The 70044-nt window shown below is 43.0% G+C and overlaps 3 protein-coding genes across 3 annotated transcripts; all 3 read left to right on the forward strand.

Moving 5' to 3' along the window:
* Positions 1-5573: 5573 nt before the first annotated feature.
* LOC127652410 (nascent polypeptide-associated complex subunit alpha, muscle-specific form-like) lies at positions 5574-35318 on the forward strand. The gene is made up of 5 exons (XM_052138533.1): positions 5574-5789; positions 21589-22267; positions 22433-22508; positions 29165-29385; positions 30083-35318. The coding sequence occupies exons 2-5, from the start codon at positions 21691-21693 to the stop codon at positions 34213-34215; spliced, it is 5007 nt and encodes a 1668-aa protein (XP_051994493.1). The 5' UTR covers positions 5574-5789; positions 21589-21690; the 3' UTR covers positions 34216-35318.
* A 3077-nt stretch (positions 35319-38395) lies between these two features.
* LOC127652378 (alpha-protein kinase 1-like) lies at positions 38396-39349 on the forward strand. Its single transcript, XM_052138483.1, has one exon. It carries the CDS (start codon positions 38396-38398, stop codon positions 39347-39349), a length of 954 nt encoding a protein of 317 aa, XP_051994443.1.
* Positions 39350-51426: 12077 nt separating this feature from the next.
* On the forward strand, positions 51427-59594 carry LOC127652443 (nuclear factor 7, ovary-like). The gene is made up of 6 exons (XM_052138604.1): positions 51427-52797; positions 52917-53012; positions 53110-53343; positions 53425-53447; positions 53517-53635; positions 59046-59594. Exons 1-6 carry the CDS (start codon positions 52420-52422, stop codon positions 59558-59560), a joined length of 1365 nt encoding a protein of 454 aa, XP_051994564.1. The 5' UTR covers positions 51427-52419; the 3' UTR covers positions 59561-59594.
* Positions 59595-70044: the final 10450 nt, after the last annotated feature.

Genomic DNA, 70044 nt, shown 5'->3' on the forward strand with positions numbered 1-70044 from the left:
GACACACTCCCAGTCCATTTGTATGTTTGTGCTGAACGTCGTTCTGGTGTTTTTGAGAGTGAGTTTCTGTGTGTGTTTTCCTATTGGAGGATAATATTCAAGGTTGTTACTGTAGGTCATTTTTGTGTATTTGAGTCAATTTATTGTATTTTCTGTCTGTTTAACAGTGTCTCTGTTTTTTAGTTGTCACGCATAGCTGGATTTTTGTGTACCAGCATCAGTGGCAATTGTGGGAACGTATAAAGTATTGTTTTTGGAGTCTGCAAAGCTGCTCAGACTGCTACTCAAACAGTGAAATTGCCTTAAATCTAATGTCCTCAACACATGTTAAGCTCAATCATCAGCATTTGTGGCATAATATTTATTCCCACAAAAAATATTTCGACTCATCCCTCATTTTCTTAAAAACAAAAGCACAAATCGGTGTTAAATACTTATTGTTTTAAAAGTATAGACACAAGATGTAAACAATGTGTGCGCTAACATGATTTTAGTGTGATAAAATTGCTTACTAACCGCATCTGTGGAAAGTTACAGAATATCCAATTTTAACTTCATTGCAATGACGACATGATGCCGAAAACCTTGATTTAAACAACTTTTAAAACAAAACATTTAAGACACATGCACACTAATCCAAATGTCATTGTTTATCGAAGTATACGGGAATGTAGAGCGTTTTTCAAAATTTTACATTTTAGGAGGAAAACGCCATTCCAGTGTGGATTAGAGGCATCAACATTTCCACGTTTTCTAGGGATGTCCCGATACCAATACCATGCTCGTGTACTTCTACTTGTGCTCATAAAAATGTTACGATAGCAAAAAACGATACCATCTGATGTTTGAATGTCACTGCGTAAACATTCAACGCACATATTAAAATAACGTTATGTACTAGTGTGATTATTATACCATAAATGCGTCAGTTTAATTAAATAAAGATATAGTTTGCATGTGCTGCACACTTTAACTGTGAGCACTTGTGAATGTGCTGTGCTGACTACACCGGCTGCTCATACCTTTTAGAGCTCCTTTTCTCATACAAGGAAAACATCATCATGAGCATCGCACGCCCTGTTTGTAGCAGATGTCAGTGAGCAGGTCGCTAATTCACTTTGTGATGTGCAGCACATACAGACTACATATTTATATAAATAAATAGCAGACATTTGCAGTTTAATAATCTCAATGGGTCACATAGCGACCTCCTTTTCCAGAAGTGAGAAGCTACCATAAAACACTCACCGAAATGGGCTTCAAAATAAAAGCTTTTGCCAAAATATAAGCTCAATTTAAATGGACAAAAAGTACGACAGAATTTGCTATCCTTTTCCGCATATCGCTGCACCCTTCGGCATATCGCGCTGCCATTTTGCGGCTCATTTCTGCTTATAGCGGCCCATTCCCATTCAAGGCCGGCCCACTGGCCTGCTCAGTTCTCCCGATGACCAGTCCGCCCCTGATCGGCCCCAAAGTGTGTTGGCCCACCAGGAAAATGCCCGGTATGCCAGATTACCAATCCAGGTCTGGGTACATCCAAATGAAAAGGATTAGTGTGGATGTGGCCTTATATATTTCAAAGAACAGACACTTCTAACTTCACAAACCTGAACTTCAGTATAAGGTCTTTGATTCCAGGCTGTTTTCGTGTGGGTGTTTGTTCCTGCCTGCCTGACAGCATGTTTTTAGTTTGGGTGTGTGCTGTAGGTTGTGTTTTTCTCAGTACGGATGTGTGCGAGCGTATTTGACAGAGCTCTAGTGTTCTTGAGTTGTGTTGCCCAGCTGCTTGGCTGATTGGTGGCATTGGGCAACAACAATCGAACAAATAGCACAGGAAGTGAGCGGTGGCTCAAACGCCCCGCTCCTTCCTGCCACTACGGGACCGTCCCCTGCCACAAGGGCCAGGATATTTCCTCCCTTTGTGTGTGCTACTGTAGAGGGCCAAAACGTCCATCACCAACACACTCCCATTAGAGCACTCTGTGGTCTGGACTCTCTGAAATGTCACCCTTTATTTTGCATGGGCGCTCGCTCTCCTGTTGCTAAGGATGAGGTCACCACATGACTGTTTCTGGAGCGAGAATGCTTGAAAGCTCTATGATGTCATAGTTGAGCCAAAGGGAAGGTTCTGTTGATGCCATGCAAATCCAGCCTGATTTGTTGCACCTGTCTGAGAATGTTTTCCTAATGCACAGAATATTCTGGGATGGAACCGCTGGAATATTTCTGTTTGGTTTTACTGTGGGTGTGTACAGAAGTATGTTAAAGGGGTCATAAAATGCTCTTTTTACATAGTTTTATTATCTTCATAATTGAGTAATATATTATCATTTTACACCCTGTCTCTGGCCCTCAGTCTGAAACGCTAGGTTTTATCCTCAGGGTCTCCTTTAAACTTCTATGCAAGTTTAAAGTATCTTATTGGATAACGTCATGCAGCCATTTTTTAACCAGCTCCACAACATTACAAAATGACATTTCAGGGGTTACACATAACGCACATCCAACACATTGCATCTGAATAATTTGTTTCCTTTTTTCCCCAATTCTGAATTCCCAATGCGCTCTAGGTACTCATGGTGGCGTAGTGACTCACCTCAATTCGGGTGGCGGCCAAGGTTGCCTCCACGGCTGAAACGTCAATCTGCGCATCTATCACGTGACTTGTTGAGCGTGTTACCACGGAGACATAGCGCATGTGGAGGCTTCATGCTATTCTCCACGGCATCCACACACATCTCACCACGTGCCTCACCGAGAGCGAGAACCACATTATAGCAACCACGAGGAGGTTACCCCATGTGACTCTACCCTCCCTAGCAACCGGGCCAATTTGGTTGCTAAGGAGACCTGGCTGGAGTCACTCAGTATGCCCTGGATTCGAACTCGTGACTCCAGGAGTGATAGTTAGCATCAACACTCGCTGAGATACCCAGGACCCGCATCTAAATATATTAAACTGTTCATCTCAAGCACAACACATCCTGTCTATACCAGACACCAGAGTTGCATCGCATCAAAGGCAATAGAACCCATTAATCAATAATGCTGTCTACCATAGAATACTCTGGAGGCACATCACATCCAGTGTCACGATCATCCTGCACTGAATGCACATAGAAACGCATCTAAACTGTCAAAGACATCCAGCACATGCTTTCATACATCAGCAATGAAAAAGAACGTGTCCATGATGTGTTTGTCCTCAAAACAGCAAGAGGCAGCCGCTGAATGAGTGGATTCTCCTCTTCAGAGTTGTAACTTGACACGCGTCTTTTAAAAGCGGCGTGAGATATGAATCAAGCGGTCAAAGACGTCTCTCTGCGCATGTTTAAATACAAAAACCATTTACAATAGTCCAGATGGTTCCCCTTCGGTGTTCAGGAATAGTTATCCCACTTATCCGGCTTGTTCGTCCTTCTCTCCATGTTTAGGAACTGAAGCACCAGTGGGCGGGGCCAAGCGTGCGTTGATGTGAAGTAGGCATTAATGTTTTCTCGCTGTAGAGGCGATCACGAATTAATGTACCCCAAATGACGTAGGGTAGTCGCGGAAGTAGAGAACATGGCGGGTTCAATAAATACGTTTTGAGTTCTGAAATTTACAGTAAGTCTTTATAGTAGAAAGACTCTTATATGCTAAAATATCAAGGAACATTTGATTCCTCATGACAGGACATCTTTAAGATCGACATGTGATTGCATTCAGAGGACGAGGCTGAAAATGAAAGGGACAGTTCACCCAAAAATTTAATTTCTGTCATTATTAAATTCAGGTTTCGGACAACACACTGTAAGAGTTCATCCATTTTTGGATGAACTATTTCTTTGGAGATGCGAAGACCAACGCAAAACTAAACACTCAGCAAAAGAGAGAGAGAAAAGAGTCTGATCATCACAGACCCACAGAGAATAAATACAACTGGGAGAGTTTGTGTAGCTAGCCGCTCAGAAATGCATCAGCTTTTGTTCTAGAGTGGAACATTTATACGCAGCTTTGTGTTTCGAGGAGAGAAGGAGAGCGAGAGAGGCAGACAGACATGCCTAAAGCCCACCCTGTGTCCCACTTTCTCCACAGCACCAGAGAGAAAGAGAGACAAAGACTATAAGAGCAACAGCAGTCTGGAGATTTCTCCAGCTTGTCTGGGAAATCAAGAAAATGCTCATTTACCAAACCACAGATACCAGAACACAAGGGTTATTCTATGAAACAAGTGCCTTCGCCAGCTTAATAAGGTGATTTATTTAAAAAAGTGAATTTTGGTGACGCAAATGTTTAGTGTTGGGATTTAATTAAGCCTTCCGAAAGCTTGCAGGGTCGACGGTTTGACTTTACAAGCGTTGAGCTCAACCTCATGGAAATACAAGGTGCTTTTTGCTAAATCAAATGTTGGTATTTCTACTAATATCCAGGGGATAAACTGGGACAGAACTGTCCGGAATGGTGTTCTGGATCCTTCAATTAAAAAAAATGCAAGAAAATGTGCAATTTCCATCAACCAAATTCAAACGTTCATGGATAGAGTGTTTTAATATGCTGATTTTACTCTCAAAAATGCCATTTTGAGCCTATTTTTAAGATTTACACATTTCAATTTAATTGAGTAATGTTTAACATAATTAATAAAGCTTAAAATATTTGTACAAAAAAAAAAGATATATATATTTTATTAAATATCACTCAATTGAAATAGAAATACCTAAATTACATATAATTAATGAGGAATAATATAATAAGTTTTTTTGTAATGTCATACCTCGTCTGGGGCACCAGAATCACCACACGATGAAAGAGTACCTCATTAAACCCCTTCCAATATCCAATTTTAATTATCAGACTAGGCACATATAACTTAAAGTGACAAAAATAAAAAATACAAAAATATTTCTTTGCATGCACATAAAGGATACAAATGTTTACATTATGTTTATTGTTTGTTTATTGACTTTTCAGTATTATTACAGGTTCTTCAAGACGTTCGTTACAATAAAACGTCAAAATGAATTAAACCACAATTTAAAAACGGCACCTGTTTTGTAGAATAACCTTTATCTTTGCACACACACACACACACACACACACACACACACACACACACACACACACACACACACACACACACACACACACACACACACACGCACGTATTTAGTATGTTTTGGATGCAACTACCAAAGAATCTGATTTTTTTTATAATCAGCCCGTCATATTTTTGGGCCCATGCGGTTCGATTTTTATGGACTCTTTTGTTCCTGTGCTGCAAAACCAGGGATGTGTTTGCTAAACTCCATGTCTGTTTTATAAGTGCACAAGTGAAAGATTAAAAGTGCTTTAAAACCCAAAACCGTTTGGAACAGGTCCATGGGGGGCACGTCGGGGCGGGGGCCCCAGAGGCATAGAATAGAAGAGGCGAAAGAAAGAGCTCCTGGGGGCCACGAGGTGGCCTGTGCAATGACTTCATCTCTCATTTGCATAAATCTCAGCCTAGCGCGCTGATTGGGCCGCAGAAACCGAAGCCGCTCGTGCTATTCATCCCTTTCAATCTCACCCCCGATCGCTCGTCCGGGACCGATTGTGTGCGCGTGCGTGCGCCGACCGCCGTTTCATTCTCTCTGCCAGAGACGCGGTAGACGTTGAATCAGCTCCAACGAGTCTGGCTCCCGGTTAAAGCTTGTCTACTGGCTTTTATCTCACACGTTGTCGGCTTTCGTCGATTCACAGTTCCGACAGGACCAACAAACGGTGGTACCGACTGGGCGTTGCTGGAGAAAAGCGCTTAAGATTCGGTAAGATTCGCTGGCTCGAGCACCCGTATTCGGTAAAAGCGTTTCTCGCGTGAAACTCTCAGACATATGATAAGTTCAAGAGTGTGTTTTAGAAGAGTGTTTGGCTGCTGAATGCGTTTCTAATGTAAATATATTTAGATTGAGTTCTTGTTCTCGCTTGTCATTGTAATAAATGAGATCATCAGGCGAGAATGCCACCGCAGCGATCAGGTTTCACACCGGTTTGATTTATAAAATGAAATCTATCACAGTCGATTGAATTGTGTGTCACCGGCATGATTGCCGTTCTTTAATCCCGTGTCCCCTTGTTCATCCTTTCTTTGAGTTTTAATGGTGGTTGGGCGGTGACGGTGTAATTCACTCACACTGATCGACTTTAATCACGGACAGCCGTTCAGAAAACACATTACAATGATTTATAACACGGGTTTCTATGCGAAATGCTTTTTGTGGAGTAGATTTATTTTACAGCTGTGAAACTTCCCGCTTTTCTCTTCTGTCGGGTTCTTTTGTTCTGAGCCTCCTCCACCCGCCCGGTCCATATAATATATTCACATTTTCGGTAAAACAATTAAATGATAGCCTATTAAACTGGTCGTTCTGTATAGGCGTAATCACTAATATATAAGACCTACACGCTTTATAAATAGCCTTTATTAAATTTAAGAATCGATGGTGAGTAAAAATGTGCCAGACAAATATCAGAATGTCACATTAAACCACAATATACAAATATAATACATTAAAATAACAGTTGAACGCTCCACATATCTCCTTTATAACCTGTCATTGTAAAACGCGTTAATAGTCAATGAAGACGTGTGTGTGTGTGTGTGTGTGTGTGTGTGTGTGTGTGTGTGTGTGTGTGTGTGTCCTAAACCGGATTCTAGTGTTGTCATGGCAGCATCGTTCCAGTAGTCGGGACCGATACCAGTGAATTTCACGGTTATCGATACCTCAACAAAAACATGCTAATATGATGCTATTGAACAAATAAGTTTAGTTATTTTTAATAATTATTTTCCAGAACATGTTTTAAAGATTAATTTAATCATCAGAACGGAGATTCATCTAATCAATTAATACTTAAAGCTTTTAATAAGTGATTTTTTTTTATGTCATTGTATTTTTTTTACCAAACCTTCATCAACTGCTGTCTTGTGATAAATTGATTAATTATTATTATTATTATTAGTACTACAGAGAATATTACATTTTACTATACAGTTGTATTATTAATATATTTTTATTTTAAATTTTTTATATGATTTCTTCAATTTCAAGCGTCTAGCTTTTATTTTGACTCATGCTCTTATTATGACGGGTGTTTTTCGCCATAAGCTTCACTTTTCCAGATAAAGTTCACAACACTTAAGTCACGTCTGAAATCTCTTTACACTGTCCTGAGAGTCTGACACATGACATGTAGGACACAGATTTGGAGCGTCTGTATTTTAGATTACTGGTGTTTGTGTATGTGGTCATTTTGAAATGTTGTTTTAAAGTTTATTACTGTGAAGCATGTTTTAAATGTTAATTAAATAAAGTTGAGATTAAAGCACAAATGCTGTGATTTAATTATATAAATATATAGTGTACATGTGCTGTGTGGTTCACGGTGGATTAGTGCTCTGCTCTGTCATCTCGTACAACGTGAATGATTCTCAATATGTATGAGTGGTCATATTTATTCATTTAAAGTACGCAGCTCATCCACAGTAAGATTGCAGCCTTCAGCGGTTTAATAAATCACATTAGGACATTTGGATTAATTGTCCATTTCAGTGTTAAGTAACAGGTCATACATTCAAAATGAGCATTTTAAAGCTGCCGTGCGTCAGTCATATTGCGTGCTGGTACCGGATAGAGTCGGTGTTCAGTACTACAGAAATAGTGGTATCGTTACATCTTTTTTTATTTTAGTACCGACATGGTTGCTAAGTACCTGTACTTTTGCAACACTGCAGGATTGTATCCGGCTTATATCAGAATTGTCTGACAAAACATAAGAGATATTAATAGCTCAGTTCATATAAAATATATAAGCTTCAAAATCTGCTTTTTACATCATCACCTTCAAAAAATGAGCTTGAGCATTTGTGTGAAGCTGATGTCAATGTACCGGTATATTGGTGCTAGTCGATCGCTGCAGACGGAATATCGCGAACAAACGACGCCACCTGCCAAACAAATGCCTGCTGGGGAAGTTTATCTGTCCACATCTTGAAAAAACCCAAATTGGGCTGATTGCTAGGGAGGGTAGAGTCACATGGGGTAACCTCCTCGTGGTGGTGATCAGTGGTTCTCTCAATGGGGCGTGTGGTGAGTTGTGTGTGGATCATGGAGAGTAGCATGAGTCTCCACATGCTGTGAGTCTCCGCGGTGTCATGCAGCTGAGACTTGTGCTCCACCACCCAGATTGAGGCGAGTAACCACGCCACCACAAGAACCTACTAAATAGTGGGAATTGGGCGTTCCAAATTGGGAGAAAAAGGGATTAAAAAAAGAAAATGTAGGCGGCGGGCGGTCAAGCCGCGCTGCTGTGCTGATGACGTGTTTTCCTTCACACATAATGTGGACACCCGAAGTATACTTTGACCTTTAAGGCCCAGGTATACATATTGTTTGCGAGTTCTGGATCATCTCGTCCACATTGCCTTTGTGAGTATTGTATCAGACAAATATTAGAAAAGTCTGACAAAATATATAAAGATATGAATTTGCTCTGTTCTTATAATGTATTCATAGATTCAAAATCTGCTTTTTACATCATCAGCTTCATAAAATGTGCTTAAGTGTTCATGTGAAGCTCATGTCAATGTACCGGTATATTTATCATGTATCACGTCAGACTGAATACAGCGATACAGTGAATATAGTGAACAAACAAAGCCTCACATCCTGCCAAAATACAGACCACAATTAACAACCAGCAGTTCAATATCATTCAATGCTCTGCTGTGAATTATTGATGCTTCTCCACAGTTAGCGACCAAGGGCGATAAATCTGACCGGGTTTCTAGAAATGTGCTTGAGTTTGGAGATGATCCAGAGTGACTTCTCCTCTCAGAGTCGGTGGGGGTCTTGCTTTCAGAAGCATTGTATTATTTTGAAACGTTGGTATAGCCAATGAAAATCAACAGGGTGGTTTCTTGGCTTTGCTCACTGCCTAAATTTGAGAACATCTTATTAAGTCAAAAAGATGCGTGTCTGCAAGAATTTGGTTTGGGTTCCCCTGCTGTTAAATCTTTGCTTTGTAATGCAGTTCATCCCATGGTCTTGCTTAATAGTCCCTTTTTCTCTTCTTGGCGAACAATAGGTTTAAAACGGATGCCTCAGCCCCCTGCGGTCAGCATCTCGCAGCTCCAGTGCTGTTTCTGCTGGGTTACTGTGTCAAATTATAGTAAGAATTAACAAGGTTTTCTAACGATACAGTCGGCGGTGTACATAAATTCATAATATGCGAGTCACTGGTAAAGGTCAAAGCGAACCAATCATTTCAGATTCATTTTTGTGCATTCATTGTCATTGTTCTGCCACGTTATGATTGTGATACAATGCCGTGGCTGTCTAACTCAGGCCTGGGATTAAGCTCCTGGAGAGAGTCATTGTCAGTAATTACAAATGTGTCATGGCATGATGGGTAATGGTCACTGTATGAGGAATGGGGGTGGGACACGGTCATCTCGGCAGTGCTCCGAATGGCAACTCTGGTTGTTGGTCTATTTTCTCAGAACATACTATTCAGCCAACGACATCAGAACGGTCACAACAACTCGTTTATGATTATCCAAACTGACATATGAAAGTATGCCTACACCGTTGTAGTGAACGCACAATGTCCCAAGACGCAGCTACTGCTGTGGTTTCCCGTTTCATGTGTTGTTTCTTTGATATTTCTGCGATATGTTCTGAAGAGATTCCTCCTCTTGTAAAGATCGCACCCTTGGGGCGGATCAGTTGTCACTGTGGACAGTTAGCTCTATTTGGACGGATATTATGTTGCAGCTGGGGTAATTTCAAGGATTCGTATCATTCTGAATTCTTTTTTGGGAGTGTTTTGTGGTTACGGTTCAGCTTTCTGTAAACACGTCTGCCGTGAAGTTGTAGCACTCTTGCTGTGTCAGAAGCGTCATTGTAAGGGTTTGGGTAGCTCCTGACAGACAGGCCTGTCTTCTTGATCCATTTTGGTTCATTATCTTTTGTTGCAGTCAGTCCAAGCAGATGCCAGATGAATGGAGTCTTTGAGAGTAAACCACAGATTGCATTGGGTGCTGTTGTTTACTGATGCTGTATTGACCTGCTGTAGCGGCTGTAGTTCACATAGCACTTTCATTTCTGATGCCCTGTTGAAGTGCACATTGCAGTCTCTGAAATTTAATATTCTGTTTTCTTCAAATTTGCCTATGCAAAACTCGCCACAACTATGAATGTGTGTTTTGCTTGGTTGCTAGGTGGTTTCTTACTGACCCACACCCCAAGTCTCAATGATGTTTTGGTGTCTAGAGTGCTTGGGTACCTGATTCAACACTCAAAAAAAGTATTTTAAGATTGACATATTCATGGCAAAATTGCATTAAAATCATTAGAATAATCTTTAAAAAATATACCTAAATATTTTAAGAGTTAAACATTACAAAATTACATTTTATGGAATTTTGTTATGAAACTGAAATCCATGAATCTTAAAAATAAACTTAACTCAAGAGTTCACATCACTAAACTAATTATTAGCAATAATGATGATGATGATGCATCTCTCTTTAATGTCACAATTGTTTCTTCTAGACAGAAATTTAATTAAATCGAGAGAATTTAGAGTTTTGCTCAAGTCTTCTATAAGAGATCTCAACAATCAATGCGTGTTTACATGCACACCAATACGCTGATTACTCCCAAAAGTCAGCTTATTTAAAAAAAGCAAGAAAACTGGTTACACGAGAATTGAAATAATTGCTTTAGATGGCAATCGACATGCGCTCAACACGTGCGCACATTGGATAATTTGGTGAGAACACCGGTAGAGGTGTTTACAAGCCACGGCAAATCGGAGTAATGGGCAAAAATCTACCCGTGGCAACCGGTTTATTCTTATGCTTTTTATGACCTTACACCCAGGGCTGGACTGGTAATATAGCCTACCGGGAATTTCCCTGGTGGGCAGATGCACTTTGGGGCCGATCAGGAGTGGACTGGCCATCGGGAGAACCGAGCGGGCCGGTGGGTCGGCCGCAAAACATGCCGAATGTGCCGCGATAAGCTAAAACGAGCCGGTGTGTTATGCAGAAAAGGACAGTGAACACCCCCCGCTCAACTTTTGGGCCAGTTGCTATGTAAAATCCCGGTCCGATTTCTCTTCCCAGTTCAGCCATGCTTACACTGGTGTTTTTTGCGTTTGCATGATTACAAGCATGTAAATGTGTTCATTGTCTCAAACTGTATTAAGACATTTGCCAAGATGTCAAAGTCTGCAAGCAAAAGTCAGAGATAGCAGTATGAAACATTTATCATCAAATGATCTGCGTTAATCTAACCTCATTTTAAGTTTTAAAATGTGGTTAGATTAGAGGACGGGTCAAAGCTGTTCGCAAGCAGCCAATGAAGACCAGAGGTGGGTTTTTCTTTGTTACCAAATTACGTAGGTTAGTACAGGAAGTAAGTCTGGAATTACTAACGACTCGATTCAGGAGTTCAGAATTGGTTCTTTCGTTTGGGAAAACTCATCAAATAACTGCTCCTTCTTAGTTCATACTTGAATGAAACGACTGAGAACTACATTGTGCAAGGGAAAAGAAAAAACTGAGCAATAAAACTAATTCCCCAGGGGTCATTATTAAGTAGTCTTTATCTAAAGCAGCTTATACAGTGTATTCCAGCTTGAGCAACCAGGAGTTGCATGTTTTGGCGCAGAGCTATGATCATTGTAGGGAAATCACTTCTACTGTATGAGTTTGAACCTACCTTTGAATTACCAGCCTAGACCAACTAATGTACCAATAACATCCATATATAAAATCAACAGCTTCATGTCAATTCAATCTTCTCTAGCAGGCATGTTATAAAGTTTTTTGTTGAGTCAGAACAGAGTGGACCCACGAGGGATCAGAGTCCATCTGGAAGGTGCTGGTCAGCTGCGAGCAGAGGGATAATCCTCTTATAGGTAGTCATTTCCTGTAGAGAGTGTGTTTGTGTGTGTCACTACCCCTGCTTGCTGAAGGGCATGTTCATTGTCTGATGCAGATGTCATTTGTGGCCATGCTGTCACAAACACACACTATAAGAAGTCATTGATCGAGCCCCAACAGCTGCTTTTTTATCAGCTCTTATGTAATTTGGCTCACAGTAGATCATAGGAAGAGGCAACTCCTCAAATTACAAATTAGCTAAAAGGTCCCTTTGCCCCAAATGCTCCACCTTCAACTCGGCTTAGCCGCCAAAATGGAGTGACTGGGGCCCACATGCTCCACTGCTCCACACCCCCATTGAGTGACCTCTGCACTTTCTCTCTGTGATCAATATCCCTCAAGTCTCTTCTAATCTCATCTCCTCTCACTCCTGCCAAGCGGCGTGGCATGGCATGGGATGGTGGCTGATACAGATCTGTTTGCATCCCGTTCTGTGGGTGTCCGTCAGAGAATCGCACAGGATTAGCATCATGCTTTGTACCAAGTTAACAAGCTCTGTCATGTGTTAATCTTCTTGTCCCCAAGGGACTGGATTGTATACCACTGGTTGCAATGTTTCCCGCAGCTGTATACTGGGTGGACAGCGGTGATGGTGCCAGCTCCTTCAGTTGGGCTTGCGGTCCATGGCCTTCAACCCTGTCTACACCAGACGTAACCAATGTTGCATTGTGTTGTGTCACAACGTTTTGAGGCTGTTTTAGTACATTCAACCAAATGTATTAAAAGATTACATACACAAACAATCAGCAGTAAGCTGTAGCGCTTCAGAAAAGGTGTATGCAGTTCAGAAATATAACAGGGTGTCCATTAACTATCAGCATGGCCTGACGTAACAGTCGCTTAGCATGATTAATTACAATGGTACAGTTTTTGTGTATAGGTAGTGCAACAGTGCCCACCCATTTTTTCAGCCATTTTTGTTCCAGAAGTATTATTCCCATTAATGTTTTCCATAGGGATTTCATTCAAATCTTTATTAAAGAGTTCTAAGCCATGAACCAAACCAGCTCTGCAGTGAATCACAACATTACAAACAAAAAAGTATTTTAAAAATTAGACAAAAAGACAAAAGGTACAAGACTGTGTACTACTTTAATGAGTGAATGAACTACAATATCATGAAGCATTGCGAATGACGTAATTGAATAAAAAAACGATAGAGGAATATGCAACTACTAATTTAAAGTTTGTTGATAAGTATAGAATCTGTGCATTTTAAATGTATTGCAAATTATAAATTTATATACAAATATACAAGTTGTTTGAGACTGTAGAGAGAGCAAAGCAGTGCGTATGGGCAGCTCTTTTGGTGGACTTTGTTTGACGCAATTCTCTGATTGGTGGATTTTCCCCTTCAGCATCAAGAATAGTGCAGTTCTTCATCAGGAATTCTGCTATTAAACACAATAAAAAAAATAAAAAAGTTGAAATAACATGGACTTATGGCTTCAACGGAAGCATATACCAAAGTTCACCTATGGAGAAAATGAATGTGAATTTCACTTCCAGAACCACACTGTTGCGCTCTTTTAAGCCAAGAGGTTAGTATGTGGCGTTTCGACCTTCTATTGGCCAAACATCTTCTCGTTATTGGAATTCATAAGTTGAATGTTAAAGAACTTGCACTTCTGGTCTCCCTCGTTCAGATGCGTTTGAATGGAACTTAATTTCTATCAGGAAGACTCGCAGACTTGAGTGAAACTGAAGATGACATTTATTTGATGACTATAAAACAGAAATTTAATGTCTCTTTTTGGCGTAAGCCCCATCTGGGGGTCCGAAGAAGTACTCGGAACTGTCATATCCTGCCGGAGATAGGAGGCAGGGGCGAGGAGCCTACCCCTGTGCAGGACGGGACTCAACAGGTGATGCTGGGGTGGAGGAGGTTGCTGTGTTAGCACACTGAAACAGCAATGTGATAGTCTGTGAGCAGAATTATAAAGTAACTGCTTACATGTGATTGGCTAGGAATTACCTAGCTAATGGTGCGACGATGTACAGCTGCTAGTCTTCCCGCTAGAACTACGCTGCCCTTACATGGAGCGCAGAGTGTAGTTTGACCACAGCTTAACTGTTTTTAACACAACTTCATCTATGGTACTTATGCTGAAAAAGAAGAACGTAGTAGTGGACGTAAGCATAAACCTTTTAAATACAGAAGTGCAGGTCACGCCACCTCTGTATTTATATATAATGAACAGAAAAATAACAGCAAGTATCATCTTCAAATGCAAATCATGTGCCAACAGTTTGTCCAATGTATCTTTTCCGCAATGCTGGAAAAACAACGAGATGGACATCTTGTTTCAACAGCCAAGATGTCCATCTTGTGCATGTGTACATGGACCAAATATTAAATAGTGTGACGGAACGCAAGAACGAATCCTTTTTGAATGCCTTACTGTTACTGTGTAACTCACTTAAACGGTCGTATCACAGACAGTTGATGAATCTGGAGCAGCTCATGCCCAAGAAAGCTGATGTAAATCTCCTTGACAGTATAGGGATTACCCCTTCATCACCTGGATGCTGTCCAGGTATCTTCCACAAAAGCTGTTGGTTCCTCAGACAGGAAAAATATTTTCCCCACTTTTCACTCACTGCTAGCGTACACAACCTCAGACCAGTATTGGTAATGCTTCGTCCAAAATCTGAAAAGGCTGCCTTTGAAGAAAGGCATCAAGGCCACTATCCTATCAGGTTTCTGAAGGTTTTCAAATATTTTTGTAACCTATAACCATCCATTTATGGATAAATTGGGATCAAGACCATACTCCAGTCTAGACTCAAGTACCCCAAGTCTAGCAGCAATAACACAATGTTTTCATCTCTACCCTGAGGGTAATAATCTTTTAACCTGATGTCACTACCTGGCAAAGTACCCAACATCCCCTTCCTCTCCTCGCCCTGCTTGCGTCCTCCATTGATTGTTCTGTAAAATGGGCTGAGCTGTGTTCACAACTGTTTGTTTTCATTCTGTTGGGCTGAGCGGCTTCCCGATCTTTGGCCAAGGGTGTTTTGGGAATGCGCTGGCCATGATCGCAATCTTGACAGCGGAGGAAGTAAAGCGGCTTTTGTCCGCTCGGACAGCGGCGGTCCTGTCATGTGCCTCCATGTGTAGTCGTCCTCTTTTCACTCCTCTGCAAGAGACGCTACCCCAACAATCCCTCCTTTGGTGAATTGTTTCTCTGCAATTTTCCTCGGGCTGGCTGACTTCATCTCAGCGCGTGTGTCCTGTATAATGGACTCAGTCAGGGGGCTTTCTAAGTCATGTGATCAGCGAATAGAGAGAGGACCAGTCACTTCACACAGATGCGTCTTGGAAGCCGTCCGCTCTTGAGAGCGATTATGTAAGTTTGTTTGTGTTATGGACACTTACAGCCAAAGGGGCATTCATTCACTCATGAAAAGCAGTTCTGTGACGCAGGCCTCAGTCATACCTTCAATCAGTGTTTTGGATTCTCTGGGGTAGAGAAGGCTGGCATTATCTCAGGAGGAGTAGATAATGTACATCCATTTATCTTGTTCATTTCAGTATAATAGACTATACTGTAAACAGCTCTGACAGTCAAAGTATTTTTACTGATTTCTTTAGCCTACATTTTTGTCATCTTGTTATGACTAATTCATCACAGACAGAAATGGGACTTTTACAGTTTTAACAGTTATATAGTCTAAACATATAATTAGTGGTGATGCCAAGACAAGTATCCATATTACTGTTGCTCACACTGAAGATGCGTTCACACCGCCAGCTACTTTGTCGCTGCATGTCGCCAGTTGCTGGCGGATAGGTCACTAGTGTTGTGTATGGAGAGTCTAAACAGCACTGTTTCTTTACAATTACTATTATTATTAAAATATTAGGATCACGTGAGCTCTACCATATTCTCTCGTATTGGCTGTCGAAAGTCGCTCTTCATTTGCATAAAGTGAAAAGTTTTTGTCGCGTCAATGGACATGCCCACATCCGGTCGCCGTCGCTAATGTTGCCGGAATTCGCCAGCTCACATTGAAAATGAATGAGATGAGGTTGTTTTGTCGCTGCGTGACGCTGGCAGTGTGAACGCAGCTTTAAGTTTAGGGGTTGTTCTAAGTATTAAACTTCAACATGTAACTTTTCCCATACTGTTTGTGCTACAGACATGAATCGGACATGTTTGTGCACTCAGAATAATTATTTTCCCTTTCCAAGACGAGGTTCACTAAGCACCTATCCAGAACACCCTAGCAACGTGCTAAAACCACTCAGAACACCTTAGGAACTGCATATAGTTGCCCTGTGCGACCACCTACAAAGGCGGCAAGTTCTGTAATGCTGGCATTTACAGTACTTCATAAAAAACTACAAATCTATGTTAACAATACTTTAATTTAGTGTAGGTTGGATAAAAAATGGTGAAAGAATATTCTCATAGCTCCAATGGCTGGGTTTCAGTCCATTTATTTTTAAGCACATTTTGGGATATTGCATAAAAATCCTGGATTGAAACACTGGGATGCGAATAAAAACTTGCATAAAAAAAGTATACACTATAAATGTGCAAAGACAAAAAGTCACGTGACTTGAAATGTAATTCTTTACATTTAATAAAATAACCACTGTGGCTTCAACTTCCATTTTAATTTCTGTTTTGTGACAATTTCCCCAGAAGTGATGATTTTATCCTCCTAACTCAATGGGATGGAAAGGATGCTTTCATTGCAAAATGGTTCCAATTTTGTGCATGCATTAAATTCGTAAATTGGATGGAAACATAGCTAATGTGATTAATAGGCTGTGTTTTGTAAAAGGACAAAAACAAAGCCTCTTTAATAACTGTCATATAATGAGATCATAGCCATCAATTTAAATGGCAATTATCATGTAAATAAGATTTAGATTCACTACTAATGTACCATGTAAATCAATTTTACATTTGTAGTCGGTTGCTCACTGCTGTGGTTTGTAATGGATTTTATTAGCATGTGGGATATGGGATTACTCTTCCCTACCGGGCGAACTCTACAGCTCTTTATTCCGAGGGTTCAGAGGGTGTCTGACGAATTACATAGCTGTTTTGTACTCAAACTCCTTGACCTTTTACCCTACAGAGCAGCACAGCAGCGTGTTTCTCACTCAACCAGCAAACCAAAAGGCCGCTTTTTCCCCCACCCTGACAAGGAGCCTCGGTGTCCCTGTTTGTGGTGGTTCTATCTGAATAGATCCAGTGTTCCCTTGTTTTAGACTGAGCAACGGGGGTGAAGGGGCACTTCTGCAACCTCCGGAGGGCACAAGTATAAAGGAGGTGTATGGGGGGTTTAGATGCATAAAGATGCTGTATTATCTCAGTCCAGAGGCTGGAGCTGACCGCCAGGACAGACACAACAGAGTATTGGCTGGACAGACTTGATAAATGCTAATCTGTGACAAATGACTGCTGATTAGTCTGTCCGAAGCTGTGAAACAGCCCTCAAGCCAAAGGCCCCACCGCAAACAACGTAGTCCACAGTGCATGCAAATGGGTTAGGCGATGCAATCTCTACAGCATCCAAATCTTTGCTTCCTCCCAGCACAATCCTTCTATTGATGGCAATTTAAGAGATAAAAAAAAATTGGCCCTGTCTCTTATAGTGAGATATTTACACTGGCCATTAGTGCTAGCTGATTTTGCAGTGCTTCTTTTTTTCAGTTATTAGACATGTCGTTTTGGCCCCAAGTGGCTGATGCTAAGATGGCATTAGCCTGTTAGCGCCTGCTGTGCCGTAGTGGTTAGGCGATTGTGAGAAGCAAGCTTTGCACACGGGGGACTTTTTGAGACTCAATTCAGCACTTATAAATGCATTTATGCATGCACCCATTCACAGGACTGTGTTGCGCTTGCCCTAAGCTAAAGAGGCCAAAGTGCATTTTGCCATAACAAAGCGATGATGGCCTGATTAGCATGGGGACAATCTGCAGTGTTGAGGTGGGACAATACTACACTCTGAAGCGCCATCGCTGGAGACCTGCCAAAAGTAATACATTTAATGTATGCTGTGTGTCTACGTATGCCATGCTTGTTTACATTGTACAGGTATGTGGGTCTTTGAGGGAAGAGCGCTTCTCACCGAGCTGCGGTTAAGAGCAGAGTCATCCCTTCAGGAGCATTAGGCTTCTGTGCCAGGATTGGTTACAATAATTGGATGAGGCGTTAAGCGTGCAGGTGTGCAGGCTTGTCCCTGAGAGTGACGGAGGGCTAGTAAGAGGGTTTGTGTGTAAGAGGGTTTGTAGGTACGATGGTTCTTACATTTTTAAGGTTACTAAGCCACCATTCATATTAAAATGTTAGTTTTAATTCAAGTAAAATACTCTATATGCAGGGAAATATTGTGGTTTATTAGCACTTCTCATATTTGTGCATATAAATGAAATAGCTTAAATATCACTTCCTTGTTCATTCAGTTAAAACAGTGTGGTAAACATGCCTTAATTATTTGTATCTAGATGTTTTAATGTATTTATATGCATGAAACATTTTAAATATACTTGGCAATGAAAACATTTAGCCGTTTCAGAGCAATGCTATATCGCCTAGCCCTATTGCTCACCGTCTCCTCAGTCACCTCCAAATTGTAGTATTCTATTTTCAAATTGTTTTCATGAACAAGCTTGCCGACATCAGCCACTCTGTAAAGGTTAACAAAGGTCAAAGAGGTCAGATTCTCCCCCACCCCAGCATTAGATTGACAACATAGACTTCTGGCCCCAGGGGTCCCTGTTGTTTACATGCAGAGGAAGCAGTCTATATCAGTCAGAAGGATTGTTAAGGTCGTAAGGTTATGTGACGGTGAGTGGCTGTTTTACCCTCTAATCTCTTCAGCTCTACACCACCTGACGTTCTCACGGGCAGTTGCTCATCTATCATCCCAAACAGGATCAATGGCAAAAGATAAAAACAGCAGACACAACAAAGCCTGTATTTATAAGCAATAATAAAATAGAAAGGGCTGATCAAGAGGATGATTTTCAGAACAGCCCCAAAGCTTTCAGGCAATGTAGCATGTGCTTCTTTCTGTCCATAGGACTACAGTCTTTCATGACTTCATTTATAAGTGGTGGTGGTGTAGTGTGCTAAAGCACATAACTGGTAATCAGAAGGTTGCTGGTTTGATCCCCACAGCCACCACCATTGTGTCCTTGAGTAAGGCACTTACTCCAGGTTGCTCCGGGGGGATTGTCCCTGTAATAAGTGCACTGTAAGTCACTTTGAATAAAAGCATCTGCCAAATGCATAAATGGAAATGTAAGTAACTAATTCATTATTTACTCTAAATGCAATTGTTCAAGCACATACTTCTGTGACAGATGTGGAAAAACTAGCAATTTTGATAATCGACTAGTTGGACTAGTCCACTACTCATTGTTAAAGATCATAATGATAAAATTAGGCTCTGTTTTATTCACATGACCACGATCAGATACGTTTCAGAGAAATATTCTGACAATTTTTACTGCAACTATTTATTTAAGCAGTGTCCGACAGAATCAGCAGAAGACATTAATCTCCCCAGAGCACCTCACAAATACAGGAATATTACTCGAGTAGTTAATGTCCAACAGTGATCATCTTGAACTGTATTGTTGAAGCAGCGCTTTGCTGTAACAACAGTGCATAAAACGGCTAAAGCTAAATCGTTAAAGAGATTAAACTTCTTGCAGTTGGTTTTAACTTGCTGACTGTAATTCACTGTTAAGCACAGCAAGCTATCATCATGCAAAAATGCTGTCCAAGATGTGGTCTCCCAATTAATTTGAGAATTGTGTCTCCGATTAAATCCACCACCACTAAAAATATTAATGTTAGTAGTCGATCCCACTTATCGACTATATTGTTGATAGATGACTATTCGATTAGTCGACCATCCTGGTTCATCTCTGACTACTACACTTACTTGTTGTGAGTGCGTTTAACATGTAGCATAAAATGTTATGTTTTGTGAGTTCAATTTCCATGTAAGATTTTGGAGAGAGCATTTTACAATATATCCAGTAGAAACAAATACTATAGTCTATTTGCCATGTGAAGAGTTAATTTGCAAGTTATTGCGATACTCAAGTTCACCATTTCCAAGGATGGCATTAGGTGCTTTGCCAAGTTAAACATCATTATTTATATGGCTCATACTGTACAACCATGTGGCTTATTAAGGAGAGGTGCTATAACTTTTCTAAATTATCTGACTTACAATTTCCACCAGGCGGATGATAAAACGGTATAAAAAGTCCCATGGACTTACATTGATGGAGCCTAGAATATCATTAAGACCTAAGTTTACTTTTATTCATTTAGCAAACGCTTTTATCCAAAGAGATCCAAAAAGTTACTCAGCGAAAACAATTCATGCTAAGTGCTGTAATGCTAAGGTTCGAATAGCTCAGATAGACTTGGGGGTGGGCTCTTTTTACTTGTGCCTGTAAGCAACATCCTAGAACATCCTAGCCACCACATAGCAAAGCCTTAACAAACATTCAAGACACCCTAACATTATAGTGGCTAGTTTTGCCAGAGCAAGCACCACAAAGATGTGGTTTGCACTGCTATATGGATGAATGGATTTCATTTATTTCTTGTTGACAAACTGAGACCTATCTGTCTGGCAGGGCATATGGAATGGGTTCGTTCCCGCTGGCCTTCGCTCTCTTCTCTCCCCCCCCACTCCTCTTTCTACTTCTCTCTCTGTCTCTGTCCCCTCCCCCAGTTTCTCTCATTGGGGATAATCAGCTGCCTGGACCATCTGTGTTGAGGGCTAACTGAGATCATCTTGTAATGGGCAGAATGAGTGGGAAAGGGGTGGAGGGATGAATGTAGAACTCAGAAAGTAACATGGAGTCTATGCAGCTCTGAAGATAATGCGAAAGAGGTGTCCAGTGACACTGAGGTCCTTTGGCATCTGACAGTAGAGGGATATGGGTGAGGGATAAAGAAGGAGCTGAGGGCGTGTGCATTTATGAGTGAGCAATTTAGACTTAGCTGAACTTTGTTATTTTCCCATGCTCCCTTAAACCAAACCCCATCCTCTTTTTGGCCTCTCTTTCTGGATGAACTTTGTTATGGAGGCGCTGCTCTTAAATCAAGCAAACAACATCTGCTACAGCAAGGCATTGTGGGTAATGCATCTGGCATTGCTGCTTTGCAAGTAGTTAGCAATTAGAAATTTCCCCAAAGGATTTTATAGCAAAACTCAGCAGATTTTTTTCTATGAAATGGCACCAAAATAATCTTCTGATGGAAATCTTGCCAAGCTTAAAACTGTATTTGAAATGTCAGCTTGTATCAGCCAACACTCCTAATAGCGGTCAACATCTTGTTTGGTTATAATTCACACAGTTTCAATGGATCCAAAAGCTCTGAATCAGCTGTTGCTTTCCCTTGGCACAATACACTCTGTTCTTTATTCTTTATCTCTTGGGTTGGTTCTCTTAAGCAGTTTCTCCAAGCACTTGCATACTAAGCAAACCTGATTCTTTATCTCATTGTTCAGTTGGGTCTTTCTGCGAGTGAGAGGGGGTACTCTCTTGTTCTCATGTTCAGACTTGTTTATTGTCTGAAGTCACAGATCAGTCTACAACTATTTTGTTGCTCTGTTTTCAGGTCAGTTGTAGCTGTCTGATAGCAGAAGACTCTGACTAGTGGACTGAGTCCTGGGTTCCTGATTCCTCTTCTACTGAGACGGCCTACCAGGACTAGGAAAAGATGAAACCGGATGGTGTTGACACAACAACAATGGAGCCAATGGAGGCATTAAACGCAGGTCCTGTGATGGAGGTGGTGGCGCCAGTGGGTGAAGCTCAAGACCAGTGTTTGCCCGGCATACAAACAGAAGGTGAACCACAGCCAACAGAGGCACATTTAGCAACCAACAAGACTGAAAAGGACAAGTCTGCAGACCCCAAAGCAAAGACAAAGGCTCCTGTCAAAACAAAGGCCCCCACTGCTGGAACCAAGGTGTCCTCAACCAGCTCCCGTCCCAGCACTGGCCAAAGCCGCTTGACAAATGGAATGCAGAAGCCACAAACTAATGGTGTCATCAAAAAGACCACCACTGGAGGCCTGGAGAAGAGCTCCTCAACCACTGCTGCCCCTAAAAAAACTAGTAGTACTGCACCCACAACCAAGACCCCTACCAAGGTGGCTGAGAAAAAGGCAGTGGGGATGGCAAGACCTCCGAGTGCTTCAACTAATGGAGTTAAGACAACAGGGACAGCGCAACCAATCAAGAAAGTCCCTGCTGCACCAGCTAATGATCTTAAATCCAAACCAAAAGCTATAGGTCAGTCAAAAGAATTGTATCATCATCTTGATTTCACAATGTACCCTTTTACCCATTTTGCCTTCAAGAAAGCATTTCTGGTACAGCTTATTTTGAATTAACTCTGTATTTTCATGTATGTACCTTTTCAAACACTATTCCCATCATCCCTCACTCTAACTCCAGCTCCAAGACCCGCCTCGGCATCCACCACCAAGCCCAGCACCACTGGTTCTCCCAAACCTGTCTCCAAGACAACCAGGTAGGCATCTCATTTCATCTCCACCCCCAAGTAGGGGTTGCTAATTAGAATTCAACAATGTGGGCCGTCCTCATTCACATTCATGGCTCAGCACTCAGCTTAAAGAATTAGGCATCGATTTTGAGTCCAAATAGGAATGAGTTCCATTTGCCGGGAAATAATTTGTCGCAGTCCTTAAATTCTCAATTTCAAGGAATAAAAAGGAAAAAGCATATAGCAAAGATCCAAAGGAGCAAGTCTCCACAAGTAGGCCAACAGTCTAGCATGCCCTGCAGAGGTTTTACACAGTGAGTTTTTATGCCAAAACTATGCAGCTTTCCAGAGGACAGAGCACAGAAATGTTAGGATAGCATTTTTAGGTCATTGTTTTGGGGTCATCTTACCGGGATGTGAGTGCTGTGACTGCAGCATTTATGGAGTACACCCCTCGTCTTCTGTTGATTAGACAAACTGATAATTCCTCCCCCAACTCATGCAATTGGTTTAATGTTGTTGTGTCATGCTGAATGAGTCGCTCAAAAGAGTATTTATTATAGCATCAGAGACACAGTGTTTACAGTTTTCACTGTAACCCACAAATGGCTTATTTAATGGTGTCTTTGCATACTACGATGGGATAGGAGAAAGTATTTAAACACTTCAGCTTTTACTACTTTCTCTATCTCTCTTAAACGATATATGCTGTGCTTTCTTTTGAGTGAAATAAGGAGGACAAAAAAGAGGTCAGAGTGGGTCTGTTTTAGCTCTCTGCCAGAGGATATTCTGGTTCTCGTTCCAAGCCGCAACCGTGATTCAGTGCAGCTTTAGGGCTGAGCTGTTCATTGTTTCTGTTATTCAGATCTATAGTAAAAGAGCCCATGACTATGACCCATAGCATCTCTGCTCCCCCATCACATGGCTAGTCAGGAAGTTTATTTCACAATTAATTGTGTTTAGTGTATGAATGCTGCTGTACCACAGACAAAGTCATGCACTAAAAAAGGATTTACAACAAAGAGAGACACTGTTGGCAGTGCAGTATATTAGGCTAATCTTTCTGGGACAGCAACCTTGGGTGTTTGTTTTGTATCTCTGCTTCATTATGACTTCAGGCTCCAACACCAAACAGCAGCAACATGGCTGCATGTCCGTGTGCTGTCTAATTAGTAAAGGAGTTTTGTTTTCCTCATTATTGGACCCTGTGGGCATCTTTGATCTGACAAATGTAATGTTACCAGAGGCCAAGAAAGACAGCTGTTGGGCTCGGTTTAGCACTGAGATAGGATATGATCTAATATGATGTAGAAACCAAATTGCCTAGCAGCAAAACAACTTTAAGGAGAAATGCCTTAATATTAAACTTCATATTCCAGCAATACAAATTTTAAGCTGGGATTGGAAAACAAAGTATTTTAAAAACATTTAGGGATTGGTTAATTGAATCTAAAGTGTTGGCCAATACCATAAATGCAAGGCGTATGCGAGTCTTGTATTGGGCGTCAGCTGACTTAGTTGCACAGACGTGCAGAGAATGCACAGAGAAGTTATACATGAGCATTCAGCTCAAAATGTGAATCATTATGATTGATGATGTTGTTGTGCAGCCCTAATGGATGAGATCTTTCATGATGACGTTGATGTCATACCGATGTAGGAACAATGAGCTGGTCAGTACAGGGCACGCCTATCAGCCACAACTAAACAAAGTAATTTCTTATAAATTTAAATGACTGTATTTCCTGCTCTTTCTTACTCTTTCTTTCTCTCTCTCTCTCTCTCTCTCTCGTTCTCAAGGTCGAGGTAGGGTTTAGTCCAACAGAGAAATGTTTTATTACTGCCACTGCGCCTAATCTCCAAATGGAGCGTGTGTGTGTGTCTGAGTGCCCAACAGTGAACTTGATGGATGTTTTAAAACACTTCAGTGACTTCGAGTTTGCTCCAGTGCTCCATGCATTCCCCTTGTCAGCTTTCTGCATTTCGATAAGCTATGGGTGTTTGCCGGTGTCCTACTCCCATTTGTCTTCTCTATTCATTCTTGTGAAATACCGTTTGCCCATAAAAGCCTCCATCATCTGTGGATAATTTTTTAGAAAAGTTTCTTTGGCTTGGATACTCTTAACATATGAGAGAAACCACATGACCATCCCAAAGCAATGTGTCCTGGAGTCAGACCCAGACTCTTATTTTTGGCAGTATGGCACAAAGCATATCTGTTTTCAAACAGAGCATCGAGTTTAGATCAGATTGTTTGTCGTACTACTAAGATGTTAGGGCTGCACGATTATGACAAAATCATAAATGAAGATTATTTTCATTAATTCTATTAATATTTACATTCAAATGCTTATTTTGGGTGGATCAACCGCATGCTGGATCTGTTATGTGTGGCTACGCATGCAAAGCAAGTATTTGCAAGTTTAATCATCATCAACACTAGTTGCCTATAGAGTCAACTCCACATTGGCCCTCTTAGAAGCATTATACTATATAAAATAGGCTTGTTTTTGCAGTATGCAGTATGAGTAGTATTCCATAAGTAATAAGCTAGTGTACTATTTCACATGACACTAAAAAACAACAAAATGGCTGCATCTCCTTTTTATTTTGCCCAATTAGTTTAGAAATTGAACTAAAGGCTTCTATGCAATTGTGATGCCTCCGCAGGCCAAAGAATCACTGCAGATGTAAACATTAAGATTTCTGACTCAGACCATTTTTGCTGTTGGGATAAAATTAATAAATCAAATCTTGTTCAGATGAGTGATTATTGGCCTGCTTTTATGCTGACACAGCACACTGACTCCCACTCATAACCTGCCCATACAGTTGAGTGCCAGCAGGCAGACGCAGTTGCAGCAAACGCTGGTGAGTCATAGCTTCACCAATGCTTTATGATTAATCCTAAAGGGACATGAACCTCATTATTGGGGTTAAAGCATCCCTCTTGCCCAGGGTGCCTCATTAAAATCTTGTCAGCCATAGTCTGGCAGTCGTTATCTCAGGAGGAGGTCGTCTTACTCACTGCTGCAATATCTTCAGGGGAAGTTCTGCCACACACTAATATACAGTAACCAAAAAATTAAACAGTGTTTATCAGCCAATCAGGCTGCAGGCTTCTTCATCGCTCACTAAACATCAAATGGTTCTCTATAAAATGCTTGAATAGCGTGGCGTATCTTGGAGCAATTGGCCTGATATTTAAGCAAACGCGTTTGTCTCCGTGTGCTTGGATTGTTTTCAAATGTCGGTGCATTGGTTTTAATGAGCATTTAATTTTGCATTTACATTTATGCATTTGGCAGACGCTTTTATCCAAAGCGATTTACAAGCGACTATTTGCCCCCAACCCTGACACAGATCTGACAGAAAACATCTACTTTACACAAGCGAGGAGAAAAACAATGGCAGAGTTAACCCAAAAACAAATGTCCTAATTTCTCATGTACTCATTCATTAATTCACCCTTCATTACATGTTTTGCTGCAATTTCTTAGTGAAATGTCCAGCAGAGGGTGCCAAAAGAGAGTGAAATGGTTTTTAAGGTGAATGTTAGATGGAGGTTTTTAATGAGTAAAACGTACCTTCCTATCCTAAAAGTAAGCAATAGTTTCCTAAAGCCAATGACATCCTCAAAGTACAAAGTCCAACACTCAATCAGGTGAACTACCAGGCAAGCTAATCACGTTGGAATGGTGGTACACAGCACAGAACTGGTAAGCAGAAGGTTGCTGGTTTGATCCCCACAGTCACCACCATTGTGTCCTTGAGTAAGGCACTTAACTCCAGGTTGCTCCGGGGGGATTGTCCCTGTAATAAGTGCACTGTAAGTCGCTTTGGATAAAAGTGTCTGCCAAATGCATAAATGTAAATGTAAAATGTAAATGAATAAGTGTGTAAACATAGGTGAGTCTGTAATACATTTTATATGATAATTTTTTAAAATGGTTTCGATATCATGACATAGCAGTTTATGCATATAAAATCATAATCAGGCGTTGTACTCGTGAGGGAATAAAACGTGGTTGTAGTGCCTCCACCGTTAAATTTCACAAGGAAACTACGGCGAAACGTTGAATGCAGCACGTAAAACTCAGTTTGCAAAATGTAGTTATATCAACGTTTATTCTATGAGACCAAGATGTCAAACTTGGTGCGTGAAAACACGTCACATCAGGTCTGACATCAGTGAGCCAAACTGAAAAAATACGGTAACAAGATACAGGATAAGAATGGCGAGTAAACTATGCCAGAATTTCTATTTTTTTAATCTGCTTAATTTGACGGATCATCTTAATATAAACCCACATATGGCTCATACATGTAAAATCAGTGATTATAGTGACTTATCCACATTAGAGCAACAACATAACTGATTAAGAGGGGATTTACTGCATTAGTGATGCCTGTAGTTGACTAACTAGAACATTTAGTGTTTTGTACCAGAACAACCAAGTCCATTAGACCAGTGCTCACAAATGACTGGTATAATGGTATTTAATCAGATGAGAAATACTTTAGTTTCTCTCGCCCTCTCATGCTCACACTGCTAATCTCAGTGACCTCTCTTCCTAAACTGAGTCACCCTGTCACTGTAGATTATACATTGGTTTTATGTTTGAGATTAAGACGATGGCTTTTAATAGAACCTTTTATCTCTCTCTCTCTCTCTCTCTCTCTCTCTCTCTCTCTTTCTATAACCTGTTTTCCCTATGCTTTAATAATATACAGGACTTTTGCTAAGAATATTCCACAAAAGAAATATAATATAATCTTCTATTCCGAGAAGGGCTGTCAGTGCAATCATGTCTATACCTGATTCAGTTAGTCATGATATTATACCAGCGCCTCAGATGCATCAATCATTTTCATATTTTTGTGTTTATTACTGTGCATTTACATTGTTTCCTGCAGTTCAACTGATAAAGATGCATGTAGTCCAAGCGTGAACTCTTCAATCTGCATTTCTCAGTGTGGTCAGAGCTGCTTCTATGAGGCACCGTACTACACGAAAGTAGAGCGAACCACGCAAGTGAGATTGAATCTGATCCCACTGATTAACTGGCTTCCCCAAACACGCTGGATTTGTTTCACTTAATTGACAGTTTTAATCCTGATCCAAATGAGATTGTAACTCATGCAAGTACTTCCTGTAATTCAACTTATAGTGTATGGTGCTAGCAATGCCAAGGTCATGGGCTCCATTCCCTGTGAACATGCATACTGATAAAACATATAGCCTGAATGCATTGTAAATTGCTTTGGAAAATTAGGTATTACATGATGAATTGAATCATGAGATAGATTGGGCTAGTTGTTAATTCCCATCTCTAGTTCTGATACTCAGCTAAATTGGTATTTTCTACCTGATAGTTCGGATTGCCCAGTGCTGTTGCTTCCCTGTTATTGTCCTATGTTCTGCTAGATCTAGAGATGAGGTTAAAAAAAGAACTGCAAAGACTTTAGTTAAATAACAGTGTTAACAGTGCATATGCTTAATAATCACATTGGCTTGCAGACTGTCCTAATTATAGGTTGTGAGCTTAAGCTGTTCTAGTAAAGTAAAACTAGGTTGAAGTGCTATAACACACCACTGCATTAATTCATGTGCAGTTTCCTTTGTCAGGTTCATCTGTTTGTAGACTTTCCCTCTTTGAGCTCATTGTGCCAGAACCTTCACTGCTGGATCACTCTCTCTCACTTTCTCACCTGCTGCTTTGTATGTAGGACATGACAATATTGTAGCATCTCACCCGCACTCCCCCGCCCATCCTGCATGGACTTTGCCTAGAGGAAACGTAGAACGTGGGAAGCATGTGTTTTTTTAGCAAGAGCCATGCTGTGCACCTGAGTGGGATTTGCATGGTTATTTTTACTCATCACAATGAAAGATTAACATGGTGCTCGCTGTGTCTTCTGCGCTGATACGCATCCTGCCTCGTGCTCTACAGTTCTTTATTTAGAGCCGGAGAGACTCATGCAGTGGAGCGTAGACGGAAGAAATCAGAAACTCCTGGCAGGCACGAAGGGTCTGGGTTAGTTTACTCAGACTTGACCTGGATGTTCGTTGCAGTGTCTTTGGCATGGGCTGGGCCTGGCTGAGCTCATACTGGACAACCCTGGTCATAACATGTGTCATCACTGAGTCAGGCATGTCACAGACAACCCAGGATAGAACGGAGGCATTATGGATAGAAAGCTGGGGGTGGGAGGGATTTCTGGAAGAGTGTTTTTTTCTAGTAGTCAGTGTTACTTAAGTTGGTTTCCTGAGCTACCTATCCAGCCTCAGGCCCTTCTGCAGGGTGACTAATCAGAGCTGAGTCTGAGTCACTGCTTTAAATGGGGCTTTGGCTGATTAGCTGGCAAATTTATGACCCTTCACCCACAGCTGAAATTTCAGAAGAGAAGAGAGAATGCACCTTTGCTCATACACAGTAGTATTCAATCTTACTTGCCAGTTTTGTATGGGTCTTTATCTGCATTTTCCAGCTTTGTGGAGGTCCTTACTTGATCAAGCTGGTCATGAAACCTAAACGGAAGTCTCCTACTGAATAGTTGTGCAAGATGGGAGCTGCCAAACTTAAAAATGATTCAATGACTCACCACACCTGTTATTCTGATTTAAACCAGTCTTCCTGTCTAACAATTTTCCCTTTTCGTCTGTCACATCTGCCATTCAGACCTGCTGGATCTGCTCCCACTGCCCGGTCTTCCCCTGCCACTCCAAAGCCAGTGACACCCACAACTGCCGCCAAGACAACTACATCAGCATCCAGGCCAACTACTGCTACACCCAAGACACCATCCACCACTGCTAAACCCTCTTCTGCTAAAACCACAGCGCCCCCTGCTGGCCGCACACCCACTCTGCCCCCTAAGACCACAACACCTGTCAAGAAAGGTTAGCTTATCTCTTATCTCATGGAATAATGTAGTAATCATTAATCATTGAAGTAATGTTACAAGTTAAGCTCAATCGACAGCATTTGTGGCATAATGTTGATTACCACAAAAAGTAACATGGACTCTTTCCTCTTTTATTTAAAAAAGACAAAAACTGGATTTATTGTGAGGCACTTAAAATGGAAGTGAATGGGGCCCACTCCATAAATGTTAAAATACACACTTTTTCAAAGGTATAGCCACAATATGTAAATGTTATAAGTTGTAATATGATATTACTGTGATAAAGTCAGGGATTTTCCATGTTAACCAGCTTACAGGGTTTATTGCATTGCGTCGTCATGACAACAAAATTGTATTATTGAATATAACTTAACACAAATAAGGTTAGTATGCGATTTTAACACATGCAAATAATATTCTTATGATCATATACTGCATATTTAAGTCTTATGGCTATACTTTTAAATGGTTTCTATTTTAATGAAACACCCCCTTTCACTTCCATTGTAAGTGCCTCACTTTAACTGTGATTTTTGCTGCTGCTTATTTCTTCTGGTAATCAAAATTGTCACAAATGCTGTCCATTCAGCTTAATTTAGATTGAACCCAGAACATTCCTTTTAATGCTAAGTTTCAATTAATTTGAAACTGTGATGCTGAGTTTGAAATTATAAATATGCTCTTTTCTTTAGATGTCAGCAAGCAGCCATCTACCCCAGTGGCTAAGAAGCCCTCTGCCTCTCCGCTCACCCGGCCAGCACCAGCCAAGACCACCAAACCCGACACCCCCAAGTCAGCCACCTCTGCCAAGCCAGAATCGGCCTCCAAGAAACCTACAACCTCCAGCAAGGCAGCAGATGCTAAGACTAGTAAACCCAAGGACAGCAAGGCTACACCTTCTAAGGAGGTCAGCGCAAGCACCAAGACCACAGGCAGCAAGCCCAGTGCTAAAGCAAGCAGTCCAAAGAAGGCAGTTGGCAGCAGCACTCCAATGCCAGTGAAGCGTGGCCCTAAAGCTACTCAGTCTGCAGATGCTGCAGCCACAGAGGGTGAGAAGGATGATGTGGTACCCACTGTGGCTGTAGCTGCAGCCACAACTGTAGCTGCTGCTGTTGCTGCTTCCATGGCAAACACTGAGGAAACACCAGAAGACTCAGCTACACCTGTTCTTCCTGCTTCCTCTGAGGAGTCACCTGAGGACTTGCTTAAACCTGTCATTCCTGCTGTCTCTGAGGTTAAATCTGAAGACTTGTTTACATCTCATATTCCTCCTGCCTCCAAGGAGGCATTTGAAGAAACAGTTCCATCTATCATTCCTCCTACCTCAGAGGATGTACCAGAAGACAAAGTTACACAGGTCATTCTGTCTACCTTTGAGACACCTGAAATCACAACTGTCATTCCTCCTGCCTTTGAAGAGGAACCTGCAGATAAAGTTTCACCTGTAATTCCTCAAACCTTTGAGGAGGCCCCTGCAGATAAAGTTGCACCTGTCATTCCTCCTACCTTTGAGGAGGCACCTGCAGATAGAGTTGCACCTGTCATTCCTCCTACATTTGAGGAGGCACCTGCAGATAGAGTTGCACCTGTCATTCCTCCTACATTTGAGGAGGCACCTGCAGATAACGTTGCTCCTGTCATTCCTCCTACATTTGAGGAGGCACCTGCAGATAGAGTTGCACCTGTCATTCCTCCTACATTTGAGGAGGCACCTGCAGATAGAGTTGCACCTGTCATTCCTCCTACATTTGAGGAGGCACCTGCAGATAACGTTGCTCCTGTCATTCCTCCTACATTTGAGGAGGCACCTGCAGATAATGTTGCACCTGTCATTCCTCCTACATTTGAGGAGGCACCTGCAGACAGAGTTGCACCTGTCATTCCTCCTTCATTTGAGGAGGCACCTGCAGATAGAGTTGCACCTGTTATTCCTCCTACCCTTGAGGAGGCACCTGCAGATAAAGTTGCACCTTTCATTCCTCCTACCTTTGAGGAGGCACCTGAAGAAACAGTTATACCTGTCATTTCTCCTACCTTTGAGGAGGCACCTGCAGAAAAAGTTGCTCCTGTCATTCCTCCTACTTTTGAGGAGGCACCTGCAGATAATGTTGCACCTTTCATTCCTCCTACCTTTGAGGAGGCACCTGAAAAAACAGTTATACCTGTCATTTCTCCTACCTTTGAGGAGGCACCTGCAGATAAAGTTGCTCCTGTCATTCCTCCTCCTTTTGAGGAGGCACCTGCAGATAAAGTTGCACCTTTCATTCCTCCTACCTTTGAGGAGACACCTGAAGAAACAGTTATACCTGTCATTTCTCCTACCTCTGAGCATACACCTGAAGACACAGATGCACCTGTTATTCCACCTACCTTTAATAAGGAATCTGAAGAAATGGTTACATCTGTCAATTCTCCTAACTTTGAGACACCTAAAGTTACACTTGTCATTCCTCCTGCCTCTGAAGAGGCACCTGCAGATAAAGTTGCACCTGTTATTCCTTCTACATTTGATGAGGCATATGAAGAATCAGTTACACCTGTCATTTCTCCTTCCTCTGAGGAGGTGGAACACATCTATCCCCAAGACCCCCAGAGCATGGACTTTTATAAAGATGACAGTGCCATGTCCCAACTGGCTGCTCAAGTTGACCTGGTCAGCCTGGAGGAACCAGTGCCTACTGTGTCTCCCCTGGGCACCACAGTATTGTCCCCTCCATCCTCTCCCACCGAACCAATGCCCATGCCAACTGAGCTCAAGAGCTCAGCTCCCTTTCTGGGCTTGCAGGGTCCAGCTGAACCCTGGGCTCAGAGCATGTCACTGTTCCCCAGCACTGTCACCCCAGAGAGCCAGGAGCAGGATGAAGAAACAGTGCAGGATGATATAAAGATTTCCTCCTCTGCAGCAGAGAATCTGATGGGAGACTTTGATCTGCTAAGCTCCACTAGTGCAGATCACTTCAGAAGTAAAGCTCCTGTCTCCACCTGTCAAGAGAGAGAGGAGGAAGTGGAGAAAGCCGAAGAAGAGATTAATGAAGACATTCATGATGATGATGATGAGGAAGTGGAGGAGGAGGAGGCGGCGGAGGAAGAAGAAGAGGAGGAGGAGGAGGAGGAGAAGGACGAAGTAATTGAGGTTGACATAGAGCAAGCAATGCCCCAAAAAGAGATGGAGGATGATTTTAAAAAAGGAGTGGCAGATTTTGGCAGCTCTGATTGGGGTATGATGAAATCAGATGACATACACAGTGGTCACAAACTTGATGCAGAAGTGACATCTCCCTTCAGTGCAGAAAACTTCATGAGTGAAGCAGAAAGGGAACAACCATTCACAGGTCCTCCTGGAATCCAGTCTTTCAGCGAAGAGGAGGATGAGGAAGAGGATGAGGATAAAGAAGAAGAGCATGAGAAGGAAGACATGGATGCAGGTTCAGAACAAGATGAACATCACACACATCAAAAAGAATTAGAGGTGATGGAAGAAGATGTGGAGATGGTCAGTGGAGGCATGGCTGAGAGTGGACTTGGGGTTTGTGGAAATGATGGTGATAGTGTTGATGATGACAATGACAATGATGATGATGGTGATGATTACACAGAGGAGAGGCATCTGGGTCTGAACAACATGGGCCACACTGCACCAGCACCATCTATACCTGTCACAGAAGTCTGGAGTCATTCCAATCCATTCTCCGATCCCTGGGCACAGCCCACTTCCATTTTGTCTGAATCAAGCTTGCTGGACATGAGAACTGCAGATTCAGAAACCCACACCAATTTTGCCACTTATCCAGACACAACCACCAAATTTTCAGCTGATACAGACACCCCGCCTAAATCTCCAGCTCGGGCCTTTCTAGAAATGAGTCCACCCCTGATCCAGACTTCAGAACCTCAACATGACATCCAAGAGGAGACAGACAGCTCAGTCCCAGCAGAGTCAGGCATCTTGGAGGCACCTGCCAACAGAATTTCCCAATCCAGCACTCTAAGTGGGACAGCCCTGGCTGCCCACAGCAGCAGTGAGACCAGCACACCAGAGGAGCTTCAAGACTACGATAGCAGTTCAGGTGTAGAGTCCCGATCAGACAAACAGCAGACACCAATCCCTACCATGCAGACAGACATGGAGCAGGACCTTGGTATCCATCTAGAGCGTGGCGATGGGGAGGAGGAAGAGGCAGAAACACTGCCTGCAGATGAGGTGATGGGTGATGCTACAACAGCACCAGCCTCTGTTCCATCCTCACCCTCAACTTCTGGTGATGAGGCCAGTGATACAGAGGGTGAGATGCAGATCAATTACCCTGATGTTGCGGCTGAAGAGAGCACTTCTGTCTCCCACAACCTTGCTGCCCTGGAGGAAGATGAGGAGGCCCCTGAGCACATTGGTGAGGAAGATGGCGATACTCCTCAGTCAGCCAACTCTGTGGCCTCCTATGGTTTTGACTGCTCTGCATCTAACTCCAATGCCCACTCCACAGCTGAGAGCTGTGGGAAGAGTCCAGGTATCTTTAGCCTGGAAAATGAGGAGCAGCTTCCAGAAGAGGCTAAGAATCCCTTTTTCATCAAGGAGCTCACACTCCCAGCAGCTTCTGCTTACAGCGACGACTTGTTGGGCTGCCCAGTGGATTTGCTGCCTATCAGTGAGCCCAAAGAGAGCGATGCCGGCTTTGACGAGAAGACAGATCCATGTGCTATGGCGGAGATGGATCCTGAGTCCCCCATGCATCTCTCACCCCAACATGGGGACCATTTAGATGGCCAACCACCCTACTACTCTGCTATATGTGATAAGACTGATAACTTTCTGGCAGGTAACGTATAAAGTCCCTCCTTTGGAATGCACCTTGTCTACCCTAAACCCCATGCCCACCACCCTTTGTTCAACATTTCTTCCAAATGTGGGGTTAGCAAGAAGAAATGCATAGTAATAAGTAACGGATGGGGGAAGAGAAAAGGAGAGCTTTCATGTGAGGGATTATTGCTTTGTCTGAGCTGCTCTCTGTTCTTCAATTACCATCATCATGGTTATGATTGTATGGCTTAAAGTTATGTATGTACAGTAGCTTTTCTCATTTTCCAGTAGAATGTACTTTTTAAATAACACTGCATTTCATAGCACCCCTGAACCTGCAATGTTAGAAAAAGTTAAGATGAAGTCCTTTAATGAAAGGAGAGAAAAAAAAAGAGTGAAGAAAAAAAGAAACCCATGGGATGGACTCAACCTATCTTTGTATTTATCCTACTGTTTTTACCGAAAAAATGTCAATTTTTTTATACTTTGTTTTTTTTTTCTTGTTTTTTGTTTGATTTGTTGTCAATATCCCTGTCTTACCTAAATGTTTGTACACACATCAGTTTTCCTGCACTGTAAAGCTAGCTTTATTGTCATTTTAAACTTGTTCCAGTGTCCAGCCCTAGCTTTTTTAGCATTAAATACTGGTTAGATATTCTACAGAAGCTTTTCTCTCAAGTGTTTGACATAGGGAGGTGTGTTAGATGGCAAGTCATACTCAATTTCTGTTGTGTTTTAGTTTTGGGCTAACTTTCAAGAACTGCTGAACATTTTTGTGAAAGGTAACATAGATTCTCATTAGCACGTAACTTAACTGTTTTAAAGTACTGGGCTCAGATTGATCTGGATTATTTCATTTACAGTAGTTGGACATTTGTACTTCGGAACAGGCTAACCATTTCTGTTTATGGAAATTAAAGAGTGTTTTCCTGGATTTGTAAATCTTAAAATGATGCTCACAGGTCAATGTAGTGTGAGCATTGGGACATTTGAACAAGAATTGGAACCTGCATGTGCAACTAATTAAGAAATTGTTATCTTGGTATGATTCCAAACATAATATAGCGACATTAATGATTCTCAATAACTTCAAGGTTATTTCAAAATTCCATTAAACATCATTCAAGACTGTCTTTTCCTGTTTGTTTTCTCATTTTTTGTGGCATAATGGAAATGGATCTTTGCTGAAATTGTGTTTATTCCAGATGGCATTTTGATGAAATGATACTTAGTTTTCATTGTCTATGATCCCCTCATTTATGGCATGTCCCAACCCGAAACTCAGGACAAGGACCCTTCTTTAAAAGCCCAACACATTTGGCTTAGTTTAGACACTTCCACTGCATGACATCCATTGGTACACACATTCATGCTCCAACATTCCAAAACCTGCCTGAATATGTATTGGGTATTGAAGGTGTGTCAGGGAATCAGTCTACCTTTCCCCTTCCATCTCCCTCTCTCCCATATCTCCTGATAGCAGATTTACCCTGTTCTTCTCCTTGGACTACCTGCCATAAAAAAAACCAAAAAAAACAGTAATTTCATATATATATATGGATTTAAATTAAACCCTGAAGTGCTGTTTATCCTTAATGTAATAGTCCTTTCAGGCCAACAGATCTGTTTTCAGTTGTTGCAGTAATTGATTCTTGAAACTGTAATTTAGTTTTTTACTAGGGCTGTCAATCGATAAAATGTTTAATCAAATTAATTACATGAATTAAATGCATATGCAAATGTTTCCTGAGAGAGGCCCTCAATGATTAAATAATTATAAAAAGTTATATTTAAATAATTCTAACTATATTATATACTATGAATATAATAATTCAGATAATTAAAATGCATCACATTATTGTGGCAGACAAGTAAAGAGTTGAGAAGACAATTTAAAATGTGTCTTTAGAAGGCAAAATATTGTTTTTCCATATTATTGAGCCTACCTTTGGCATAGAGTCCAAAGCAATCCATTTTGCAATTGAATTAGTCAATCTGTCCCAGATTTATTATAAGGCCTTTTCTAAGGATGCATCAATGTACACATGCCTCAGATTTACGCTTTTGGAGCATAGACCTTACTTTGGTCACGTCATAAATAAAGCATTTTTAGGCCGCTATGTCAAGCTCAGGCCTGTAGCCAGCCTAAGTGGCTACTTTTTTTAAAACTTTTTTTCAAAGTGGAACTTTTAGCAGTTTCCCCCCTCATTTTGTATTTAATTATGAGGTTCAAATACTTCATTTTGGTGACTTTTTATACTTTATGTGCTGGATTAGTTTATCTGCTGGTATCTTAATGAGCACACTTTTTGATGCACTGAAAATATTTACCACAATGTTGTCAAATTGCTTACCAAGTATAACAACCATACCTGCTTTCTCTTCCGTCTCTCCTGCTCCAGCCGGATGTGGTTGGCCTCACTGATTTAGCGCAGGAAAGTTTGACGTTCGACATTAGGTTCCGCAGATGTAAGGGACGGTCTGAAAACTCCACTCACTACACTAAAACACAGATGTCCACTCATTCATTCAATTCACCTGCAAGTTACAAAACTGTAAAATACATTTTCACATTCATAATGTTCTTATAACTTCCCAGAGTACAGACATACACACTACAGACCTGTAGATTATTACAGTATGATCAATTACATAAGTACAGTAATACATTTTAGGGGACAGAAGGACTTACTACTTAATCACAAAAAACCTACAGCCTTTAAAATGAGAATTTAATTTTGGTTAATTTTAGTGATTTTTTTCTATAAAATAATTGATTAATGTACTTATATAATTGATGATACTGTAATACTCTATCCTTTAATAAGTCTGTCTGTCCTCTGGGAAGTTATAAGAACATTCTGAATGTGAAAATGTATTTTACAGTTTTATTTTTATGAATAACTTGTAGGTGAATTGAATGAATGAATGGACATCTATGTTTTAGGGCAAACCTATGGCTCTGGGGTAAACTAAACTATGTTTTCGTGGAGTTTTCAGACGGTCCCTTACATCTGCCAAACCGAATGTTGAATGTCAAATAACTTTCCCGCGCTCAACAGATTTTGCTATGAGTGCACAACGCCTGTTGCTGCGCATGTAACTCCTGTAAAGGCTGATATTAATGAACAATAATACAAAAAAACGGACTTAAATTCTGGACCTTTGGCAGTTGGGTCGTTTAAACTACCGGACCCCAAGCCATGGTCAGTGTGTTCTCTCCAAATTTCTATAAAACATTATTTCCATTTAAATGATTAATTAAAAACGTATATGTTTAATTAATTACTTTCTTGACAATGTACATTATATCATTTAACTTAAAATGCCATTCATTAATTTAATGCATTATTTTTTATTAATTTCATTTTCTTTTCATTTTATTATTTTGATGTATTCATAATTTAAATACAATTCAGTACATATGATTTATTATATTATTATTTAAATGTGTTTTAAGTATTTGTGCAGTGTTTTTAACACTAACAGCATTAAGATAGGAAAGACAGTACAGTCGTTACAGTACATTATGGATGGTATAATAGTTAATTATGGATTTTCTGTGTTTTTTGAAGCCCAGGTACTTTGTCGAACAGTCAGTCTCTCTTCAACACATACACAAACTATTTCAAACACTATTCATCAAATCTCTTTTGATTGCTCCTAATATAAAACTTAAAGTGACCACATGTCCAAAGCTCATTTAACAGCCCTAAAAAGATTCTATGAAGAGGTTTGTTGTATTTTTGTAAACATTTAAAGTCAGAAGTACTGAACAATTCTGTCGAATCTCACTGGTGAAACTTTCTGAGTCACAAAATCTCACTTATGACTTAATACGATTAAAAAGGTTTAGTTCACCCAAGAATAAACATTTGATCATCATTTACTTACCCTGCATGATCTTTCTCCGGCCTCGGTCACCTTTCGGTGATGCAAATGATGACAGAATTTACACTTTTGGGTGAACTATCACTTTAAGTGGTGGTTTGCTAGTTTAGGTGTTTACAGGATGATGAAGGATGTGTGGGAAAACTCAACTCCTGTGTCCTTGTTAACAGACTCCTCTGACTTTATTAACAGTTTTGTCTATTTGTTTTCTTGTCTGCATGTTCCTCTTGTCCTCTGTTCCTGTTTGCTCACACCCTTCTACATAATGAATGCCTCTGTCAGTAATGCATATTGCAAGTGCTGTTGACTGTCCACAGGGATGTGCGGGAACAGTATGTACACCGGTGAGCTTCCACCAAGTCAACAGGAGAATGGTAACCATCCAATACTAACCCAAAAGATGAATGACAATAACTACCTTGCCCCGTTACCCAACACCTACAGGCTCCCACAGCCTCAAACCAACATCCGGTCAGTAGAGCCTTGCAGGTTGCCTGCTGATGCTCCTCCGAGGGCCCCGCAGAATGCACCGGTACCAAACGGGCAGATGCGGCGATTAAAGCAGCATGAGCTGCAGCTGCGGCATATTTGGCAGCGTCAGGAGAAGGAACGGCAGCAGCGCCTGTGTCTGGAGGAGGAACGGCAGCGGCAGGAGCAGCAGAGGGCGCTAGAGAGGCAACGGCGTGAGCTGCTTCAGTTACAGCTGCAACAGCAGCAGCAGGAACACAGGATCCGCAGGCAGCTTTTGCAGCGACAACTGGAAATGGAGCAGCAACAAAGACACAAACAGCAGCAGCAACAGTTGAAAGGACAACTGTCACCCTCTTCTGGACTCTGCACCATCTATGAGGCCATGGAGACCAGCGAGGAGGAAAACGAGGAGACTGGGAATGGATCTGCAAAAAATAAAGAATCCCCCAACCTTAACGGCAATCCTGTCCCGACCAACTTGCCTCTGAGAGTCGCCAATGGAAACCTTCGTCGACCTCCTCCACAGGAGCTGGACTGGAACACAAAACTTGACATGGTCCAGCAGCTGATTAACCAGGCCCTGCTTCTTGATGGTGAGGACGGCTGTCCACCGCTCTTGTACCTGCCTGGGCAGGGCGGAGGCATTCTAAGCCCTCTAGAGAGCAGCCTGTGGCCCCACATCATGTCCCAGTTTGACTCATCAACAGCGACAGTCGCCTCCGTCAGTAGCTACTCCCCCATCAGCCAATGCAGCTCCCCGCAAGGCGACTGGACTGTGGTGGAACTGGAGACACATCACTGAGAGTCCCAGCCCCATTCAGCCCAACATCTGAACTAGCAATATCAATGCTCTATCTCAAACATTTAGATTAACACTATACTGTCCAATAGCTACACCTGCATTCTACATGTGTGCCAAATTTAACCCATAACATTCTTATGAATCTATTATTTGTACTGTTCGTCTTTCACAAGAGTTGTTTTTCTGTAATTGGTGTCTGTGTGTGTGTGTTCTGAATGCAGTAACTTTGAGTTTTCAGTATTTAAACAAACACGTTCCAGAAGAGTCTATTCCCTGTAGTTAATATTTCTTGCTCAACAACTGGTGTGTTATTAAAGCTGAAGTATGTAATTTATGCGCCATTAAGGCCAAAGTATACTTTTGTTGTTCACTTTGCTGATTGGAATGCGCACAATATGCTTGATGCATGCGCGTGCCATTGAGTTTACTAAAAGAGTATCACAAAGCAAATGTACTGCCATGTGTCGAACGCATTCATCTTTGCTCACAGCCAAAAGAGCATACTTTGAAAGACTGAGCACCCGACAATAAGCGAGAACACGGAAAGACAAAGTACACCCGAGGCGTTATCGTCAGTCACCAAATGCAATCGTAAAAATCGCTGTTTTCAAACACATTTCAGAAAAATCTCCTCATCTTCAATTGGTTGTAACAGATAGTCCCGCCCCAAACTCAGAACACTTGTCGAGCCAATCTTGCTGTGTCGGGCTGGACAGGCCCCTCAAACAAATAGAATATGTTGATCAAGCCATTTTAGCTGGGTTTCCATGTATTTGAGTGTGAATTTGGGAATATCGTATAAAAAATCCTGGCTGGAAACACCAAGATGTGAATAAATCTCCAAAAGGTGCATAGAAAACATGTTTGCTTGAGGTAGAACATTTTTTATTCAATAAGACGAAATGCACATAAGCTACGATGGAAAACCATTTACTGAATACATTTCTAGATGTGCATAACAAATGTTACATGATTGCCTCAACAAGTCATGCGACTGAACAATTTGCTCATAACGAAACTAAAAGGCCTGTGCGCAGTTCCAATGAAATCAAAAGGACAAATGGGTGTGACGTCATTTAGAATTGTATCTGGCCAAAACAAAGTTTTTTGCATTTGTTTTTCGATGATTTGAAACATCTTACCATGGCGAACCTTTGGGAAATGTAAGCGCTGCGTAGTTCTAGCGGGAAGACAAGCAGCTGTACATCATCGCACCATTAGCTGGGTACCGTAACTCCTAGTCTGCTTATAATCTATCACATTGCTGTTTCAGTGCGCTAACACAGCAACCTCCTCCACCCCACCACCACTTGTTGAGTCCCGTCCTGCACGGGGGTAGGCTCCTTGCCCTTCCGGCAGGATACAACGGTTCTGAGTACTACTACTTCGGACCGCCAGACGGGGCTTACGCCAAAGAGAGACATTACGTTTCTGTTTTACATTCATCAAATAAATGTCATCTTAAGTTTCACTCAAGTCTGCGAGTCTTCCTGATAGAATTATTCTTACCGGCTTCTGAACGTCTTCTTACTGCCATTGGTCCACGTCATCGGTAGGTGTAACCTGGAGCTCCACCTACTTTGAATTCGACAGGTAATTCCTGTTAGGTCAGTTAAGATCAGTCAACTTGAGCACACCGGCATGCAGTTATTAGCGAGCTGGTGCAAATGTATGATCTGTTCGACATTTTCCAAGAGCATGACATGTGAATTGTTTTGTTTAATTAGTCTACAAAAGGAATCAAATCTATTCAAACACTCTTAAGTGCCCATTTACTCTTGTGTCATTCACACATCTGCTATAATAAGATATGCATCTATCATCATTCATTTGTCTGTATTCTACCCAGAAACACTCTTTAATGCACCCATCTTTGCAGTAGTATCAGTGTCATCATAAATTACATTAACAAAGTGTCATCGGCGCATATTATAGCTGTAGGTATAGCATGTTAGCGGACTTAGCGCATTAGCATATGTAAACAAGGCAAAGTAAAATTATCTACTGCATTTATATACTTTAAATCATCATTGAGTGGTTAAAACAACTTCTTTTGCTGATCTTGTGTGAATTCTACTCAATGAAAAAGGCATAAAGTTATTTATAACACATTTCAATGTCACATTAGTTGATGTTTTACATGTGGTCTTGAGTATCCTCATATTGAAATGTCCTTCAAAACAGCTTCCACAACGGCATGGCCGATGTCTGGAAGTTTGCTATAAGCATGTCATTTCTCAGCTCTTTCAAACCTCTTTTTTTCTGAACGAAGAGTGAAGAAAACTTCTATGTAAATGTGCTGGAGTCTTAACCGTGCGTTCAGACCAGAGGCGTCAGGAGCGTCAAATCGACTGAAAGTCATTAATTTTCTATGACAGCCAGCGTCTCTCGGCGGCGAGAAGCGGCGCGGCGAGTCTTAGTCGGTGTGGGCGTCAGAGGAAAGTTCAAGTGCGGCCAACATTATGGTAATGAGCTGTGACGTGGTTCGGCGGCAACCTATTGGAATATAGAAGTGCTCCGCTCTAGCTAAGTCTAGAGAACACAACCGTGTAAACTTTGGTTCCCACCAAACATTAGTGCCGAAGACAAAATGGAGGAGAAACTGATTATTGCCGTGGCGGGTTTTCCCGTAATATTGATCTGTCCCTGTTTGCTTACAGGGATATAAATATAATAATAAAACGATGAGTGGACAAAGGTGTCTGAAATTGTTGGTGTGCCAGGTGAGTTGATGAAGTGGATATTATGGTTTATATAATATTATATAATAATATATTCAAATATTTCATGAGGATATACGCTACTTGTGGTATGTCGGCAATAAAGATACCGGTTGACATGTCTGGATGTTTTGCGGCCCCTTTAAATATAGTTCATAAAACCAAGCATTCTCAACGAACGTTGCCGCCTATTTCAAATACGTCAGAGCGTCCACAAATTTTCGATAGCGTTGTTGGCAGGGCAGCCAGAGCCAATTTTGACGCTCCCGCCGCCACTGGTCTGAACGCACGGTAACGGTTGCTCTGGTCATCCTGAAATGCTGGAGCCAATGCTTTATTCACTAAATGTTTTTTATGATATTCCTATTATCCACATACATTAAATACGCAGCTTAGATGGAAACATGGCGAGTGTTACACTTTTAGGTGAAATTAACCTATGAATGGTTTACTTATAGCTGACTCTGCACATTGAGTGACAAGAAAAACATATTTTAATGTAGAAAACATTACATGCATCGGCTTTCATTTCTTTTTCACTGTGAGGACTAGTCCACATGTACCATATAACTTAAACTGGTGTCAAATATGTCAATGTTCAGCTTTATCTTTGTAACAGATTGTCTTGGCGATTAATGGCGAATATAGTTGCTTGTCTGTGTAATAAGAGATTTTTACCTTCGTATGCACCAGATTCGTATGTAACAGTGAGTGATTGGCTGTAATTAGATAATGTTTGTGCTTTCCATTGATTAATGGGTAATGTATTGTTGTTGTTGTTGATGTGTGAGAACTGTGGACCTGATGCTGCTGTACTGTTTTGCACTTCTCTCCTCTGAACATTTCTGCTGTAGGGAAGCTGTTCTCCCAACATTCCTGATCCTGTAACCTCATTTCCTGGGTCCCTCTGTTTCAATAGGTTTCTTGGGCTACTGGTGATGTCATGGCAACAAGGAAAATGGAGGTGTCTGAAAGACACATGAGGGAGAAGTGGGGGGTGGGAAGTGTGTAAATGAGGGGGGAAGGGTTTGTTCTCCCCAGAAAAACATCTCTTGTGAATGAGTGGTTTGCTGCCAATCTGAGTTGCAATTATTTATGATTATTTATAAAGCTATATAGTAGATACAGTGTCTACCAGAGGGTTGGTAGTGTGTGTTGTCGACAGGGGTCAACTGGAGTCTTGTTATGGTCTCTCTTTCCAATTACAATAGCTCCATCTACTGATGATATGAGTTGATGTGACGGACAATTCATAAACACCCGGTGTGCTCAAAAATTTCTTACAAGATTTAGCATGTATGTAATTAATGAATTAAATGATTAATATAGTATTTATGTTTGATTTTGAGCCATGTCATTGATGTCACAATACATTTGTTTTTACAGTAAATGTTCAAGCCAAATCTTCACCATTGCATTTACCTATTAGATAAAGTATGAATAACTTCATTATTATTTGTTGTACCTTTTATAGAGCATGTAGCATCCAATTCGATGCATTTTCTACATTATTGGAGATAATGTGAGTAGTTTTCTAGAAGGTAAACTGTATATAATTACTTGGCCGTTTTAAATGGTCTTTTATTGACTAGTTGGATGTTAGTTCAAGTTTATAATCCGAATCTTAGAAACATTTATTAGATGCACATCAATGCTGTGTGCTTTTATTACCACCCTCAACAGAACAGGTTGAGGGTGTGTTCACACTTGTTCAAATGATCCGGACTAACAGAGCAATCGCACCAGATTTTGTTTTAATCCTACCAAACCTTTAAAGGTGACATATCATATATTATTTTATTATCTTTTGGCTAGAGGTCCATTTAAGGTGATATTCACGGTCAAAACTGACTGACCATTGAAAATGAATGGGAAAACAGGAAAAAAAATGATCTGTCAAACACACACACACACACACACACACACACACACACACACACACACACACACACTCACTCACTCACACACACACACACACTTACACACACACACTCACACACACACACACACACACACTTACACACACACACACACACACACACTTACACACACACATGTTGTGTTTCCATGTTTTATGGGGACTTTCCATAGACATAATGGTTTTTATACTGTACAAACTTTATATTCTATCCCCTAAACCTAACCCTACCCCTAAACCTAACCCTCACAGAAAACTTTAGCATTTTACATTTTCAAAAACATAATTTAGTATGATTTATAAGCTGTTTTCTCATGGGGACCAAAAAATTTCCCCACAAGGTCAAACATTTCGGTTTTACTATCCTTATGGGGACATTTGTCCCACACAGTGATAAATACACACACACACACTCACTCACACACACACACACACTTACACACTCACACACACACACACACACACACACTTACACACACTTACACACACACACACACACACACACTCAAACACACACACTTAAACACACACACACACACACACACACACACACACATCATTTCTGTTTCTTGATGTTTTCATTTCTTGACATTATAATGAATTTGCTTTGAGTTATTAAATTTTATGTTTGAAATAAATTATTGGTATAAATTATTTATTCTGTGTGTTTGTAACATCATGGTCAGGTTTGATTGCAGCATAATGACATAAACTGCAAAAACTGACAAATCAATTTTTAAATGCTAAACTTTGACCAATAATAGTTTGATAATGTCTCTATACATATATATATATATATATATATATATATATATATATATATATATATATATATATATATATATATATATATATATATATATAAATATCCAAATGCAGATGTTGTGATGAAATATAAAATTAGGTTCTGACAAGCATCAGACTGCACAGTGTGTGACTACAGTCGTCTACTGGCTGTTACTGGCGTCACATGATGTTCAATCATGTTATTTATATTTAATTCACCAGATGGCAGAAATCTGCCTCCAATATATGTCACATACTCATATTTCTTCATGTTTCAACTTATAGAAGTGTAGTTCTGAATTTGTATATGCAAATTTATGGTCAGATTTTAAATGTACATGTCCATCCATCCATCCATCCATCCATCGTCAACCGCTTATCCTGTGTACAGGGTCGCGGGGGGCTGGAGCCTATCCCAGCTAACATTGGGCGAAAGGCGGGGGACACCCTGGACAGGTCAAATGTACATGTAAATAAGATAAAAATAGCATAAAATCCCAAAAGAAATTAATAATTTGATTGTTCTTCAGGGAAGAAATCTTATCATTATCATCATCAAAAATACCAAGACATGAACACCAAATAGAGATGCAATTTTTCAATCCCATCGGAGGGTTAAATGAACTACAGAACAATCATATTACAATGCCCAAAACTATGTAAGTGAAATGACATGTGATCAGTTCGTTTTATAGCTAAATGCTCAATGTTTTAGTTTTTTCTACCTTGGACACCTTAACATGAAAAGTCCTTCTTGTCTCTTTTCATGATCAGTGTTCCTGTAGATGTGACTGTTATTGCAATAAAACTTCTGAAAGGTATTTACAATAAACATTCATACACATTTATAGCCTGCAATCATTGTAACAGTTAAAACCTGCATACATATCCATAAACATAAATGTGTTTACATTGATTATATCTAGTTGTTTGTGTTCATAATATTCTATTAATTCAGTGACAGATAACTCTAGATCAGCCAGATTTACTGGCTCCACTGGTCCCTGGTGTCTTTAACTACTGTGCACTGACATTGAAATACATACAAAACAATGAATTTATTGTGTTAATACATGTTGTTCAGAAACATTCACATTTGCCGTTACTGAAGTTGAGGTACAGGTAGGGGTAGAGGTGAAGGGTTAGGTTTAGGGGAACGGTTAACAGTGTAACTATGTAATTAAATGCAGGTATTTATAAGTACAATGCATCAACACAAATGTACATAATAAATACATTGTAAAAAATGCATAAGTACATATTCAACTAACAATTTTTGGTTACCAAAACCTAATGTTCCCAGAACGTTCCCAGAACAGCGCTTTAAGGTTGTTTTAGGTTTTCCACAAAAGTTTTCTTTATGGAAGTAGAACATTTATTTTATGTTATACATGATGGTTTCCCTAACGTTCCCTTAACCCCTTAACATCTAAAACTTTTCTGCAACCATGCTGCAACCTCAATAAACAGATAAGCTACCGATAGTTAAAATATTTATTAATGAAATATTATTAATATATAATCATTAAAATCAGCCACAACACATTTTGGAAGACTAACAAATCCTTTCTGCAACCCCACTGAAAACTCAGCCTTCTAAAACACTACTTTAGCTCCATTATGCTAATATGCAGATATTAAAGTAAATTACTCAAAGTAACAAATTACTTCAACACAGTTGAGGATTTTTAAAGTCTGAAATTCATTGAATAAAACATTCAAGTAACCTTACAAGGCTAATGTGGTGGTGGTGTAGTGGTCTAAGCACATAACTGGTAATCTGGAAATCAGAAGGTCCCTGGTTCGATCCCCACAGCCACCACCATTGTGTCCTTGAGCAAGGCACTTAACTCCAGGTTGTTCCAGGGGGATTGTCCCTGTAATAAGGGCACTGTAAGTCACTTCGGATAAAAGTGTCTGCCAAATGCATAAATGTAAATGTAAATCTGTTTCTCTTCATTTGTAGTCAATAAACAAAAAACCTTTCGGTTGAACTTACACATCATGTTCCTTGCAATCATATGAGTCAAATCAAGAACATTTAGTTAATCTCACATTTCGAAGTAATTATTTATTGAGGAAAGTGTTAAAAGTCAGCGAGTCGTCCCTGAATGACTGTTAATTATTAAATTGCGCAAGAGCACAAATTTCTGTGTCTGGATCAAATACACAAATAAATCTATCAGACAGCGAAGGTAAGATTAGATACAGGGTTGAGAGTGTTACTTTTTAAATGTAATCTGTTACAAATACTTATTACTTGGTAAAAATGTAATCATTATTGTAATACAGTTACCTTGCTAAGAAAGTAATATAATCAGTTACTGTGGCAGGGCGGACGGCGGGGCCGGGTCGTGATTCTACACACCCGGTCCCTTATTAGGCTAATTAAGCCTCCGAGGGAGATAAGGGCCGACTGTGGAGGATTGTGTGAGAGAGAGAGATCATTTACGGACATGTCCGTCATGTGTGTGTTTGTGCTTTTGTTTTAAGTTTATTATTAAAATATTATTTATATCGTCAAGCCGGTTCTCACCTCCTCCTTTCCCTTGAACTACTTTACACTGGTGCCGAAATCCGGGAAGAGGGATACGCCGTAGTAGAGTTCTTGCCACTACCGTCCACCCCAACGGCGCAGCTGCGGCCATCTGCTGGGGGATGAGGAGCCCAGCCGCCTGGAAGCGGACGACGGTCGCCGACCGCGAGGAGAGAAGGGGCTCCTAAACGACTGCCTGGAGCGGTCAGGGCCGCTGCCAGGGGCGGAGGAGTCCCCTACCAGCCGCTGAAATGTGGCGGGGTTTGAGACCACCGACCGCGAGCGAGGAGGGGCTCGCTGCCGACCACCTGGAGCGGGAGAACTGCTGCCAGGGGCGGGGAAGACCCCTTCTGTTCCCCGAGAACACGTCGGGGCGTTCTGTCCGCCAGGGGCTGGAGGTCTGCCTCTGATCCGCCCGGAGCGTCCGTTAGAGGGTGGAGGAGTGGCCGAGGAACAAGCTGCGGCGTATCGGAGAACTGTTTTTTTTTTATGATATAAATAATATTTTAATAATAAACTTAAAACAAAAGCACACACATGACGGACATGTCCGTAAACGATCTCTCTCTCCCGCACAATCCTTCGAAGTCGGCCTTTATCCCTCTCGGAGGCTTGATTAGCCTAATAAGGGACCGGGTGTGTAGAATCACGACCCGGCCCCGCCGTCCGCCCTGCCACAGTTACTTTTGAGTACCTCAAGATCACACTTGTGAATAAAATCAAGAGAAAAGCAATATGTTCTCAATAACTTTTAATCATACCTTCTGAATGTAAACAAACCTTGTTTGAATAATGCTATGAGTGATGTAGCTATTATTATGTATAAGAAAAAAACATGAAAAACAGGGACATAGGAAAACAGAATATGTATGTATTGAAGTTAGCATGTAGTCTAATTGGCACTGACCATTCATCAACTTCCAACTGCAATAGATAGATCATATGCAATCTTCATCATCATCATCATTATTATTATTATTATTAATGCCTCCAGTGCATGTCATCATGTTTTAAAGAATAGATCAAAATGGATTTAAAACTTATTAGTGTGTCTTGATTTACTTATTTTTACTTTCTATGATTTTCTATTTGCCAGTATTTCTCCCTCACCCATACTTTTGAACTGTTCTTAACAATACATTTAAAATAAGTATCAAAATCACATAAATTATCCATTGCACTTTTCCCCTCAGAATAATTTTTAAATTAATTGAGTAGGCAAACCATCACCTTATCGTTGTTGAGAGGTTTGTGTGCCCTTATGATCCTGAGGGCTGAGTTGTCTGGAGCCAGGTGCTCCTGGTAGTGTCTCCCAAGGCAAAGTGGTCTCAGGTGAGGGGCCAGACTAAGAATGGTTCACAAAGACCCCATGGAAATAATGGCAAAAGGAGGAGTTACCCTGCCCGGAGGAAGCCCGGGGCCCCCGTCTGGAGCTAGGCCCAGATGTAGGGCTCGTCGCCGAGTGCCTGGTGGCCGGGTTTGCCACGGAGCCGACCGGGCACAGCCTGAAGAAGCGATGTGACACCCCATCTACATCCCTTGGGCCCACCACCCATTGAAGAAACCACAGGAATCGGGTGCACTGCCATATGGGTGGCAGTGAAGGCCAGGGGTCTCGACAGACCAGAGCCGGGTGGCAAAGTTTAGAACTGGGGATGTGGAATGTCACCTCGCAGGGGGGAAGGAGCTGGTGCTGGTGAGGGAGGTGGAGCACTGCCAGTTGGATCTGGTGGGGCTTAATTTGACGCACAGTCTTGGCTCTGGATCCATACTCCTGGATAGGGGATGGACTCTATTCTTCTCTGGAGTTGCCCAGGGTGTGAGGTGATGGGCGGGTATGGGGATACTCATGAGTCCCCGGCTGAGCGGCACTATACTGGAGTTTACCCCGGTGGACGAGAGGGTCGCCTCCCTATGCCTACAGGTTGTGTGGGGGGGGGACTCTGACTATTGTCTGTGCATATACACTGAATAGCAGTTCAGAGTATTTGGCATTCTTGGAGATCCTGAATGGAGTCCTGAATAGGGCCCCAGTAGGGGACTCCATAGTGATGCTGGGTGACTTCAACGTGCACGTGGGAAAAGACAGGGACACCTGGAGAGGTGTGATTGGGAGGAACGGCCTCTCCGATCTGAACCCGAGTGGATGTTTGTTGTTAGACTTCTGTACTAGTCATCGATTATCTATAACAAACACCATGTTCGAACATAAGGATGCTCATAAGTGTACGTGGTACCAGAGCACCCTAGGCCGAAGGTTGATGATCGATTTTGTAATCATGTCGTTGGATCTGAGGCCATATGTTTTAAACACTCGGGTGAAGAGAGGGGCGGAGCTGTCAACCAATAGGCATATGGTGGTGAGTTGGATCAGAGGGTGGGGAAAGACTCTGGACAGACCTGGGAAGCCCAAGCAAGTAGTGCGGATGAACTGGGAACATTTGGAGGAGGCCCCTGTCCACAAGATCTTCAACTCACACCTCCGGTGGAGCTTTTCAGGCATCCCTGCGGAAGTTGGGGACATTGAACCAGAGTGGGAAATGTTCAAAGCTTCCATTGCCAAAGCCGCAGTGGAGAGCTGCGGCCTTAAGGTCTTAGGTGCCTCGAGGGGCGGTAACCCATGAACACCGTGGTGGACACTGATGGTCAGGGAAGCCGTCTGACTGAAGAAAGAGGCCTTCCGGGATATGTTGTCCCAGAGGTCTCCGCAGGCAGTTGCAAGGTACCGACGGGCCCAAAGGGCTGCAAACTCTGCCGTGAGGGAGGCAATGCAGTGGGTGTGGGAAAAGTTTGGAGAAGCCATGGAGAAGGACTTTTGGTCCACACCAAAGTGATTCTGGAAAACCGTCCACCACTTTAGGAGGTGGAAACGGGGAACCATCCAAGCTGTATACAGCAAAGATGGGACGCTGTTGACCTCAACTAAGGAGGATATTGGGAGGTGGAAGGAACACTTTGAAGAACTCCTAAATCCCAACACACCCGGCAGAGCCGGAGGATGATGGGGGATCAGATGAAATGTCCCTGGGGGAGGTCACTGAGGTAGTTAAACAACTCTGCAGTGGCAAAGCCCCGGGGATTGATGAGATCCGACCACAAATGTTGAAAGCTTTGGATGTGGAGGGGGTGTCATGGATGACATGCCTCTTCAACATTGCGTGGAAATGTGGGACAGTGTCCAAGGAGTGGCAGAACGGGTTGGTGGTACAGGGGTATCACACTTCTCAGCCTCCCTGGTAAAGTTTACTCCAAGGTGCTGGAGAGGAGGATTCGGCCGATTGTCGAACCTCGGATTGAAGAGTCGAGTTCGTTCCATGTGGTGGTTGGTCTCCATCAGGGCTGCGCTTGGTCAACAATCCTGTTTGTGATATTCATGGACAGGATATCAGGTGGGGAAGGGGTGCGGATCGGTGGGCTGGGGATCTCAACGCTGCTTTTTGCAGATAAACATCTAGGGAGGTGTTTCAGGCACATCCAGCTGGGAGGAGGCCTCAGGGAAGACCCAGGCATGTTGGAGAGATTACATCTCCACACTGGCCTGGGATCGCCTCTGGGTCCCCCAGTCAGAGCTTGTTAATGTGGCTCGGGATGGGGAAGTTTGGAGCCCCCTGCTGGAGCTGCTTCCCCCGCAAGCAGTGGTCTATATCATTTTATGTCAGAAGGATTTTTGTTTATTTGTTTACATTTTGAAAAGTGTAATCCTGCTAGTAATCCTAATTTTTACAGAATGTAACGGTAATCTGAATACATTTATTTTGTATGTAACTGTAACGGATTACAGTTACACATTTGTTTGTATCCTGATTACATTTAATTTAATTTCTTCACTAATTTCATCCTTTGTCGTATGTCAACCTCTCTGCAACGTTTATGAAAAATAAACAAATATGATGATGAAAAATAATAACAAATTTGAAAAATAAACCTAAAAATAACCATAGAAAAAGTTATCTATAAGTTAAGTTCTTTATAAGTTAGTAAGTTTGTCCCACAAAAACGTTTCTGCAACATTCTGATAAAGTCAGTTTATTGTTGTAAAAATACAACCTAAAATAACGATTAGAGAACGTTCTGTATAAGTTCTTTTAACGTTGCTACACAAAAATCTGCCTGCAACGTTAGTTTAAAAATTTTACCTAATGAGAAGGGTTTTACAACGTTAGGAATTTGTTTTCAAACAAATATCCAAACGGGAACATATAATAACGTTAAAGACACCTAATATAAAGTGAGTCTGCATTTCCTGTCATGAACATCACTGTAGAATTGTATTTAACTTTACAAGGTGGTTGTCTAGATACAATACCACAGACATGAATAATCAATAACTGTCGTGTCAAACACCAGAAAATAACTTTTCACACGTTTATCACTTCCATTTATCACAATGTAAGATCATTTTCTTTTTAGTGTGTCCTAGGATAACACACTCGCCAATGTGCATTCATAAGAACTCATCAACCAAAAATGTCTGACGACAGCATCAAATTTATATTTATATCAAATAACATAATTGATAGAAATTGCATGTTTATAGAGATATAACAATTATGCTTCTCAGTAAATGTGTTCTCTCATCTACATTTTAAGAGTCTGATCCAAGATTCAAGAGAGTTTCAGTTTTAGTTCTTTGTGTGTTTAACTTGAAGTTGGTTCATCTGGTCTGACCTGTTCACAACACTTACCAGGAAGTGACTGTCTTATTATTTTTCTCTTTACTGTCGTACTGACTCTAGAAAGGAATCAGTGCAGAACGAAAGGAAACTTTGACAAGGAGGAGGGTGGGGCAAATCCGGGCTGTGATTATGCACGCCCGGCCCCAATCAGGTAAATGCAGCAGCAGTTCGGGGGAGAGAGAGCCACATGCAGATTCTGTGTCTTTCTGTTTACGTTTTCATTAAACCATTATTTTGACTGTTCAGAAAGTTCCCGCCTCCTCTTTTCACATTTCAAACGTGTTACAGAAACACTTTTAAAAATGATTTTTGTGAAGTTTGTTTCAGAGTCGACAGCAGATCTTTGGTGATTCTGATGATTATTCATTATTGAAAGCAACATTCAGAAAGTGAAAGTAAAGTTCAGATTGTTGGAGCTTTTATAAACCGTGAAAATGGATTCACTCTCTGTGGAAGAACTTTCTTGTCCCGTGTGCTGTGAAATCTACAAGAATCCTGTTGTTCTGTCGTGTAGTCACAGTGTGTGTAAAGAGTGTCTTCAACAGTTCTGGAAAACCAAGAGAACTCAGGAGTGTCCCGTCTGCAGGAGAAGATCTTCAAGAGATGAACCTCCTCGTAATCTGGCATTGAAGAACTTATGTGAGATGTTTGTGAAGGAGAGAAATGAGGAGGAGATCTGCAGTTTACACAGAGAGAAACTCAAACTCTTCTGTCTGGACGATAAACAGCCGGTGTGTTTAGTGTGCAGAGATTCAGAGAAACACGTCAATCATAAATTCAGACCCATCAGTGAAGTTCTTCCATCTTACAAGGTACAACAAACTTCTTGATTCATATGCAAGGACAAAATAAATTGCTTTAAACAATATTTATCATACTATATATTACATACAGGAACATATTACAGTATTTTCACTTTGTTAAATTTCAGGAGAAACTCAATACAGCACTGAAGTCTTTACAAGAGAAACTCAAACACACAGAAAACATGAAAGGAGAGTGTGATAAATCAGTGCGACACATCAAGGTGAGGATACAGAATCAACAATCAAACACATTTGCTGATAAATGATGTGATGTGTGTGAATGCAGAGCTGATTGAAGTGAATTTGATGTGATTTCAGACTCAAGCTGAGCACACAGAGCGTCAGATTAAAGAGCAGTTTAAGAAGCTTCATGAGTTTCTCCGACATGAAGAAGAAGCTACAATCACTGAACTGAGAGAGGAAGAGGAGCAGAAGAGTCAGATGATGAAGAAGAAGCTTGAGGAGATGAACACACACATCTCAGCTCTTTCACACACAATCAAAGACATGGAGGAAATGATGAAAGCCAATGACGATGTCTCATTTCTAAAGGTGACAGTCAAACTCTCATCATTGATTTCTGCTCTTATTGATCATTTGAGGAGCTCATCAAGTGTTTTTTGTCTTTTGCAGAACTTTAATGTGACAATGGAAAGGTAAGTGTCTCCTCTCTATGGTTGTGAAGTCAAAGTCACTGCAGTACTGACTCCTGAATGTTCTTCCAGAGTCCAGATCTCACAGCCGGATCCACAGATGACTTCTGGAGCTTTCATTCATGTGCCACATTACTTGGGCAACCTGACATTCAGAGTCTGGAAGAAGATGCGAGACATTGTCCACAAGAGTGAGTCCACAAAACATCTCTGCTCGCACACTGAGAGTGTGACATTTGAATATTTACACACACACACACACACACACACACACACACACACACACACACACACACACACACACACACACACTCACACACTCACACTCACACACACACACACACACACACACACACACACACACACACACGTTGGTCTACTTATCATTATGAGGACTTTCCATGGACATAATGTTACGATCCCTGGTTGTCTGCCCCGTGTTTTCCGTGTCACCGTCACCATGTTTCCCAGTCCTCATAATTGTGTCATTGTTCGCACCTGTTTGTCGTTTGTTATCGTCATGTCTCTGTGCATTTAAACCCCGCTGTTCCTCCATTCCCTTGTCGTTCGTTGTTCCCACTGTTTTGATGTTTCTGAAGGTCCCGATGTATATACTCTGTCTCCTGTCTCAGCCGTGTTCACCCTGCCATGTTTTCCCAGTTCGTGTGCCCTTGAATGTTTTCCTGTTTTAGTTTCTGTTTACCCATCGTGGTAGTTTCCTTTGTTCTTGTCCATTTATTTTCACTTTGTTCAATAAACCCGCATTTAGATCCCACTCCTTGTCTGCCCTCGTCTGCATCTTAACAGAACGAACGACCCACAATGTATCTAGCGGTTCTTCAGGCGAACTGTCGACTGTTGGATTTGAGGCAAGGAAGCCGACCGGTGGATGATCATGTCAGAGACTTTCTTGAGTTGGCGAGTGCCACCGACTTCCCTGACTCCTCCCTGGTGGTTTTCTTCCGGGATAATCTGACCGGTTCGCTCAAGGAGCGGTTGCCACCGGCGACGCGCGGCTGGACGCTCCGCGATTTTGTGGAGGAGACGCTTCTGGCATGCGGCTCGCCGTTCACTGTGGGTGTTGTTGAGGAGGATCCTGCCTCTCCCCCCACAGTGGTGACCCTCCAGTCGTCCATGGCTCGTCCTGTTTCGCCTGCCCCACCTGCCAGCAAGCCAACCCCCACGCCTGCCTTGATCAACGAGCCAGCGCTGCCAACTTCGTCCGCCCGGAGGAGGAGGAGGAGAAGAAAGGCTTCCGCTCCCCAGCTCACACCTGCCACGGTCTGCGAGCCAGAGCCCACGCCTGCCACGGTCTGCGAGCCAGAGCCAGCGCCTGCCACGGTCTGCGAGCCAGAGCCCACGCCAGCCACGGTCTGCGAGCCTGAGCCCACGCCAGCCACGGTCAGCAACCCTGAGCCAGCGCCTGCAGCCTCGAACGTCAGTTAGCCAGCGCCTGCAGCCTCGTACGTCAGTGAGCCAGTGCCTGTAGCCTCGACCGTCCCAGAGCCAGCGCCTGTAGCCTTGACCGTCCCAGAGCCAGCGCCTGTAGCCTCGACCGTCCCAGAGCCAGCACCAGTAGCCTCGACCGTCCCAGTGCCAGCGCCAGTAGCCTCGACCGTCCCAGAGCCAGAGCATCTCGAGCCTCCCAGGGCTCCGCCTCTCGAACCTCCCGAGCCTCCCATGGCTCCGCCTCCAGAGCCTTCCAGGACTCCCCCTCTCGAGCCTCCCAGGGCTCCGCCTCCCAAGCCTCCCAGGGCTCCGTCTCTCGAGCCTCCCAGGGCTCCGCCTCTCGAGCCACCCGAGCCTTCCAGGGCGCTGCCTCTCGAGCCTTCCAGGGCTCCGCCTCTCGAGCCTCCCAGGGCTCCGCCTCTCGAGCCTTCTACTGCTCCGCCTCCAGAGCCATCTAGGGCTCCGCCTCCCGAGCCTCCTATGGCTACACCTCCAGAACCTCCTACGCCTCTGCCTCCAGAGCCTCCTACGGCTCCGCCTCCAGAGCCATCCAGGGCTCGCCTCCAGAGCCATCCAGGGCTTCGCCTCCCGAGCCTCCTACGGCTCCGCCTCCCGAGCCTCCCAGGGCTCCGCCTCCCGAGCCTCCTACGGCACCACTTCCCGAGCCTCCTACGGCTCCACCTCCAGAGCCTCCAGAGCCTTCCAGGGCCCCGCCTCTAGAGCCTCCTACGGCACCACCTCCAGAGCCTTCCAGGCCTCCGCCTCTAGAGCCTCCTACAGCGCCACCTCCCTCGGCTCCACCTCCAGAGCCTTCCAGGCCTCCGCCTCTAGAGCCTCCTACGGCGCCACCTCCATCGGCTCCGCCTCCAGAGCCTTCCAGGTCCCCGCCTCTAGAGCCTCCTACGGTGCCACCTCCCTCGGCTCTGCCTCCCGAGCCTTCCACGGCTCCGCCTCTAGAGCCTCCTACAGCGCCACCTCCCTTGGCTCCGCCTCCTGAGCCTTCCTCAGCTCCTTCTCCCGAGCCTTCCGTGGCTTTGCCTTCCACTGCTCCGCCACCCGAGCCTCCCTCGGCTCCGCCTCCTGAGCCTCCCTCTGCTCTGCCTCCTGAGCCTCCCTCTGCTCTGCCTCCTGAGCCTCCCTCAGCTCCGCCTCCTGAGCCTCCTTCAGCTCCGCCTCCTGAGCCTCCTTCAGCTCCACCTCCTGAGCCTCCCACGGCTCCGCCCCCTGAGCCTCCAGAGCTTTCCATGGTTCCGCCTCCCTCGGCTCCGCCTCCTGAGCCTCCCGAGCCTTCCTCGGCTCCGCCTCCTGAGCCTCCCGAGCCTCCCTCAGCTCTGCCTCCTAGAGCCTTCCTCGGCTCCGCCTCCTGAGCCTCCCACAGCTCCGCCTCCTGAGCCCCCAGAGCCTCCCTCAGCTCTGCCTCCTGAGCCTCCAGAGCCTCCCTCATCTCCGCCTCCTGAGCTTCCCACGACTCCGACTCCAGAGCCTTCTACGGTTCCACCTCCTGAGCCACCCATGGCTCTGCCACCTGGGTCTTCCACGGCTCCGCCCTCGGAGTTCCCCATGGCTGTCCTGTGGCCGCCTCCCAGGCCTCCTGAACCTGTCCCTGCCCCTTGGACTGCCTTCTTGCCCTCTGTGCCCCCTTGTACTGCCTTCTTGCCCTCTGTGCCCCCTTGGACTGCCTTCTTGCCCTCTGTGCCCCCTTGGACTTCCTGCTCGCCCCCTGTGCCCCCTTGGACTGCCTTCTTGCCCCCTGTGCCCCCTTGGACTGCCTTCTTGCCCTCTGTGCCCCTTGGACTGTCTTTGTGCCCCCTTGGACTGTCTGTCTGCCCCTTGTGCCCCCTTGGACTGCCTGTCTGCCCTCTGTGCCCCCTTGGTCTGCCTGTCTGCCCCTTGTGCCCCCTTGGACTGTCTGGTTTTCCTGTGTGCTCTCCGTGGTCTGCCAGTCCCCCCCTCATTCCGTGGATCGATTTTGTTTTTTTTTTGTGTATGTTTTGTTTTGTTTAGGATCGTCTGGAATCTGATCCTTTGAGGGGGGGTTATGTATACGATCCCTGGTTGTCTGCCCCGTGTTTTCCGTGTCACCGTCACCATGTTTCCCGGTCCTCATCATTGTGTCATTGTTCACACCTGTTTGTCGTTTGTTATCGTCATGTCTCTGTGCATTTAAACCCCGCTGTTCCTCCATTCCCTTGTCGTTCGTTGTTCCCACTGTTTTGATGTTTCTGAAGGTCCCGATGTATACTCTGTCTCCTGTCTCAACCGTGTTCACCCTGCCATGTTTTCCCAGTTCGTGTGCCCTTGAATGTTTTCGTGTTTTAGTTTCTGTTTACCCATCGTGGTAATTTCCTTTGTTCTTGTCCGTTTATTTTCACTTTGTTCAATAAACCCGCATTTAGATCCCACTCCTTGTCTGCCCTCGTCTGCATCTTAACACATAATTATTTTTATACTGTACAAACTATAGATTCTATCCCCTAAACATAACCCTCACATGATCCATTCACCTCCACAAAAGCTGCTGGATTTATGGCGCATTACAGCGGCTTCTCCCCCTCTTGCACCGGTTGAGTGCAGAGAACACCCCTGGGCGCTTCAGCAGCCTAAAAGTATACATCATTCCTCTAAAAGAGTATATTTCTCTTCCAAATGAGTGGCACTCATGGATAGCGTCTTTAAAAATATGCCTTTTCCGTTTGTGCATATTTCCTGGTTGTGATCGTAACTTCTCCACTTCCCACAGCAACAATCGCTGCCTCACGTAATGGGCGCTGCCCGCGCTGGGACAACGTTTGCAGACAGGTCATTTTCTCACTGCGAGAACATGATTATGGCCACGCACCGCACCACCCCCCAGAGGGAAAGCGACCCCTGGTTTGAGGCTGTGTCAGTTAGCACTGGAAGCGATTTGGGGATTTCAATGGGAGCCGCTCTGCCGGGTAGCCCCCCACGGACATCCCATTCCCCAGCACACTCGTTTGCCCCAGTGAGTTCTGCAATGGGACTGCCGGACATATGTGTTGTTTTTGTCCAAGTGAGTCAGGGCTGAGTGAAGAGCTGAGGCGATAGCATCCTCAGTTGAACTGTTTGGTTTGTAGGCCTGTGATCCCCACAGCCACCACCATTGTGTCCTTGAGTAAGGCACTTAACTCCAGGTTTCTCTGGGGGGATTGTCCCTGTAATAAATGCACTGTAAGTCGCTTTGGATAAAAGCGTCTGCCAAATGCATAAATGTAAATGTAGGCAAACTGATAGGGGTCCAGTGTTGGGGCAGGCATGTTTTCAGGTGGGAGAGGACCAGCCTCTCAAAACACTTAGCGATGATGGGAGTAAGAGCAATGGGGTGGAAGTTGAGGGCCACTGCAGCAGCATGTTTTGGTACTGGTACAATGGAGGCTGTTTTGAAGCAGGTGGGGAAGGAGGGGAATGGCCTGGGCCAAGGAGAGGTTGAAAATGTTGATGAAGATGTCAGCCAGCTGTTTTGCGCAAACCCTGAGCACTCGGCCAGGGTTGCCATCGGGGCCAGCAGCTTTATGTGCATTCACTCTGCTCAAGGTGGAGCACATGTCACTGGTGGAAAATGTGAGTGGAAGATCATCAGGTGGGAGCTCAGCTTTTATGAGTGGTTCTGTGTTTCCACAATCAAAGCGAACATTAAAGGTGTTCAGTTCATCTGGGAGGGTGGCATTACTGGTTGGGCGGGGGCTGGGGGGGGGGGGTTGCTGTTTGCTGGTTTGTAATCTGTGAGAGCATGGATGCCTGTCCACATACGTCGGAGTCATTGTCCATTAAATTTTCCTTAGTCCGCAGTTTGTAATTGTGTTTGGCTGCTTTAATTCCCCTCTTCAGATTGGCCCTGGATAAACAGTAGGCTTCCTGGTCACCAGATCTGAAAGCAGCATCACGTGCCCTCAGCAGGATTCAGACTTCCTTGTTCATCCAGAGTTTCTGATTGTTTTATGGGTGGTTACCTTATTGACACACCTGTTGATGTTTTGATATTTATGTAGGTATTAATGTCCATGTGTGAGTCCAGGTTGGCCTGAGAAGCAAACGCATTCCAGTGTTCATAATTCATAATAATCTGTAATTGACTCAATCATGATCATATGAACAAGAGAATAAAATCATCTGTTGATTGTTTTCTCTCATCAGCTCCTGTGATTCTGGATCCAAACACTGCACATCCAAATCTGATCCTGTCTGATGATCTGAAAAGTATGAGTTGCAGCAAGAACAATCAAATATTACCTGATAATCCAGAGAGATTTGATATATATTCATGTGTTCTGGGTTCAGAGGGGTTTAACTCAGGAACACACTGCTGGGATGTGGAGGTTAAAGACAATATATGCTGGACTCTTGGAGTAACTACAGCATCAAACCCGAGGAAGAGAAGAGTTTTCTTTGACACTGATGTCTGGAGCGTGGCGAACAGTAATCATGGATTTATCTCAAGGTGTTCCTCTACTGTTTTTCATGCCAAACAGAAACTTGAGCATGTGAGAGTTCATCTGGATTATGACGGAGGAAAAGTGTCATTCTCTGATCCTGTAACTAACACACATCTGCACACATTCACACAAACATTTACACACACACTCTTGCCATTCTTCTGGAGTTGTGATGTCACATCCTCTCTGAGGATTTTACCAGTAAAATGTTTGTAACAACAGAAAATCCACATTGTGTCGATGTGTGACAATAAAGTGATTTGATTTGATTGATTGAAAATCACAGTAATATCTGATTCTTTTTACAGATATTTCAGATGTAATATATAAATCATAACCCAACATAAACTAAACAACTAACATTTAATCAAATAAGATTGAGTATTACCATCCCACACAACGTCTTAACCAACTCTTTCATAGTTCATAGAAATCTGTTCAATTTTATCATACTGTAAAAACACTTCAGCATGTACTCTCCCCATCCAGTCTGTTTGTTTGTTTTGTTCCCTATCTGTCACTCACTCCACATTGTGTCGATGAGTTGACACTAGGTGTTCACTCTAGGGAGCCCAGACATCTTGAGAAAAGGCCAATGAGAATTTACCGCTTGCAAACAAACAGACTTTTTTCGGAGTCGAGCAGTCGCATTCACTGTGCTGAATTCCTCCTGCCATTTCCATTCATCTCTTCTCCCTAAGATGTTGGATCTACGGCGCATTCCAGCGGAACTCCCCCTTCCACACTATGGTTGTGTCGAGCAATACCCCTGGGTGCTTCAGCAGCAGAAGCGGAGTGAAAAGCTTTGTATATATATATATATATATATATATATATATATATATATATATATATATATATATAAATATACATTTACATACACCTATATACAAATATATTCAAAAAAGAGTAATTTTCCTCTGAAAGAGTGGCGCAAACGAAAAGCGTCTTTTTCAAGATGCCTTTTCGTTTGTGTATATTTCCAGGTTGCGGTCGATATCTCTCCCCTTCTGATTGCCATGATCACTTCCTTATATGTCTGGGTGCCACCCATGCAGAGTCAGCATTCATGGATGGTTCATGTCCTCACTGCTAGGATATGACCATGGCTACATTGCGGTCGTGGCTTGCCCTCGTAAGGTGCATGATGAGCTCCCGTGCTCATGGCAGGCACCTTTCACTGCCCGAACATGGTCCGTGAGCTCCTCCGCTCTCACTAACCTCGATGGCGGGGCGACAAGAGGCTACTCTGCGATTCCCCAAGTGGACCAAGCGGTTGCGATGCACTTGTGCCCGCAAAATGCCACCACTTGACGGAATCGTCCGAGGCTAAGGTCTTGCATGCCATGGCACTCCTGCAGGTGTACCAAGCCAAGGCACTTAGAGAACTGCACGAAGGTAGTCCTGGGTAATGCAGGAGCTGCGCTTGGTGACTGTGCAGATCCTCTTAGTGGACCCTTATTGGCCCTCCCGGATTTGGTTCTCAGACCTCACGATAGCCCCCGAGGCAAAGACCCCCAGAGATGCGCAGTAGGGTCAATGCTTTCCTTCCTGCAAGAAAAGTTGTAGGGACGGCTGTCTCCCTCCACCTTGAAAGTGTATGTAGCTGCTATATCAGCCGTTCACCTCCATCAAGAGGGTAGGGGACCTGCAGGCGTTCTCTGACAGCGAACTGTGCCTAGAGTTCAGTCCAGCTTACTCTCACATCATCCTGAGACCCCGACCGGGCTACGTGCCCAAGGTTCCCACGATCCCTTTCAGGGATCAGGTGGTGAACCTGCAAGCGCTGCCCCAGGAGGAGGCAGACCCAGCCTTGGCGTTGCTGTGTCCGGTGCGTGCTCTCTGCATTTACGTGGATCACATGTGGAGCTTTAGAAGCTCCGAGCAGCTCTTTGTCTATTTCGGTGGACAGTGGAAGGGAATCGCCCACGCCCAGCATGTACTGCCCCCTGCTGGCCTGCGAGCCTATTCTACAAGGGGTGTTGTGGCTTCTTGGGCATTGTCCTGTGGAGCCTCTCTAGGCTTCATGCCTTCCAGTGTTTTTGGGGGTAGTTATGCGATGGCTTGCTGCGCTGGCTACGTGGCACACAGAGGTCTGCTCATCTCGCACCGCCAGTCTGCGTAACTCACCCGCATTTTTCATGGGGACCCCTAGTGTCAACTCATCAACACAACGTTGAGTGTGGTGACAGATAGGGAACGTCATGGTTACTGACGTAGGCTCCAATCCCTGATGAGGGAACAAGAGGTTGTGTCCCTCTTGCCAAAACACTGATCCAACCACTGAAATGGCTGGGTCTTTTTGCTCGGCTCCTCAGTGCGAAACCTGAGTGTGTGTTTGCAAGCGGCACTCCTTTTATACTTGTATATCCAGGGGAGTGGCATTCAAATTCCACATGCCAATTCTCATTGGCCTTTTCTCAAAGAACAGAGATGTCTGGGCTCTCAAGAGTGGACCCCTAGTGTCAACTCATCAACACAACGTCTCGTTTCCTCCATCAGGGAATAGAGGTTACGTCTGTAACCATGACGCTTTTATCTGTATTGGTAAATAACAACAGAAGGTCACATGATGACTTAAAATTCATCAAGAGTGAATCTTCCAGGAGAAATAATGAATACTCATGTCATACATGAACACAAAACACTATCAGTAAAATAATGCAATAAACATCCAAATATAACACAGAAATGCCCAAAGTACAGAACTGATATTAAAGAATAAGAAGAAACGTCTCTATTTCCATGGAAAATTATGAGATGTGAAGGGTCACGCAGGGAATTCTGGGAATGCCTAATTATTGTGTTTTGCTGTAATGTTATCAATAGTTTAGAGTAAAACTAGATGTATTCTCTTGTTAGACATAATACACATTTTAAACATTAATTACAGTGAAATCATACTTTTACATCTAAAACAAATAAAATATTTGATTGTAAGTATTTACTTTTTATATATGTTAATGTAAATACCTGTTATAATGTTGTGTCGCACATATAGTGTCAAATTAAAAAAAGTTAAACACAGAAAATATTACATTTATTGTGAATAGATGTATTTTTAGGGGAACTGAACACCTTTATTAAAAATGTGAAATTAATGTTTAATTATATTGTATTTTCTCTGTCCAGAATCAATAAACAAGACCAACATTTCCAATTGTAACTTATAGAGCTTTCAATATACATCCACTAATCTGGAAACAACTGCCCGATTTCAGCAAGAAATTCAGAATTGTGTTGCATGATGAATTATGAATGAATATGTGTTGCATGATGAATAGTGTTACATCACCTGTGGGGCGCTCAACGCTGGGGCTGAGAGATGGGCCCGGGTTGAGGCAGAGCTGCCGTTGGCTTCTTCGCAGGGGCATGCCCACGGTGAGCAGATGTGAGGTGGCTTGCGCTATGACGGCGCAGCATGATGTGGGAGATGGCCTCCGTCTGTTTCTTCACTGCCGAGAACTGCTGGGCGAAGTCGACGATGGTGTTGCTGAAGAGACCGAACTGGGAGATGGGGGTGCTGAGAAAGCGGGCTTTGTCAATGTCGTGCATCTCGACCAAGTTCAGCCAAAGGTGGCATTCCTGGACCACGAGGGTGGCCATCGCCCGCCCGAGTGCTTGCGCTGTGACCTTCGTAGCTCTGAGAGCAAGGTTGGTGGCAGAGTGCAATTCCTGCAGTCCTACAGGCCTTGGATGGGAGTACTGGGCAGTCCCACCAGATGGTGGCATTCTCGGGACACAGGTGGATCGCAACCGCCCTGTCCACTTGAGGGACCTCCGTGTACTGCCCCGCGGTCTAGGGTAGCGAGAGTGGATGAGCGAGGAGGTCAGTTCGGGCAGTAAAAGGTGCCCTCCACTAACTCGTCAGCTCATCATGCACTTTCAGGAAGAAAGGTACCTTTGGGCGTGGCTGGGAGCGGCGCCCGCTGCCAAGGTACCAATCATTAAGCCACGAGGGTTGGGGGGAGGACAGAGGGTTCCAGTCCAACCCATCACTCACAGAGTCCCGGGAAAGCATGTCGGCCATCTGTGCATCAGACTCTGACTGGGCGGGCTAGCCTGAGGACGGGAGTCTGGTCAGGTCTTCAGCGTCAGATGCCTGAACACTTTCCGATGCAGTGCCAATGTTGTCATCCAGACCTGGCTCCAGGGATGAGGCAAACTGCCGTGAATCGAGCCGCCATCATCCCGAGCGCAGACGGAAGCAAACGAGCATGCCAGGGGGCGGGTGGTTCATGGGGCTGTGCCCGCTACCGTAGCCTGCTGCCATCCCCAAATCGCCTCCATCGTCAGCCGGTTTTGAGAAACGAAAGCCGAGACTGCAACGTTGCCATGGTCATGTCCTCGCAGTAAGAACGTGAACCATTCACAAATGCTGCCTCGGTGTGATCACTACCCAGGCACGCGAGGCAGTGTCTATGACTGTTGGATCTGGAGAGCTACCGGCCATATCCAGGAACTACACAGCGGCGGAAGGGCATCAATGGCCGCTTGTGTATATTGCTCTTTTACCTGAAAACAAACTCTTTTAGACAAAAATAAACTCTTTCAGAGAAGTCAACTCTTTTCTGACACAAGTGCTGTCGAAGTGCCCAGAGGCAGAGTCTGCACAGTGTGCAGAGAGGAGAAAGCCGCTGGAATGCGCCGTCAGATCCAACAGAAAGCTCTCTTGCAGAGGTGGGTGAAGCAGTCATGACACACAGCTCGCTGATCATACAACCATTTGGCTCTGAAGAAAAAAATCTATCTGACATTCACTTGCCCGCTCCCTTTATTCCCGTATGTCCGGGGTGGGGCAGGCAAATTCTGTCTGCCAACTTGACATTGGCCTTTTCTCAAGTTCAGAGGTACGCTAGGCTCTCAGAAAAGACCCCTTGTGTCACTACAATCAACACAACATCGAGTGAGTAACAGAAGGGGAACCGAAAATACGTAAAGAAAGCTTGTACAGAAAAAAAAATATATACAACAGCAAAATTCAGGAACTTCAATATGTGCAAGAAAAAAAGAAAATATTCTGCAAGCTCATCAACCTCATGAGTCTTCCAATCTCTCCTCTCTGTCTGGCCACAACATTTCATCTACATCACACCTGATATCCTCCCTTGCAATGCATGACGCAGCCACCCCCTACAACAATCTGCTGAGATATCCTCACAACCAGCATCCATTGCACCCATTAAGAACAACTAGTCGTGAGGACGGTGATCATAGACCTTCCATCTCCATGCAGAAAATAACTCTGGTTATTTAGGAATGGGAGTATGGTGGGAGAAACTCCATTCCCTTACTGTATTTGAACTATGAAAACTTGCATGTCCCAAACTATAACATACATTGACAAGTTATTTCTTACCAAGCCCCTCTCATTCTCAGGAATGAGATCCCTGTAAAGAGTTTCCAAGAAATTGAGAAAATGTTGTGTGTTATACAGCCTGATGATGGGAATGTGGCCAAGTACACCATTCCCACATATGGCAGCACACATTGTAATGTTCCCTCCACGCTGACCTGGCATATCAACAGTGACTCGGTGATCAATAATATTACAGCCACGTCTCCTGACTTTGGTCAAGTTGAATCTTGCCTCATCAACATACACAAAAATGTGTGGGGAATGAATCCGCCTCCAGCTCCATCACTCTCTATAAAAGATAGTAAAGCAATTTAGCAATTAAGGACATTTTTTACAGTAGATATTGTGAATAATACAGATACACATATCCCATATTCTGCATATACAGGTTGTACTTGTCAATGCTGAAAACAAGGAGATTACAGCACTGTGTAGTGTACAATGATGACTTCTTACTTGTATATACTGGTACCTCAGCTCCTTCACTCTCTCACCATTCCTCTCAGAAGGTACCTTATACAGTTGCTTCATTGCAATCAGATTTCCCTTGAGGACTCTATCAATTGTGGAGAGTCTGACATTTTGAAAGATGCCATCATCTTTGATGCACTTTGAATATTTTTTAGTCTAATAGCATTGTTTGGTATGACCATATTAAAATTGTAAGTTCTTGTTGGACAGTGAAAACCGATCTTCTGCCACCACCATCGAGCAGACTCTCAATCCTAGACAGAAAATACAGCACAGTAATGCCAATGCGTTCTACATCAATTCTGAGACATGCATTGGCTAGGTTTACTGGAATACCAGTGTGAAGGAACATTGCAGTACAATATTTGATTACACACCTGTTTTCTCTCCTGACTGTCTGGACTATTGACGACACCGTGGACCAGCCCAGATTAGGCTGCACTCTCCGACCAGCCTCTGTCATACTTAGGACATGGTTGATGACATGGTCTACAATTGTTGCCCATATCTCATTTGAGATTGATCTGTGCCTTTGCTTTTCTCTGGCTCTTCCTCATCCTCTGTGCAACCCTTTTCCACCTCCCCTCACCATACCACCCCGCACTCTACTGCCCCTTCCTCTTGCACGTGCAGGCTTTTGCCCCTGTCTGTCTCCTGCCTGCTCCATATTCCACAACTGTGAAATTCAGTCTTTCCCTTACGGTATAAACGCGTTTGAGAACTGATAGGTTATGCGTTTCACCTGTCAGCTAAATTGGACAGCATTTGTGTTTGGTTGCTCTAAATTGTGAGGAAAATGGATTGTTCCCCATCTAACCTAAGTCTATCCATCTGACAACTATTACAACAATACCACATAACTATTATGTATCTAATATATGTGAGACAGGTTATTGGGATTGTTGGTTGTTCTATTTAGCATGTAGGGATTTACACAATGAACAAGTGTATAATTGCATTCAATAGCAAATGAATGCAAACTAATTAGATCTGCAAGGCTTACTCAATGCATTTATAAATGACTATAGTCATGTGATCAAATGACCTAATGTTCATATAGTCAGTCATATAGTTTGATGTAGTTTAATATCCATTCGACGATTGTGCCAAAGTGAATGAGAAAAACTGTAAAGATGTGAATTTAACATGCAGTAAAAATCACGTTGAGTGAACATCATCCGTTAAAAGTCTGAATCCATTTGATAATTTCATAGTAATATAATAATAATAATAAAGTTTATTTTATACAATGCCTTTAAAGAGGCCTATATATATATACAGAGCTTAATACAAATAGACAAAACATGCATCTCAAAACAACCAATGATAAAACACAGGAAATAAAATGATAGTTTGATTACAATAATATCAATTATAAGCCTCCCAGAATTAAAACATGTTTTAAGATATTATTTATATTCACTAAAAGACTGAACTTTGAACTTCTGAAGAGAACGTCCTGTCACCCATAGAGCATAAACGAGTTTGAGGAACAGTTAAAAAAACAGATTTAGAGGAGTGGAGATCATGCTTTGGGGTGTACGGGCCTAAAAGCTCATGCAAAGCCTTGTAGGTAAGCATAAGAATTTTTAAATCAACACGAAACCTGACAGGGAGCGAGTGTAAGGATTCAAAGATAGGAGTGATGTGCTCACTTGCCCTGGACCTAGTCGGGATTCTTGCCGCCCAGGTTTGCACATATTGCAATTTATTTAATGTCGATTTTGAGACTCCAGCAAGGAGAGCTTTGCAATAATCAATGCGAGAGAAGATGAAAGTATTGATCAGCTTTTCAGCCACAGAGAATGATGACATGGGGCGCAGCTTGCAATGTTTCTGAGCTGGTAAAATTATGTGGATCAAATGACAAATTTGCGTCAGATATAACACCCAGATTTTTCATTTTTGTTTGAAGCTCCAAAACTGAGTCCTCAATGGACAGAGTTAAGGAGCCACTCTTCTGAAGCTGATGAGGAGATCCAATAAACATAACCTCTGTCTTATGACTGTTACGACAAAGAAAATTTGAGCCATCCAAGTTTTAACTCAGAAATACAGTTTGATTTTCACCAGGTTAAGAATGAATGAATATCTGTGTATCGTCTGCGTAGAATTATCAATAAGGGTGGGTTCACACTTGTAGTTCGGTTCTCTTGGTCCTCTTGGTCCGGACCAAAAAAGAAAATGATACATTTAGTCCTGGTTCGTTTAGCGTTCACACTGGCATTTTTAACACCGAACCTAACCATACAAAACCAAAGACATCAGGAAAAATCACGACCTGATTGGACAGATTTTATGACGTATATTTTTTGACGGAACTTGTCGAACATCCAAAACAAGGTTGGGCTGCTGGGCGAAATGCTCTCGTTACATTTATATATGTATATATGGTGATATTTTTACCAGCTGAGAACAAACAAAGAGCTAATAAAATGTGTCAAGGACGCTGACGGCGGTTCTGACACCTGTACCGAACTGTAATGGCAACATAGCTCCTATGATGAGAAGAACCAGGTTGAGGTCAGAATTTAGGCAAATTATTTCCTGTTTTGTTCCGTATATCATATCATATATCAATCGAACCGCACCAGAGTTCGTTTGGAAGCAGACCGAGACCCACTATTCACGCGGTCTTGGTCTGCTTCTTTGGTGCACACCAAGGTTCGGGTGACAGCGTTCACACTTGTTCAAATGAACTGCATTAACAGCAATCGCACCAGAGTTAGTTTTAATCCAAACAAACCTGCCAAGTGTGAACACACTCTGAGACCCAGTGATCTTAAAATCTGACCAAGAGGAAACATATAAATACTAAAAAGAATAGGGTCCAAAATTGAACCCTGTGGGACACTAGAGTAGACTGAACCAATCTCAAGACCTGTAACCACCAAGAGAGACAAACTGCCTACGATCAGAGAGATAGGACCTGACCCAGTTCAATGCAGTACCGGAGACACCAAAGACAAGTGAGTAAAACAGTGTGATCAAAAGGGTCGAAAGCAGCACTGAGATCAAGAAGGATGAGAATAGAAAAAGAGCCGGATTCTGAAGCCATTAACTAGTCATTAGTGACCTTGACCAGAGCCGTTTCTGTACTATGACATTTCCGAAAACCAGACTGAAATGGCTCAAAGAGGTCACTGACAATGAGGTGATTGTGTAAATGAGATTTCTGCAAGGAAGGGAAGATTTGAAATGGGACGGAAGTTGCTCAAATTGTCCAGATCCATTTTAGCCTTTTTTGGAATGCTGCAGGTACAACACCAGTACGCAAGGAGTCATTTATTATGTCCAAAACAATGGCACACATAGAGGCAAATCAGGATTTGAATCAACTAGTTGGTAGAGGATCAACTATGCTAGTGGTAGCTTTCACATGTGATACCTCATTACTTAGAGATATTTGAGAGAGGTGTGCCGGAGAAACAGGACAGGCTGAGGAACAGGACAGATGTGGTAGCAAGAATATCTTACTGCTAAAAAAGTCTAAAATCATGCTACACAGTGGAGGTGATGCAGGCGAGGTGGAACAATTACATTTGTGCAATCTATTAATAGTATTGAATAGTCTCAGATTATTTTGATTATTTACAATTATTTCAGAAAATAACAGGATCTGGCTGATCGGATTTCTTCTTTATAAACATGCAAGGAGTCTTTTGAGTCAGTGTGGATGTTAAAGTCCCCCAAAATAAGATTTCTCTTGTTCCCCTTCTGTCACTCACTTGAAGTTGTGTTGATGTAGTGACACTAGGGGTTGCTCTTGGGAGCCCTATTCACCTTCAGATCTTTGAGACAATGCCAATGAGAAATTGGCGAGTTGAATTTGCCTGCCACTCCCCCCGACATACAGGTATAAAAGTAGAGACCGTATGCGGATTCATTCAAACTTTTTCTTTGGAGCTGAGTGGTTGTATTGACAGCAAGCTGAATACCACTGCTGTTCCATTCGCCTCACTCCGAAGCATTGCTGTTGGATACCTGCCTTCCAGCGGTTCTCTGTCCACTCTGCACTCTACACCAGACTACACCCCTGGGCTGTTCGACATCGCTTTAAAGAGCTTTTCCTCTAAAAGAGTGTGTTTCCTCTATTAGAGCAGGCTCAGTGACGTTGAACGTCTTTTTAAAGATGTCTTTCCGTCTCTGTGCCATTCCTGGATGCGATCGTTACCTCTCCGCCTCTGACGGTCACGATCACTGCCTCACGTGCCTGGGCCATAAGCACGTTGAGGAAGCGTTCATGGATGGTTCATGTTCTCACTGCTAGAACATGATCATGGCAATGTTGCGGTCTCGACTTTCCTTCTTCCGAGGGAAAGCCAATTCCGCTGTCCCTCTTGCGGCTCCTCCTACCTACGGGTACGAGTCCGTTTGGCTGACAGTGAAGGCAATTCGGGGGCTTCAGTGGGTTTGGTTCTGCTGGGTAAATCCCCACAGACCATCCACTCCTGGTACACTCATTCGCTTCTATCCAGCACTGGGATGGCGCAGGCTTTCCTCACCGCCAGCCTTGCACTTCTGGAGCTCGTGAGCCGGACGAGATGTCAATCACTGCATCGGAGAGTGCCTTGGTGATGTCAGACGCCGAGGACTCGACTGGGTGTGGCAGCCCAGTCCGAGGCCAACGCAGAGCTAACCGCCATGTTTGACCGGGCTGCCGCGAGTGTTGGGCTTGAGTGGAACATTCCACTTGCCCCTCAACAGCCGCGGATTGTTGACTGGTTCCTGGGTTTGCCGCGCCGCTCGCGGCCACCCCCCCCTACAGTCCCATTCTTCCCGGACGTGCACAACGAGCTGATGCGGTCATGGAGGGCACCTTTTCCCCTACACAATCAGACCCCGAGACATGTCCGGGACCTTGTCTCGG

This window comes from Xyrauchen texanus, chromosome 12, assembly GCF_025860055.1.
Source record: "Xyrauchen texanus isolate HMW12.3.18 chromosome 12, RBS_HiC_50CHRs, whole genome shotgun sequence".
Classification (NCBI taxonomy): domain Eukaryota; kingdom Metazoa; phylum Chordata; class Actinopteri; order Cypriniformes; family Catostomidae; genus Xyrauchen; species Xyrauchen texanus.

What these genes read in the sequence shown, in the direction of transcription:
- LOC127652378 (XM_052138483.1), top strand. Translation starts at nt 38,396, where the DNA reads ATGTGCGGGAACAGTATGTACACCGGTGAGCTTCCACCAAGTCAACAG.
- LOC127652410 (XM_052138533.1), top strand. Translation starts at nt 21,691, where the DNA reads ATGAAACCGGATGGTGTTGACACAACAACAATGGAGCCAATGGAGGCA. An exon ending in ATCCAAACCAAAAGCTATAG is followed by an intron (nt 22,268 to 22,432) that starts GTCAGTCAAAAG and finishes CTCTAACTCCAG; the next exon opens with CTCCAAGACCCGCCTCGGCA. An exon ending in CCTGTCTCCAAGACAACCAG is followed by an intron (nt 22,509 to 29,164) that starts GTAGGCATCTCA and finishes TCTGCCATTCAG; the next exon opens with ACCTGCTGGATCTGCTCCCA.
- LOC127652443 (XM_052138604.1), top strand. Translation starts at nt 52,420, where the DNA reads ATGGATTCACTCTCTGTGGAAGAACTTTCTTGTCCCGTGTGCTGTGAA. An exon ending in ACGATGTCTCATTTCTAAAG is followed by an intron (nt 53,344 to 53,424) that starts GTGACAGTCAAA and finishes TGTCTTTTGCAG; the next exon opens with AACTTTAATGTGACAATGGA. An exon ending in TTTAATGTGACAATGGAAAG is followed by an intron (nt 53,448 to 53,516) that starts GTAAGTGTCTCC and finishes ATGTTCTTCCAG; the next exon opens with AGTCCAGATCTCACAGCCGG.